At 52.3% G+C, this 64639-nt stretch overlaps 2 protein-coding genes across 2 annotated transcripts in view; one reads left to right on the top strand and one right to left on the bottom strand.

Annotated features, from left to right (window-relative positions):
• Nucleotides 1-4589: 4589 nt before the first annotated feature.
• LOC133344670 (cathepsin B-like) lies at nt 4590-44413 on the bottom strand. Its single transcript, XM_061554728.1, has 9 exons — nt 44261-44413; nt 22262-22397; nt 21216-21301; nt 12283-12394; nt 10720-10921; nt 10183-10326; nt 8730-8846; nt 6677-6805; nt 4590-4756 (listed from the first exon to the last, which is right to left on the bottom strand). Exons 2-9 carry the CDS (start codon nt 22391-22393, stop codon nt 4677-4679), a joined length of 1002 nt encoding a protein of 333 aa, XP_061410712.1. The 5' UTR covers nt 22394-22397; nt 44261-44413; the 3' UTR covers nt 4590-4676.
• A 12835-nt stretch (nt 44414-57248) lies between these two features.
• LOC133344665 (uncharacterized) overlaps nt 57249-64639 on the top strand; it is a 21892-nt gene continuing 14501 nt past the window's right edge. Inside the window, exons 1-5 of the mRNA XM_061554714.1 lie at nt 57249-57401; nt 59547-59712; nt 61058-61100; nt 62728-62826; nt 63800-64026. Of these exons, the coding sequence (XP_061410698.1) occupies nt 59556-59712; nt 61058-61100; nt 62728-62826; nt 63800-64026 (526 nt within the window). The 5' untranslated portion in view covers nt 57249-57401; nt 59547-59555. The remainder of the gene's footprint in view (nt 57402-59546; nt 59713-61057; nt 61101-62727; nt 62827-63799; nt 64027-64639) is intronic.

Below are 64639 nucleotides of genomic sequence, written 5' to 3'. Positions count from 1 at the left end.
TTTTACATTAAAAAACAACTCCCTACCCCCCCCCCCCCCCCGTCGGCGCTCTCCAGCCGAGAGCAGGCCTGGGAATCTCTCCCCCGAGGGGTGTATTGGGCGGGGCTACAGCGGCAGGGGCGTAGGCACGAGGTGGAGGGCGGGGTTGGGGCGGGCAACGGCGGCAGGGTCGTAGGGACGAGGTGGAGGGCGGGGCTACGCGCGTTGGGGCTGGGGTTACGGTGGTAAGGGCGGGGCAACGAGCTGGGGGCGGGACACCAAGATGGGGCGGGCCACGGGTGGCTGGGGCGGGGTTATGCGGGTGGAGGGCGGGCCACGGGGCATCCACTTATTGGTGGCCATTTTTGCCTTTCATTTATTATATAGCCATTCAATTGTTTTTCCTACCAGCCCACCCCACAGGGTCCTGTTAATTAAAGTCGGATTCCCCTGTCCGCACCAGTTCTAAGCTGGTTCTAGACGCCGGCCGAGAGACGCGTCGGCCCTACACCTGCGGGGTCCTGGGACCTCGGGGCCACCGGGCCACGCGGCCGCAGCCAACGAACCGCCGCAGCCGAGGCACTTCGCAGGAAGGGCCCGGCGCACGCCGGAACTCGTCCCCCAGCCGCCCGAGATGGTGGCAGGAGCCTCGCCAGCCGCTGCGCACGCCCAGACCCCCCTCGCACACCAGACTGACCGACCCAGCCCTTCGAGCCAATCCTTGTCCCAAAGTTACGGATCCGGCTTGCCGACTTCCCTTACCTACCATTGCTCCAACAATGCAGGGGCTGTTCACCTTGGAGACCCGCTGCGGATATGGGTATGGCCCAAAGCGAGATTCAGAGCTCTCTCCTCCAGATTTTCAAGGGTTGACGAGGGTCAAAGACGCCACATGAGCAGAGGCACTCTGCAGGGCCCAGGCCCCTATCTCGGGGCGAACCCATTCCATGGCGCCCTGCCCTTCACCAAGAAAACTCTCCCAGGGTCCCCGCCAGCATCTCCAGGGTCGTTTGCGTTACAGCAACGGGTGACCTCTCTCCCCGCCCGCAGCACCAAGCAGGTGCTCTCCCATACACAACTCACTCGCCCACCACAGCAGCCGGGGATTCGGCGGTGCACTTTTCCCTGTTTACTCGCCGTTACTGGGGGAATCCTGGTTAGTTTATTTTCCTCCGCTTAGTAATATGCTTGAACTATGTCTCTGAATCACTGAAACTACACATCCTAAATTATTTGCGTGCGTCGAGAGACGGGTGTTGCCCGTCGATTGACCATCGGCCGGCCGGATGCACAGGCCGGCTACTTGGGGGGGGGAGGGGGAAGCCTGCAGGCGGGCATTGTGAGCGTGGCAAACGCGTCGCATGCGTCGAACAGGGTGCCACCATGCACTTCGGCCAAGCACTTTATTTCTAAACTCATATATGTAGATTTGGTTAAATTGACTGTCTTTTGCCGATTATTTCTGCCTCATGGGTTTTATAATTTGTAATGTGAACAACTCGACGTATCAGGGAAAATTGGATGAATGTTTCGATAGATTGTTTTTACCGCGTATTTGCACTCGAGATCAATATATGGTTGTCATAACAAAAACTGGTCTCGCTTCCATTTATTACTGTCATACAAGTGTGGGTATGTTGAACTTCCTTACATAACCAACTGTGCTTATCCGAGGCGTGGTGTGAAGGACAACAAACTAAACAGAAATCAGTTTTGTGTGCATGTTGAACCTATAACGATAGCTCGACAAAGCAGCATATCATTTGGGACGTTCATGAATTGGAACCTTAAGACACCCCTGCCGCTTACATTTGGTCGTCAACGTGGTGGTGGCCATTGTGTTCTTTGCTGGGCCGGGCCCAAAATTCGGGGAGAGGGGAAAAGAAAAATGCTTCCCCCCCACGTTGGTGCCGTCGTAAGCCACCTGAGCTGTACAGCAGAGTAGGGAGTGAGACAACCGCATTCACACCCCCCACTAATCTGGGGACAGTTGCCGTGTGTAGCTTGGTTTCTCACTCGCCCAGCCACGTGGAGGGGAAGCCGCCACCATACGAACGCTACTTTATCATCTAATCCAGAGGCGAGAAGTTCTACTTCTTAATTGTAAACCTACTGCAGGCCGGCAACTCGCCCGACTCGAGAAGCTGGCGCGGGCACGGGTCCAGCACCCCCTGCGCCCATTTTAAAACACATTCCTGCGAAGGGAGCTGGTAGGACCGTTGGGTTGCTCAGTCAATGGCCAGGGTCAACGGCGGCATGGTGTATTCCGCAAATATGCCCGACTGTGAGGGCGGGCACAAGCCGGCATTGAGTAGGTTAACGTTGAATTTTATAAGGGCACCCACGGGGTGATCAAGCCCCTCCCCACCCAGCCGTACCCCCTCCCACCCCCCATTCTCCCCACCCAGCCCTCCCTGCACACCGGACGGATGGACACATAATCCCTGTGGGCTGGTGTAACCAGGTGGTTCCTACCAGTAACACGAATGCTTCTTACCCCACACAGCGCCACCCCTGGCAGACATGTGGTGGGGGTACCTTTTTATAGGACCTTTTTTTTGCCCAGTAGCAAAGTTATGTCTTGGCATCTACATTTGAATTAATTTTTCTTTAACAAAATGATATTCCGATAATTAGCAATTTTCGCTTATCTGTTGTTTATTATTGATGTATTTTACTGTGTTTTGTTGCGCATGTCAGAAGCGGCGGTGTCGTTTTTTGTTGATGAAACCCAATTTCAGAGTTTGTTGGCTCACCGGGTAATTCAAAATAAACTGATCAAGACATCGATTTGAGCAAAGTAAAAAAAAGCAAATCACAACAAATGCCGCGGAACTCACCCCTTTCCACACCAACAAAAAAATGCAATCCCAACACGGGTGGAGGGGGAAGCCGTTCATTAAAAATCAGTTATTTTTTTATTAAAATGGTTGTGCATGTGACTTTTTTTTAAACAAATCAAATGTTTTGGGACCAGACGGATAAGGCAGTGAAGGCAAGCAAGGCACGGTGGTGGCGTGGCCACGTCCACAGGGCCAGCAGCTGAAACGAGGTATCCTCCACACACAAAGACAAAGATCCCCCTGCCAGAAAAGCCTAAGCAGACTGTTGGGGCAAGTGTTGTTAGGGAGTAGCAGCACCTATGAAGGCCGGCACGAAGGGGGGTGGGTGGTCCCGCCCTTTGTCTCCCCAGTGGCGATGTTTATTACACACCGCACCAGGTATGCATTTGAGGCCGAGTCGACCTAGAGGGAGGCTCAGAACCGGTTCAGATAATCGTCACTGGTGTTGGCGGTTGCCATGAGCGGGAATCGAAGTGGGCTTGCCAGGTTCATCATGCTGACCTCTACGCCACCACTACCCATACACACGTCAGCCGCGCTGAGACAGTGCAGAGCCGGCCGGGCATGGCTCAGGAAGCGGGGGGCGAGGTTGTCTTTCCACTGCAGCCATTGCACGGTCTGGTTCCAGCTCAGCACGGCAAATAGCCAGTGGAAAAACCACCTGCATCGTGGGGATCCGGATGTGCCAGTGGATAAGTTGTATTAGAAGCCGGCGAATTCAGGAAAATGTCCACTGAGCTATGTAGCTCTTATCAGAAAGCGACTTGGGTCATCACAAATGATAGCACGCCAAAGTGGCTGTCGCGTGGGTTTTCCATCCACTATTTAGAATCAACGTGCGTTTTGAATATTTGGCGCCTACAATCCCCACGTGACGCGACCACAGAGAAAGAAAGACGCCGCAAACTCCAAATATACAGCAGGCGTCTGGGGTCAGGATGGAACCCACGATCTCCTGTATACCAGGCGAGGTAGTTAACATTTCCTATCCACAATCTGGTGTGGGCTGTGAGCAAGAATCAACTCGGGTCACCGGGTTTGTAGCGCATCACAGCACTGACAGCTACGTTACCGCTCCCCACACCGATCTGACACGCGCTTACACACGCCATTCAACATTTGACAATTAAAACAAATATCCACACAAACTTTATTATTTGCACCATACCCCTTATTATTAAACCAGAAATTTGTCTTTTTTAAAACGAGGACCGCCAGTAAAAAATTTGGCAAAACGTTACGGACTACAGACGACTCGACATAAGGGTTTCTTACAGGTTTCCCACGCTCAATGTGGATCCGGTCCGTGAAATTTCAGGCCATACATGTCAACACGCGACCAGCCCACCTCATACCCAAAATTCCACAATATTATTAAACGCAGTTTGAATAATCAGAATCTTGAATATGTATAGTTATTCTGGAGGAATGCAACGAGCTACGAAGTCTCTATCAAAATGTCCAGTGGGACATCTGCGGATAAAATCGTCCGAATTCACACGCATAAGTCAGCCAAGTGGCTGGACGTGGGACAACGTTGCACGCAGCTCGACACGCAGCCAGCCATGTCCCCTCATGCGTGCAGCACATTGTAGGGTTGGGCGACTCTGCGGTGCCAAGCCATGCCGTTTCTCCTTAGCACGCCGATTTTATTGGAAAGTATCTACTACCAGTGTAGAGCGAGGGAAACCTGCACTTTAAAACAACAGCAGCAGCGACGATGGATGTGCGGAAAGACCCCGGCGTTCACGCCGGCCGTCACCAGACCGGGCCCAATGGTCTTGACCCCGCTTCCCCTGCTGCCACCCACTCCATCATCCCCCCCACTCCCCCAACCGGGGCTCATTGCTGCGCTCAGCCCAGGCTGGGCAGCCCAGCTACTATCTCGTCCTCGATCCCGCACTCGTTGCTCCCGCGGAGGATCTTAAAGAAGCCTGTTAACCGGAGGACCAGCCATGAGGAACACACAAAAACAAAGACACACACGCACACAATCAGGGGCGAGTGAACACCCAAACCGCTGTTTTAGTTCATTTTTGTCTTTGTCCATCAACAACCCCCCTCTCCGCTGCCCCACTGTGTGTTTGTAGCGAACTGTGCCGAAGGATCCATTGGGGCATTTTGGTGGTGGTGTACGTTTGTGTACGGTTGTTGCGTGTGATCTTTGCCGTTGTGGGGAGTGGTAGTGTAGCAGTTAGCTCGCTGTGCTACAAACCCAGGCATCCCAGGTTTAGATTCCCACCTCACGGCCAACACCGGTGACAATTATCTGAACCGATCCTGGGCCTCCTCCTCTAGGTCGACTCAGGCTCAATTGAGTACCTTGTGCCATGGTGTGTAAACATCGGCACTGGGGAGACAAAGATGGTCGGATGTGGTGCTGGCCACCCACTCTTTCGGGGACCGTTCCAGCCATCATAGGTGCATGCTGACAGTACTTGCCCCAAATGTCTATTCGGGCTATAAGGGGAACCTTTGTCCATATTGTGTTTGTGTGAAAAGTGTCCCATGACCTCCTGCCAGTGAGCCTTCCACACTTCACGTAAAAGTCTCAAAAGTGCACCTAGCCTGGCACACGCGGTTGCGCAGACATCACTTTCGCTTAGCGGTGAATTGGAGGCTGTTATTATTGTTGTTGTTGGAGGGTATACTTTGGTGTGCGCGTGTGTCGGCACGTGTCGTGTGCGAGCCCGCATCGGTAGTGTACCCACACGTTTGGCGGTATGTTAGCGTGTTGCACTGCGTATGCATCTGCACGTGTGTCACGCTGCGTCAGTGCACGCCTGTGCATGCATTTGTGTCTGGCGGAGTGCATATGTGAGCGTACGTTGGTGTATGTGCGCGACTATGCAGTCTGCATGTCTGTGGTGCGTGGTGTGTGTGGTACATGGCGTGTGCATGGTCTGGATGTCGTGCGTGTCCTTGCACCAGTGTGTGTCCCTGTGCGATGGAGTAGGCTCGTGAAGGACGCTGCTACTGGGCAGATGGAGGCAGTCGCTCTCCAGCAACAACGGAGAGCAGAGGAGCGACGCTCACATCAACGAGCGGAGCGCCGAGCGGCTAAAATGCAGCAAGTTGGCAGAGTAGGGGGTACAGTTGGTGCAACTACCGGTCATCTCAGTCAACCAATCCATGGGACCTGCTGGGTCTGTCCCGAGACCTCCTGTCAGCGAGCCTTCGACACTTCACGTGGCCTCAAAATGCACCTGGCCTGGCACAAGCGCTGAGGTAACGTCACAGCCACGGGGTCACTTAGTGGCGCATGGCGGGTGTGCGTGGTGTGTGTGTGTGTGTGCGTGCGTGCATGTGTAACGGGTTCCGGAGACACTTGTAGAGGTAACTTCTTTATTACGATTCAACAGTCCAACAGTCCTGATACTCTGTAACAACTCCCAGGTACACAGCCTCGGTACACTACTCTGGCTACGCTCTGGAAGTCGGCCTCACAAGGTCGTAGAGTCGGGAGTTCCAGAGTCCCACCACTGGCTCTCACAGCGTCCCAGGGTCCTCAGATGGCTGGTCTTGTGTTTTGGGTCTTGAGCTACGACTGGCCCTGATCGTCCAGGGAGCTCCCCTTTTATGCCCAGTCCCCAACGAGGGGTGGGGCCGTGTGCGCCCCCAGATATCCCACAGAGCACACACAGCCCCCCCCCTTTGGCGGCGCCAAGGGGATTAAACGCCTGGGAACCCAACGCCTGACGCCAAGAGGCTTAAGCGTCTGACCCGCCTGGGAACCCACGCCTGGCGCCAAGAGGCTTAAGCACCTGGCCCGCTCAGGGTCCCAGAGCCCCCAGCAGCCCCTCCCTTCTTATGTCACTACACATGTGGCATGCGTGGTGTGTGTGCGTGCTTACCATGGTCGCCCCAGTCCGCGTTCCAGGAGTTGGCTACCAACCAGTAGGGCACTCTGCCCTCCACCCCCCAGCCCAGGATCTTGATGGCGTGGCCCCCCAGCTCCTCGCCCGCCACGTGTTGGTACACTCCTGCAGCACAACCACACCACCACCACAACCACCACCGGCACACCACTGTCAATTCCTACACAACCAACAGAGTTAACCCCTACACACCACTGTGTTAACTCCTATGTAACCAAAACCACAACACTATCACCACTGTGTCAATCCCTACATAATAATAACACCACCAAATCCTACAGGACGTCACCAATGTGTGTAGACCGCTTACACATCACCACCAATGCCACCACGTCTCAACAGCCCCCTTGCAGACTACCACCACCGTGCGTCAAATTCCACAGCATACAAAGACAAACATCCCCCATAGCCTTTAATAGACCGTTGGGGCAAGTGCTGTTGGCGAGCAGCCCCTATGAAGGCTGACACAGTACACGCGGGGGGAGCTATCCAGCACCACACCCGGCCGGCCACCTTTGTCTCCCCGGTAATGATGTTTACACACTGCACCAGGTACTCATTAAAGGCCGAATCGATCTAGGGGAGGGGTTCAGGACAAGTTCAGATAGCTGTCACTGATGTCGTGGTGGCCGTGGAGAAGGGATTCGAACTCGGAATACAGAATCTTAATTTATCATCCTTGAGAAATCCGATGAGCTACGAAGCTCTTCTTCACAGATGTCCATTGGGGGGGCGGGCGGGTAGGCCGGATCAAGGTTCTTGTAGGCCTCAGGTACTTTCGGTTCTAGTAGGCCCTAGGCAATTGTTTCGTCGGCTTTCTGTGATATCTTTCTACGGTTGGCACTGCTGCCCCATGTCACTACTGCCGCCGCAGTCACTCACTAAAGCCAATTTAAAAAAAAACAACCGTCTCCAATCAACGATAGGACAGCAACGCTTCCTTGTTCTCCCATTGCACTGCTGCTCTATATTTAGATTAGATGTGCGGAAAACAACACCATATGAAGATGCCAATTTGCTAATTTTGCAATGAACAAAAATCTTGAAAAGTTCATCTCCTGTGTTTCATTTCTCTCTTACCTTATGACAAAAAACGACTGACACGACTTTGTCTATTTGTATGAACACGGTACCTATCCTTGTTATATATATACACACATTTATTCAAGAGGATATCTTGATTTAAAGCTTTCGTGACTGCAGGGATTCATCTTCTTGGTTCTTTCGGTAAAGTCACGTAGAATGGAAATAATAAAATAATAAAAATAAAACATAATAAAGTAATTCTCACGACGTTTCGGCCACAACGCAAGCAGCCGTCCTCAGGTGAAGAACAGGTCTGTCGAGAAGACAGAGTCTGAATGACACACTCCAGGCTTGGAGTGTCTATTTAAGCTGGGAGGGAGGAGGAAGAGCGCCTTGACAAAATAATTTGCATATCAAGAGGAATTTTAGCATATTTATGGGAAATGCAGATATGCGATTAGTACTACTTGTGAAATGCGTAGGAGGTTTGGCGGAGGGTTTAAAGTCATATTTTGCCCGTGTATTATGCAGGATTAGCAGCATCAAAGGGAAGTGATAGGGGGAAGCATTAATAAAGGGAAGGAATGTTAATAGTATGTAGCTGCAGTAACTAAACCACCACGTATCATCAGTATACTAAATATACTCTCCAATAAGCTGAGCTATTAACAGTAAGTAATACATTACAATTCTATGTCGCAAAAAATATAATATGCTTCCAGCTAAACTTTATTCTCTTACATCACACGGGTCTACCCCGTACTATATACTCGGTCGTAGTGGCTTCTTGCTGAGCATTTTCCCTATTTTGCACCGCTATCATTTTTGTTACTATATTGTTTTAAAAAATAGGAAAAAAACGAAGGAAAACAAAAAGGAACCTACGTGACTTTACCGAAAAACCCAAAGAATATTAATAAAGGAAAACACAACAAAGAAAACTCAAAGAGCTTCAGAGCTCATTTTATTCCGGTCTGGCCTAAACATAACAATCAGAACTCACCGGACTTGTACTGTGGGAAGTCAGCGTAGACGGTGAAGGCGGCCTCCACGGGGCCGTTGTCGAAGATCTCCTGCTTGATCTGACCCTCGTCGGAGTCGATGTTGTACGCCTTCTTACCTGCACGCACGCACCACACACACCACACACAGACGCGCGCGCGTGCACCACACGAACGCGAACACACCACACACACACCACACGCAAAGGTGGGGGGGGGGGGAAGAGTTGGAGATGTAAGCGATGGTGATGTTATTGTTGACACCCATGAGTGATGGCCATGTGAGTGATGACACCGAGTCTCGGGAGACGGCTGAGAGCAACGCTCACCACCAACGACAAACCTCCAGCCCATGGCCCTTCAACATCACAACCACCACCGCCACTATCATCATCACCAACAAAGACAAAGATCCCCGTGTAGCCTGAACAGACTGGTGCGGCAAGTGCCGTTTAAGCGAGTAGCACCTCCTACGATGGGGTGGGGGGGGGTCAGTATCATGCCTGGCCGCCTTCTTCTCCCCGGTGGCGATGCTTGTGGCGCACGCCGCACCGGGGCACTCGTTTAAAGATGGCCGGGTCGACCTCGGAGGCTCAGGACCGGTGTGGATATTCATCTGGTGTTTAGGCCCCAAACAAGAATCGAACGGGGACCCCCCGCGCTGCACAAAAGCGTGCGCGTAAATATTTATGTGCATACATGCGTGCATGTAGATGTGCGTGCACGTTCGCGCGCGAGCAGTCGTGGCCGTGCATGTGTCGGCGTGCGCGTGAAGGCGGCCGGACGTGGTACTGGCCACCCACTCCCTCGTGTGCAGGTCCAGCCTTCATGGAGGAGCTCGTTAACTATAAACCAAACTATAAACTATTTTTATTTTACCAGGATAGGCTCACTGAGCTATGTAGCTCTTTTTCAGAAACGCCATGGCCACAAATGATAGCTCAATGAAGTGGCTTATCGCGTGCAAATTTATAACAGCATACCTGCCAACCCCTTATCAGTGCCTACATTATTACAGGCCAGTTCAGACCTAGTTGGCCACAAATAGATGAAAATTTTTTGGCTGTATTAAAACGGCTGTATGTCATATGGACTTGAAAACTATTTCCTTGTACAATAGTACTTGTAAACTGTATGAATTGGCAGCGACGTAACAGCCAAATACTCTTAAAGGCATGATGTTGATTCGAAATGTGGAGAGACAAACTGGAGGACCTGGAAAAAATCCATGCTACCATGGGGAGAGAGAAACACGCAAACTCAAAATATACAGCAGGTGGTTCGGGAACAAACCCACGACCCCACGACCTCCTGTATACCAGGCGAGGTAGTTAACATCCTGTCCAAAAAGACTGTTCAGGCTATAGGCGGGGGGGGGGGTCTTTGTGTTTGTAGATATGTTTGCACGCGGGCATGCAGATGTGTCCGTGTGTGCGTGCAGGTTTGTCCGCATACCAAAGTACTTGTCGGCCTTGTAGTGCGGCGTGTATCCTGGCACGCACTCGTGCATGCACTTGGGCGTGGGGCCCTCCCCACTGCACGGCGGGCGCGAGCCATTCACGTGGTGCTCACACGGCTTGATGGAGTAGGGGCGGCACCCTGCAGCGCGTGACACACGAGCAGCGTCACACACGAGCAGCGTCACACGAGCGGAGTCACACGAGCGGAGTCACACCGCAAGCCGCATCACACACACATCGCCACACCGCTACTCGCCCCGCGCAAGTCACGCTCGCTGAAAACACATGCACACCAGGACGCAGCGTCGCACTCTGGCAAGCGCACACCATCGTCACACCTCCACACACGGTCGCACATGAGCAGCCGTAGGAACGTATCAAATTGTATCAACTCAAGGGAATGGAAGGTGAGGTCAGGCAAGGTCAGGGGAGACCAAGTAATGTTAGATCAAGCCAGGGCAGGCCAGACCAGGCCACAATCAGGGCGGGCCATGGTAGACAAAGCCGAGGGTTGCAGCAAGGGACAGGTTACCCTGTCCGCTGCCGTACTGGCCGCCGGTGACCAGGCCGGCGCTGGTCCAGAAGTTCCAGGCCTGGGAGGGGTAGCCGCCATCACAGCCCATGCCGCACTCATCGCAGCAGGAGAGCAGGTCCTCGGCCGACACGTGGGGGTTCACCTGGCCCTTCGAGTGGATGCAGAAGCGGTCAGACATGGCCTCCACGGCGCCAAACGCCTGCACGAGGAGAAGGGGGGGGGGAGATACACCCACGCAGACACACAGGGAAGGGGAGGGGGGGAGATGCATGCACGCAGACACACGGGGAGAAGTAACGAGCGTGAACACACCACGTGTCAACGGTGAGGAGGTCCAGCATGCAAGCTGCACAGGAGTATCATTAAATGACGATAATAAAAACGTGAACTTGCAACACCGTGACACCGCTGCGCAGTATTCGCTCGCTCACTCTCGGAGAGAGAGAGAACGACCCGGAGGCACGAAGTGGAGGAGGAAACACAGACGAACAAGGGAGGCAGCAGCCACGCGGCGAGTCGCCACCAAAAACTGGGCGCCACGAGGGCCGGGCATGGTGCTGGTCACCGAGCCCGTCGTGTGCCGTGCCGGCCTTCATAGGTGCTGCTCACTATCAGCACTTGCCCCAGTCTGATAATTGTTTTTTTACCCTTCTATCTGGCAACAAAACTGACACCTTTTTTACAAGGAGTCATGTTTGCATAGACCACAATACCTGCAGTCATAATGCAAACAAAAACATAACTCTGATAATGTATGCACTGTCCTTGAAGTTGATTGGTCCACACCCGAGACAGCTTTCCTTAGAGCCTAGTCTCACATTGGTTGGACCAGATGACGCCAAAAGGCGCACAACTCAAAGACAATGCACCATCAGAGTATGAGAGCTCGGGGTAAGGGTAAAAAACCAGTTATCATATTTTTTTATTGGCAAATGAGGTTCCAATGGTATAAATTCTTACCCCGAGCTCTCATACTCTGATGGTGCATTGTCTTTGCGTTGTGCGCTTTTTCGCGTCATCTGGTCCAACCCATGTGAGACTAGGCTCTAAGGAAAGCTGTCTCGGGTGTGGACCAATCAACTTCAAGGACAGTGCATACATTATCAGAGTTATGTATTTTTTTGCATTATGACTGCAGGTATTGTGGTCTATGCAAACAAGCTGTCAGTTTTGTCGCCAAATAGAAGGGTAAAAAACCAATTAACATATTTTTTTACTGGCAAATGAGGTTCCAATTGCCCCAGTCTATTAAGGCTATACGACACATCTTTGTCCCGTATATGCATACGCATGTGTACGTGCACGTGTGTGTGCACACACGCGAGTGTGCGTGTTCGCGCGTGTGTCCGCGCGTGTGTCCGCGCGTGTGTCCGCGCGTGTGTCCGCGCGTGTGTCCGCGCGTGTGTCCGCGCGTGTGTCCGCGCGTGTGTCCGCGCGTGTGTCCGCGCGTGTGTCCGCGCGTGTGTCCGCGCGTGTGTCCGTGCGTGTGTCCGTGCGTGTGTCCGTGCGTGTGTCCGTGCGTGTGTCCGTGCGTGTGTCCGTGCGTGTGTCCGTGCGTACCCAGCAGGAGCCGCAGGAGCCTTGGTCGCGCAGCTCCCCGATGGTCGGGCAGTTGGGCCACTGCGTGCGTGCGTCAAAGCTGTCGGGCAAGCTCTGGGACACCTTGTGTGTGCTGCACACACAACCAATTAACACACGCGTTACACACACACAAAGTCTGTCCACCCTACCCATATAGCCTTAACAGACTTTTAGGCCAAGTGCACACGAGGGGGTAGGTGACCAACACCATGCCCGACTGCCTTTGTCTCCCTAGTGGCAATGTTTACACACCAGACCAGGTTACTCATTTGAGGTTGAGCCAACCTAGAGGAGGCCCAGAACCGATTAAAGATAATCGTCACTGGTGTTGGTGGCCGCGAGTGGCAATCGAACTCTGGTCGTCGGGTTCGTAGCGCAGCGTGCCGACCGCTCCACTACAGACACGTACACACATCATTACACATGTGCTCTCTTAAGCACACACATGACACAATCACTCGCAGCAGTGGTGATGGCACTGCCACTAAGTGGCAGTGCCATCACCACGGCGCTTGTGCCAGGCTATGTCCACTTTGAGGCCACGTTAAGTGTCGAATGCCCGCTGGCAAGAGATCACGGGACAGACCCAGATGCCATGGGTGGACTGACTAAAGGTCACTCAACAACGGCGATAACCACCGCCATTCGCCACTAAGTGGTGGTGACGTCACCATGGCGTTTGTACCAGGCTGTGTGCACGTTGAGGCCATGTGAAGTGTCAAACGACCGTTGGCAGGAAATCACGGGGCAGACCCAGGTAGCATCCTTCACGAGCCTCTTTCACAGAGGTCGATCTTGACACCACTGGTACCAGTTATCGGCCAGTCCACTCGGCTCCACGTCGTCCCATACCACATCAGGGGGTTTAAAGTCATTATGCCCATGCATTATGCAGGATTAGCAGTATCATGCATGGACATAATGACTTTCAACCCCTCGCCAAACCTCCTACGCATTTCACAAGTAGTACTAATCGCATATCTGCATTTCCCATAAATATGCTAAATTCCTCTTGATATGCATATTATTTTGTCAAGACGCTCTTCGCCCCTCCATCCCAGCATAAAGTCGCTCCAAGCCTGGGGCGTGCCATTCAGACTCTGCCTTCTCGACAGACCTGTTCTCCACCTGAAGACGGCTGCTTGCGTTGTGGCCGAAACGTCGTGAGAATTATTTTATTATGTTTTATTTTTATTATTTTATTATTTTCCTTCTACGTGACTTTACCGAAAGAACCAATAAGATGAATCCCTGCAGTCACGAAAGCTTTAAATCGAAAGATCCTGAACTTGATTTAACTTCACAACCGTTCCGGACCAGCACACCAAGGTTAACGGCCGAGAAGGTTACGCGGACCTCCGTGCACCACGAGTCTCTCTCTCTCTAACACGTAGTAGTAGGGGGCTTTCACGACCGAATACTATGCATAATGAGAAGGTTATTGGGTTGGATCGCATAAACAGGAGGATTTTTCCACAATTCTGTCTGTGGCCTGATGAGGCCAGTTGTCATTTGTTTACCTTTCTTGTACTTTGCACTCAATCATGTTTTTGTACGGTTTGTTTTTGTTGTAACGTTCTTACCCTACTGGACATGCTTACCTATAAATGTCATTTTTTGTGTGTGTGTGTGTGTGTTCGCACACTTTGGCTCTCAAACGGTGGGGTTTACATTTTTTAAAAATAGCCAGGTACCACGCCGTAAGCCCCATGGTGAGCAAGCGGTATTGCTTTTTCCCATCCCTCAACTTTAAAGTAGTTAAATTAGCGATTTAGTGAGATGCATCGTTATTTATTTATTACACGCGCTCGACCATACCAACTCACACGCCTTCGGTGGGGAGACGGCCACTACCAAGTCACACGCGATCGGTGGGGGTGATGGGGACATTTTCTTGAGTGTTAAAAATGCAATAAAATTACGCAAAACGATGCTTGCAGTTACTACTATAGAGTCCGTAAATGCTACCACTATAGGCCATAGATATTACTGCAGAGCAGGCGGGAGGATTGTGGCTGGGGGGGGGGGTAGTAGCAGCCCAGCCCCAACCTGCCAAGGTGCCACCTCAGCAGGCTGGGCAATCTAGGCGAGGCCGGGGGCTCTGCACGGGACTAGGCCTTACCACGGCCATGTTAAGTACAATTTTATTGCTTCTTTCGCTAAACTCACGTTGATAGAAAAATATTATTTAAATAATCACCTTGCAAATATTACATTAATAATTAGTATTTCTTGCTTCTTTCGCTAAACTGACGTACATAGAAACCTAATAACGGAAAGTACCCGGCGTTGCCTGGGGAAAAAAGACACGCACAGACCTACACACACACACATTTGTACTTTTAGAGCAGGTTGGCAGCAAATGAGTCATTTTGGCACAAAACAAAAAACGCCATCAGGGTGGTATCTTGTGGAGCCAGGGCCTGTTGGTCATTTCATTTGGTGAAGTAGATGCGTTGACCATTTTCGAGTTGAACTGCCAAATGGACGACTGTGGGGGAACGCTCATGGATGGGGGAGCCAAGAATTATCCAAATGGCCTCATTGCTGCTGATGTATCTTCCTTGGACAAAAAGTTTAACCTCATCCACACTCTGCCCCTATTTTTGTAAGGCAAAGACAGGCATGTCAGAGCTGTTGTTGATGTATTTGCAAACATTTGATGGCTTGCACAGAATTGCAGAATTCCACATTAATGTGGGCCTCGAAGATCTTGCACAGAAGAGGGTGATCCACTGGTTGTCAACCTTCATTTCAGAGTTCGTGGGGCAGGTCTGAGTGTTGTTTAAAATCCACCATGCTCAGTATTTCTGTGACGATATCGATAGACATCATGGCCTGAATTGAGTGTCTTCAAGAAGTTGCGTGGATACTTCTTGGTACACCTGCGGTCTTGAATACATGGCGAATTTAGATTGAAATGCCCACATGGGCCATGGACCATTTGCTTGCAGACCACATCAAATAGGGCAGGTTCTTGATGGGGGTCAAGTAGCTCAGCACTGACAAATGTGTCAATGTCACTTGCATGAATTTGTTTGTCATCCACAGCAAAATGTGAGCATGAGGAAGAGCACGTTATTGCCACTCAAATGGTGTGCAAGTTACATGTTGTCTTTCCAAAGACACCGCCTTCCTTAGTCGTAATAAGCTTCAGGAGTTCGTCAACTTTGAGTTTGAAGACCCTTGCAATGATGTCACGCGTGTCTGCTGCCTTTTGGTTTGGATAAAGCTCAACCTGGATCTCCTTCCATTTAGGATTGCAAGTGAAGGTGATAAAAACATGGGGCCTGCCATATTGCCTGATGTACGTCATGGCATCCTGAGTCTTCTCATGCATGTATCTCGGTCCACCTGTGGTGGATGAAGGCAAAATAACTAATCTTCCCACATTATGAGCGTTCGCATGTATGTCAGCATTGATAGTCTCCCTGAGATGAGCGCTGTTCCATACGCAGGCGTTTTTTAATTAAGTTGAATGTAAAGGTGCACTCTCAATTTTGGCACAAATCGAAAACATACTGAGTTGAAGAGGTTGGCGCACCGTAATGTGGTTTCCTCCTTCTCTGTCCATAATGAAGGAATAACATTCTTTAGAGGAGACAGTTTTGTGAGGATGCCTTTGTCATGTATCTTTGATAATTTGAGGAATCTGGATGGGGTACCCGTCTTGGAATTGCCAAAGTAAAATGGGGTATTGTAGGGCATTATATGCTTGACTTGTCAGGAAATCGTGTGATGGTGTTGTCTTCGTATCGAAGCACAAGGTCTCATACCGACTGTGGTGGTACCTGCTTTCACTACAGCAGTGCATACTGTGGCAGCACCTGCTTTCACTACAGCAGGGCATACCGACTGTGGTGGTAACTGCTATGATTACAGCAGTGCATGATTGTGATGGTACCTGCTATGATTACAGCAGTGCATACTGTCTGTTGTGGGACCTGCTATGATTACAGCAGTGCATACTGTCTGTGGTGGGACCTGCTATGATTACAGCAGTGCATACTGACTGTTCTGGTTCTTGTTATGATAACAGCAGTGCATACCGACTGTGGTTCACCTGCTTTGATTATAGTAGTGCATACCGGCTGTGGGTTGATGTATGTGTGCAAGTCGATGTGTGTGTGTGGGTCCATGTGTTTAATGTTCGGCAGAAGTTCGCTGCGCGAAGGCGGGGGGAGGCCGAGACACCTCTCGCCTGCCTCAGCGTACTGTCGTTAGCACAAGCAGCTTTTCCCAAGATGGAGCAAGCTGGCTTGGAGTCGTTGGTGTTGGAATGTATGCTGGCCTTGGCGAAGGAGCTTAATGTTGCCCTGCCAGCAATGGAAAAAGACTATTTATCGTCCCTTAAGATCTCCCAGTGCATTCAAGCACATTGAATTTGAAACAGCGTACGCAAGTGGTGGCGTGTACCGCACCTTCTGAGATGTGCGGTGCAACCAAAGAAGTGGAGCCCGCTCAAGCGTGCAATTCGGTCAACGACGGCGGCTAGCGGAGGGGCGCCTCAGAGCAGTAGGGAGAACCCAACTGACGGCAGGGGACCTCTTCTCGCATGGGGAGCGGCTCCGTCCTCTGCTACGATTGCGGTCTGCCGGGACACATTTCGACAGGATGCCGCACTGCTGGGACGAGATTCTCTGGGCCGTCGCTGTCATCCCTGCGGATGTCCCCAGGCCTGCTTGGTTCTAAGGCGAGTCATGGCTCACCTCACATTCGACCCTTACATCCACTTCATTCATCCCGTTAGGTTGTCGGTTCGCGTTCTCGCAGGGCACGTTCTTGGTTGGTTGCAGGGCAGGATGATTCGGTTGTACGGGAAAATGGCTGGTCACACCACCCTGCTCAGTAGTCGGAGTTGGCTCACCCTGTGGTCGTCGCAGGGGCGGGGACGTCGGCCGTTGTTGGGCAAGTACAAGGGGTAGAGGTACGGGTACTCAGACACCGGAGCATCCGCTACTATTATTTCAGTTGATTTTTAACATCCTACCCTACACGGTTCAGGACCTTTGTCCGGTTACAGCTCCGTGCTTTGCCACAAACGGTGGCTCCCTCGGAATGATTGGCCAAATAACAGCAATGGTGTGCATCGGTGACATCCAATTGACAGGACCGGTGTTAGTTTCAACTTCCCTTGCCATACCGTGTTTATTGTACACCGATTTCTTGGGGAAAATGCACCTTAAAATTTTAGTGGATCAAGGGTGCCTGGAACTGCCATCGGGCCGTCGCATGGTCTTTTTGGCTTCCCCCACTCGATTGCGTATGGTTAATGCCACGGTTCGGGTGCTGGCGACAAAAACGAATACTGATCCCCTTGCGGCTGCGGGACCAACTTGATAAACAGGCGACCGCTGAGGGAATCCTGCTCACACCATCTAATAAAGTGGCTCGGGATCTGACGCGTGGGAGCACAAACGCTGGTGTCCAACGACTGTGTACCCTTCAATCAGGTCCTGAATGCGGGGCCGGATGCGTCTGTTGTGCAGGCGGGCACTGTTGGCCCACATGTCTGTAGCGGATTATAAGGGTGATTTTGTTGGGGAAGTAGGGGTTGTGGGGTCCAAGGAACAAGGGTCGGGGATGATGGGAGTTGGATAAATGCGCTCTGCTCGGAGAACCCCGATTTATCGGATGGCTAGAGGTCAGAGTTGCACTTGCTCTTGGTTGAATTTGTTGACGTTTTCAGTAAAAGCAAATACGATATCAGCCGGGCCACCCTTTTGAACCACCACATTGACATGGGTGGCGCTGCTCCAATCCGTCCAAACCCCTACAGGTTAAGCCCCACAGAAAACAAGTGCATCAGGCAGTCCGTGGGGCGCTTCCATAGTTCTTGTTAAGAAGCCAGACGGAAGTCTACGGTTCTGCGTTGACTTCCGCAAATTAAATAAAATCTGTGGCTGACGCGTATCCTCTCGAGAATGGATGACTCGCTAGAAGCGTTGGCAGGTGCGAGATATTTCTCTACTCTTGACCTGCTTTCAGGGTTCTGGCGATTGCCCTTGGATGATGTTTCTAAACCGAAAACTGCTTTCCGTACACCACACGGCTCCCTATGGGCCTCCACTCGGCTCCAGCGACGTTCCAACGGCTCATGGAACTGATTTTGGCGGGCCTACAGTGGGGTTCTTGTTTGATCTACTTAAAGGATGCAATTGTTTTTAGTCGCACGTTCGAGGAGCACTTGAAACGGCTACGTGCGGTTTTTTTTTTATTGCGGGCGGCGAACCTCAAATTCAAGCTGCAAAAATGTCATCTGCTGCAGAAGTGGGTGCGGTACCTGGGGTACATCGTTAGCAGGTCGGGAATAGCCACCGACCCCGATAAGACTGCGTTCGTGCGCGCTTGGCCGACTCCCAAGACGGTGGGTGAAGTACGCAGCTTTATTGGGTTCGTGTCTTACTATCGCCCCGCCCCTCCGGTACCCAGATTTTTCACTTCCCTTTGTCTTGGACACAGACGCCAGCATCACTGGCATTGGCGCCGTGCTGTTTCAAGTGGTGGATGGGGTAGAATGTGTCTTCGCGTACAGCAGCAGGGTGCTGTCCTCGACCGAGCAGCGCTACTGTGTCACGCGCCGGGAATTGCTAGCCATTGTGTTCTTTTTTGCAGCAATATCGGCCGTACCTCTATAGGATGACCTTTGAGGAGTTCTGATCACGCCGCCCTTCAGTACGCGCTGCGCATTGAATAAACATCCGGCCAGCTATCCCGATGGTTGGAGATCCTCCAGGACTATTCGTTTAAAGTTTCGTATCAAAAGGGTTCGAGCCATACGAATGCAGACGCGCTTTCGCGGTTACCACCACGCGATGAGTGCGCATGCCTTTCCGGCTCGGGGCGCAGTAAGCTGCCTGTCGAAGCCGTATCTCCGACGGTTGTCGCGTCCGTGGGGGGTGTGGGCTCTGACATTCCAGGGGGTCCTAAAAAGGTGCGATACCACCCTTGGTCTCGACCACGCAGAATAGGGGCGCCTGCAGGTGGAGGACGCCTTCTTATTGAAACTGCGGAGGCGTGTTTGGGACGCTGAGGTAGGGTGGTTGCCCCTGTCATCCTTTAGGAGGGATTGTTGATGTACTGGGACGGCGGGTTGCGCCGTTATGCTATCGTAGTATCCACTGCCCTGCGCGGCAGAATCATCTGGGCGGTGCATGAATGACTGCTGCACCTTGGGGTACATAAGACGCTCGTAACCATTAACTAAATTTTTTTTGGCCTGGGATGGCAGGGGACGTTGCCATAATGCTCAAAAGGTGTGTGGCAAACCCCTACCTAAATTGGGTTGTTCCCATTTGCAATCCATTCAAGTATCCCACAAACGAACTGGTTGGTTGGCGTTGAGTATTTTTCCCGCTGGCCTATGGCCTGGCCACTCCCCAATCAGTCGGCGACGGTTATCGCCGAGACGTTCCTTCATGGGTATGTGCTGGATAAGCGCCTCCTCACTGATCAAGGCAAAACATTTTTCTTCCAAATTATTGAAAGAGGCATGTGACTTGTTGGGTATGAAGAAAGTACGGACATCGCCCTATCATCCCCAGACTGACGGGATGGTAGAATGCCTGCATAGGACCATTACTTCCATGTTGAGTCAGCAGGTTTGTGAGTCCCAAACTGACTGGAACTTGCACATCCCTGGGCTCCTTACGGCCTACAGAATGGCCCCTCGCGCTTCCATTGGATATTCACAGTTTTTTTTATATATGGGAGGAAGCAGGACCCCCCTATTGACGTCCAACTACACTTGGGACCGGGCAAGGTCAGCAGTAGCATGCCTGCGCCTATACGCCTTACTCTTCAACGAGTGTCTGAGGCGCGGGAGGCCTCAAAGGAAAATTCGCCCTTACAGCAGTCAGGCAATGAGCAGTTGAGGGGGCTTCACCTGTCTGGCAAGCCTTGGTCGCCAGGTGACAAGGCTTGGCTGCATCTCCCTCAAGTTCCAATTGGTACAAGCCCTGGCGGGGGCCGGTCGACGTGATCCAGACCAATAGACTGCAGCGTGTGAAAATTCGGTTCGGTCGTCGGTGATGTGATGTTGGTTAATAAACAGTGTTGCCTCCAAGTCCTAGTGTGCGCCCCGATTGAACCCATTAAACTCGTAACGAATTGGCCACACTTTGTTTACATGACAAACCCTTACTAATTGGCTGTGTCGGATGGTGGCGAGTTTAACAACACATTAAACATAAAAAAACGCCTGTATTATGGTCTCTCTCTCTACACCAGTTTCGTGGCTCATCGGATTTCTCCTGGACAAATAAAGATTTTGATTCCGTAAAAAGCACGCGACTTTTGTGCAGGCCGCCACCCCACTCCAGACCCCTCTGCCCGCCGCCCGCGGTGAAAACAGACGCCGCTCCTCCTCAGTGCAGTGGCGTCGTCGAATCTGCGATGCCAGCCTCTTCCTTCCTCCCTCTCCTCACCTCACCCAAGCCCTTTTCTCCCTTATCTCCTTTCCTTTACTCTTTGGTTCTTTCGGTAAAGTCACGTAGATAGGAAATTAATAGACTACGACGTTTCGATCGCAACACAAGCAATCGTGATCAGATGAGACCAACAACAGCAGCAGAACTGCTGAGGCAGGAGAAAGAGCTGCTGCAACAAGAGGTTATATAGGCTTGAGGTGGGCTCAACCCAATTCCCTTCTCCCCGCCGTTCATGTCCACATTATCCTCGAGCGACATCCTTGGCTGCGGCGTGCATAAAAGGGGCACAACAAAGTTACTCAAACCCCTTTCCAAATTTGTAGAAAAAAAATCAGTTCCCTCTAAAAAAATGCCGCGAAGCGACAATACGAGCAGAAATCACGGACAAGCGGAGGGCTTGTGGGGCCGTTATCATCCGCTGGGGATCACCCTGTGTCCAGGAGAACGGCCGGTGAGTTGGGGAGGGGGGGGAACTCCACTGACCGTGTCGGCAGCTTGGGCCCTCCCAGCACGGTGCCGCACAACCTGCGCACGTCCTCCACAGACGCGCCGTCAAACGCGTGGCCCGCCTGCGTCCCACCACACATGCGTGCGAATGGGGGGTGGGGGTGGGGTGGGGGTGGAGTGGGGGGTGTAGGGTCACGACATGCGGCACGCCGGCGATTCAGTCACGATTCGTTTTTGTTGGACGAAGTTCATGATTAATTTCAGCGCTCGCCACGCAAGATGCCGTCGGGCTTTTTTATCGAGCCCAGAATTTTATGGCGAGACGACGGGAGAAGCGGAACACAAGAGGCGGGGAAGAGGACGTGGGGCCATGATGGGTCTCGGTTATAGGGCACCACGGTGGTTAGATGACCTCCCCGGGTATACATAAGGTCGTGGGTTCGAGATCCCGACCCCGAGGGCTGCAGTCTCTCGCTCTCCCTGTGGTCGCGAGGATTTTTCTCCCGTGTCCTCCGGTTTTTCCCCTCCACATTTACAATCAACACCACGCGCTTAAGAGTAGATAGCTGCTGCTATAAAATTCCACGTGATAATCCACTTCGTTGTTGCTTCTGATAAAGAGCTACACAGGCTTAGTGGGCCGTAACGGGTAAAATATATTCTTTTAGTTTAATGTTGTTTACATGCCGCCCGCTATATTAACAATATTATAACATTATATTATTATACTGCCTGTGAATGTTACCAGTGCTTAGTTAGCTTAAATATTTACAAGAAAACTTCAAGGGCACCTACACATACTGGGGAAAGGCACTGCGCTCTCTAGCCAGGCAGCACCGTCGCTTAGGGCACTTGGCTCGCGGGTTTCAACATGACGAGCGCTACCGCTGCCGAGGCGATGCGGCAAACAGCAGCGGCGCCGGTTGGGACGCGGAGCACAGCAGCATTGGAGGGGGCCCCACGGGTCCGGTGACCGAGGAGTGTGTGTGTGTGTGGGAGGGGCAAGTGCAGGAATTGTACAGGGAGTGCGAGCGGCGAGCAGTGTGCGCGAGCGGCGAGCAGTACGGTACCCTCTTCCTCACCTGCCAGGTGGTGCCCAGCGTGTTGACGTAGTTGGCCATGTACTTAGAGAGCGGAGGGAGCAGCGGGACGGACCGCCCCGCCACCAGACGTGTAGCGCACACCACGCACAGCAGCAACAGCACACGCAGCATCGTTCTGCAAATACAAAGGATTCCCCCGCGTAGCCTTTAACAGACTATTGGGGCAAGTGTTATTAGCGAGTGGCACCTATGAAGGCCGGCACGGCACAAGAGGGAGGTGGGTGGTCAGCACCATGCACTAGCCGCCTTTGGTTACCCCAGTGGTAATGTTTTAAGACACCGCACCAGGTACTAATTTTAGGATGAGTGAACCTAGAAGAGGCCCGGGACTGGTTCAGATAATCGTCATCGTTGGTGGCCGCGAACGGGAATCGATCTTGCGGTCGCTGGGTCCACAGTGCTGCGTGTGCACATGCACACACACTGAGGCATACACTGAGGCATACACTGAGGCACACGTGCGTGAGCGCGCATGCTACACAAAACATTTACACAGCAGTAATCGCACCTCCGATTTTGTACGGTCGGCTACGTACGGTGCGAAAGAAGTTCAACAAACATTCATACTGCCCATAGACTAACACTCCCCATAGATTAATACTGCCCATAGACTCAACACTGCCCCATCCGCTATGGACGGTGCGAAGAAAGTTCAACGTGTGTAGAAACATTCACCGATTCCGGATTTGTTTTGTTTATTATTTCGGCCGTCATCATAGACAACCTATGTGATATTCATCAAGTCTCAGCATGTGGATATATTTAGTCGATCCCTTAGTAAATGAGAGTAACAATAATAATTAGTATTATAATACGTCACGTAACACTCCTTTTAAAAAAAATGGCAAAAATTTGGTAACTATGCAACGTTTCGGAAAATGCCCCCCGCCCTGCCTACGTGCAGCGCAGATGAGCGCTTTAAAACATTCACTCTACAACAGTCACCGTGCTTAGCAAACTCCAGCATGGGAATTAATGAACGGCTTGCGAGAGCGCAAGCGAGCGGAACCCGCTGACTCACAGCCGATCTGGCAGTTAATAGAGCCAGCAACGAGTACCTCGCACAATCACGGAGGAACTGTTGCCCAAATTATGTATATGTGAAGAGGTTTTCATGTACGTGTAGTGACATTGCGGGATGTCATCGTGTGATGCCGGCTCTAGAGATGCATGGCGTGCGGTGTATTGACATCGCGGACACACGAGGATGTGGGTGCAGTACCGGCCCCTGAGGGGCTTGGTCAGTGCTGATTGATACCGCTGGATGGCATCACACTTGGCGTGCAATGCCAGCCCTAGAGGATCGGATGAGAGAGTGCTGGCCATAGGGAATGGGTTACTGGAGGCCATGCACTCCGGCTGACCCAAGAGGACACGTGAACAATTAAGTCTACAAAGGGGCCCCAAGTGGGGGGCTGGGGGTGGTCACGTGGTCCGGGTTGAGATCCTGCTAGAGGGTTCTGGAAGGTGGTCATGGCCAAGGGCGGAGCAAGCCACGCCGCAGAGAATATAAGCCGGGTCCCCCAGAGAGACCGGCATTGTTGTTCAGCCTGAAAAAACCTCCGTCTACGTTCTCCGAGTTTCCAACACGTGGACCTGGACCCAAGCTGTGGTCCCGGTCCGTAGTAGCTAGTTACGGTATAATTAGTGTAGTTATCCTGGTAGTCACCACCATAGGTTGTTATTCTGTTAAGGGGCAGTTACCCCATGTGTTGGTGTTAATAAATGTGTTTCCTCCAAAGAATACGTCTACGACTCAGTTGAACTCACAACATATGTATGTAGAACTTTTTGCACCACACGCAGCAAAGCGTGCTAATAGGAGGTGCAGTGTGGAGTCTATGGGCAGTGTTTATTTCCCATATTTTTCAAAGCAAGAGTCGGAGGTGCGTCGCATGAATCCACTTGCAAACGGCCAGCAATAAACGGCACGACCTACGTTGTGACACTGGAGAATTTGGCGGAAACCCAAGCAGAACAGAGAGAGAATATACAAACTCCACGAGCACCAATACCCGCCAATTCGCCACCAAGCGACGGTGACCTTCACCACGGCACCTGTGCCAGGTCAGGTGCAGTTTAATGCCACGTGAAGTGCACTACAAACAAGTAAACCCGTAAAAACAAAGTTTTTCACTCTAAATCCTTTATATGCGTGGCGGCTAGAGTTCTCTCGTCCTCTGGCTTGAGATGGCTGCAATCTATGGGTCAGATGATTGTCTGCCAGTATTAAGCAATTGGTAATTAAATATTTAATTAGTTTTCCCTAAACAGTGTAAAATTTTGGGAAAAAAATTTCACGAAAATTAATTGTCACACACAAATGTCAGCTCGATTGGATCATGGGAAGTGGGTTAAAAAACGAGCGAAAGATTTGCACGGTCCTAAGCAAGCAAGCAAGCACGCGAACTTAATATAAAGGATTTAAAAAACGATAGGGAGTGCAAAGTGTAGGGAAAGCCAAGCAAGGTCACGACATTTTTTTGGGCACATGCCAACCCCCCCCCAAAACACAATCGTTTGTGGAACTTTTGGACCAAGATTATAAAGAATATTGGAGACATGGTCTTGCACACACCCCTGTCCGCAGGCCAAGCCTTGGTCAGGAGTTGAGCTTAGATCGTTTCTCGGATGGGTGATCCACTACCCCTTCCATGAACAAAACACAGGTGTTATAGGCTACAATGTGGGCAGTTCAGCACCATCAATTGTTCTGCACAACTCCCCTGCCCCCCCGCCAAATCCGCAATGACCAGCGTGGTGGAGTATGGTCAAATGCAGTGGATGCGTAGTGTAACAGGACTACTGTGATGGTGGGGAGTGGTAGTTTTAGCGGTTAGCGCGCTGCCGCTACAAACCTGGCGGCCCGTAGTTCGATTCCCGCTCATGGCCACCAACACCAATGATGATTATCTGAACCGGTCCTGGGCATCCCCTAGGCCGACTCAGCTTTAAAATGAGTAACCTGGTGCAGTGTGGAAACACTGCCACTGGGGAGACAAAGGTGGCCAGGAACGGTGTTGGCCACCCACCCCCTCGTGTGCTGCACCAGCCTTCATTAGGCGCTCTAACAGTGCTTGCCCCAAAAGTCTATTCACGGCTATATGGGGGATCTTTGTCTTTGTTTTGTGGTGGCGAGCGATTAGCTTTAGCGCGAGCGTGCTGCCGCTACTAACCCGGCGGCTCGAGGTTCGATTCCTGCTCCCCGAGGTTCGATTCCTGCTCGTGGCCGCTAAAGCCAGGGCGACGATCTGGACCGGTTGCTCAAAAAGATTGTTTCATGGAGAGCGAGGACTATATAATGTAATCCCAGTGACGGATCATAAATACCAGGACCCAGGCATGCCTTTTGGAGTTTGGCCTGAGGGGGTAAAAAAAAGGGACAGAGCAGGGCGAGGGAGGGAAGGAGCAAGCCCGAGACAGACGCCCATCAACCACAACGGCAGGGGTGGGGGAAGCCAGATCAGCCAGACCAAGAGTAACAACGAGGAACAAAAAAATAATGGCTATGGCTCGAGGCCCTTTGTCTAGCAGCAGATCGATCAAGGCCGACAACAACGATTTAATTCCATGTCGACCACGAACGTTTCACAATGACTGCGTGCGGTGGGAGTTCTCCAAATAAAATCATCCACGTATACCCCCCCACCCTCTTCTCCCACCACCGCCACCGCACACAATAAGCAGATGTATACAAAAATTTATAAAAGCCACAACTCTTTTCGCCCAATACAAAACAAAAAGCAGAAGGAGAGGGGGCATGGGGGAGAACCATAAAGACAATTAAGGCTCAAGTGTCATTTCTATTTAGCCACGAGCGTGTTTCCCATTGCAAGGAGCAGTGAAGGGGCGGAACCGCCACAACATTCCGCAGACAACGAGAAAAAAAGACCACGCCAGGCATAACAACTGTGAGGAGACATTTTTGCCGAGTCAACATCACGTGACCAGGCTGTGGCTGTTCATTACAAGCGTAAATAGCACACGGAACACAGCGGGAGTCATTCATTCGCTCCTTGCAAAAAGGTCCTCTGGTCACGAGGTGGGGAACCCAGAACCCACACTGATGGGAGATATGGAACTCGGTGGGGGGGTGGGGTCGCAGGATGGGGGTTACCTCCATCACTCAGTGGGCCCCTAACCTCAGACCCCCAACTCCCCTCAGACTACCCCCCCCCAATCAAATACTTGGCCGTACTTTTATAATTTCTTTATACAGATAGACCGAGTTACGATGGTCCGACTTACGATATTTCAATCTTACGATGGCGATACGACAAAATTGTAAAATATTCTAACTTTCGCGCGGCAGGCAAACGCAGCAGCGTACGAGGTACGATACTGTACGTTGGGAGGCCGTGCAGTACAGTATTGTAATTAATACATACAGTATATAGTTTATACAGTACAGTACTGTAAATTGCTCGGTTTTGCTAAATTATCACCATTCTTTAAAGACGCCTGGGTTGGCTAGGCCATCTTTGACTTACGATAATTTTGACTTACGATGGGGTCGTCGTAACGCATCTCCATCGTAAGTAGAGAACTACCTGTAATTGCTTTTAGTGTTTAATTTATAATAAAGGTTTTTTGGTGAAATCGCATTATTTATAAATGTGTCGCAACCCTCCACCAACCGGCATGGCCAATCGGTAAAAAAAAGTGTCACGTGGACAAAAGACCGGTGTGCTGAAGAGTGAATCCACAACATTGACAATTTGAGTACGACGTTTCGCTGGAAATTACATCCAGCATCTTTGGACGATTTGCACTAGTGGGCTAAAGTAGAACTATTTGTCTTTTGTCAACGTGACACATTTTTTACGGATTGGCCGTGTCGGGTGGTGGAGGGTTGTGACACATTTATAAATAAACGCGATCAAACCCAAAAACCTTTATTATGAATAATACTGGTTGCGAAAGTCTACGTGTTAAACTGAGTGTTTTAGTTTGATGTCCTTCCACCCTCCCCCTGCACCTCCCAATGAGCACAGTTCGCTACGTACCGTGCCAAAGAAGCTCAACGTACACACATACACGCCCCTCCTTCTGCACGTCACCTGGACCGCACATTCTCTCCTCATGGTGGTCACGTGGATTGTTCCCCAGGTTCGTCCGGTTTTGCCCTCCACGTGCGGTATGGATTACTTGGCCGCTACCGTAAATTCCCAACTGTGACAAATGTGGCTTATGTAGTGCGCACTTACCACATAATCTAAACCACACACATGCGCGCGTACACACAGAATGTAACTCGTATCGGCCTAATATTCCTATGCTGAAATCATTCTTGAAAATCACTCAATAGGGTTGACACTCCGCAGCGTCGCCCACCCCGGAATAAATAAACACACCCAAAATTTGTTACAATTTTACCAGGTAAAGCCCACCTAGCTATATATCTCTTTTTGAGAATAGAGCTGGCCACAAATGATAGCTCAACGTGTGGCTTGGCTCAAAGTGGCTTATCACGTGGAAATTCAAAGCAGGCAAATACTCTAAACGCGTGTCAATTACAAATGTGGAGGGATAAACCAGAGGACTCAGAAGAAAAATCCACGTGACCACGCGGGGAGAACATGCAAACTCGAAATATACAACAGGTATCAAAGTTCGGGATCAAACTCACAACCCTCCTGGATACCAGGTGAGGTAGTTAACGTCGCCACCGTGGCGCCCCTATTTATTTATGCTTAGGGCCCCCTCCAATGGACTGGCACCAACAGCTGGCCTCAGCTGAAGGCCACGAGGCGATCACACACGCGATACGTCACATGACCTCGCGCACCCTCCCCCCCAACCCCGTGACCATCACGTGGATGATACCACACGGCACAGACATGTAACGATTATTAAATATAACAGCCAGACATCTCATACCAGCAGCCTGGGCACTGGTGTCAATCAGTCAACATTGGTTTATTTGAGAGCCGGTCCTTAAGTCTGGGTAAACGTCAACAGGGTCCGTGGAAATAAAAGAGTCTCAAGTCGTCTGTGGAAGTCTGTGGAAGTCATGTGGTCGTTTCCTCCCCAAGTCTGGTCGAATAGGAGCAGCCTGGCACATCCAGTGAAGATGCTCTTGAGTTATCAAAATGTGGGTGGGCACGCATTTCCCCTACCCCTATCAATAGTCAGCTCGGCCAATAGGTGATACTCCATAGAACAAATTTACGATGGTGAGATGTTAACTACCTCGTCTGGTATGCAGGAGTTCGTGGGTTCGATCAGACCCCGACACCTGCTGTCTATTTGGAATTTCAGTGTTCTCTCCCAGTGCTCACGTGGATTTTTCTCCAGGTCCTCAGGTTTTTTCCCTCCACATTAAGAATCAAAATCACACGTTTAGAGTATTTGATTGCAAAAAATGTCCACACGATAAGCCACTTCACCGAGCAATCCTTTGTGGCCAGGTCCCTTCTGAAAAAGAGCCAAGTATGGCTCAGTGGGCCTTACCTGGTAAAATAAAAAACAAAGTTAATCGTTCATTAAATATCCACACCTATAGCCAATGACCATACTAGGCCTTTCCTCTGTGCACTGCAGTCTCTGACGACGCGACGACTAGCTTCACCATCTTCACCGAGGCTCGTTCACTTCGTTTGGTCACGCTTTGTGGTTTTTATAGTGGCGGCAACGACAGTGGTGGTGGTGGTGATTATGAGTGGCGACAATGGCGACGATGATAATCGTGACCACAACGGTGATGATAAGTGTGACGAGGATGGTGACAAAGATAATCGTGATGACAACCACGGTGATGATGACAATAGTGATTATGAGTGTGACGACGATAATCGCGACGATGACAACAACGGCGATAATGATGGTGGTGGTGATTGTGTGTGACGAAGATGATGACGACAACGGTGATGACGGCGATTATGATGGTGGTGATTGAGCGTGACGACAATGATGACGATGATAATCATGATGACAACTAAGGTGATGATGATGACAAGTGATTATAAGTGTGACGACGATAATCGCGACGATGATGACAACTGTGATGATGGCGAAGGCAGTGACAAGGATATCTGGGTGGGAAGCCGCAGGTATCGCCACGCGTGACGATTTTGGTCCACTCACCCACGAAGTCACCGCCAATTAAAGTAAAAAAAAAAAACCTTACTGTTGACACATGTTAAACTTATTTCGCCCCGTACATAGGCAACCGTGATGAACAACCATTGCCACCGATTTCTGCGAAAACAATTATCCAACGTCTGGCGAGGGCGCACGTGCGCACACACACATACGCACACACGAGTCGCCATCGGTGTTGCTTAAACAACGGACTCATGGGAGCTCTTTCAACAGCTGGGCCTCTTAAGTCTTGCACCCTTCCACGGACCCATCACCGCCCGCGGCCATCCACGCATTCAATTTCAGGTACACCCTGCTCGGGTAATTTAATTTGGTTGTACGAGTTTCTTAAGATAGGGAAATTAACCAAAATACATATCACACAGATCGGGGAAGTCAAATAGCAGTGCTTGTCCGAATGCAGACCCTTCACCATTGCCATAGGACTGAGGAATTTCCACCACCAGCTCTGCAAGGGCTGTTTATAGATAACCAGCCACAGTTGCTCAATGGAGCAGGAACTCACTTTGGCTGATCATCGCCGTCGTCATTATCGTCATCACTACCGATGTAATATAAAAAAACATAACTAGTGCAGTTTAAGGACAGTCCAACCTCGAGAGCGAGAGGTTAGTGGACCCGTAACGGCCAGGAGGGACGAGTGGCAGCCGAGGAAGGGAACGCGTCTGAGACAGAGCGATGAAATAAAGTCGTGTGCGGTTGGATAGGCACGCATACGTAAAACTTATTTCGCGTCACCGTACGTAGTCAACCGTGCTAGAATCAGGGAGGTGTGGTGGGGGGACAAACACAAAAAGCAGTTCTAAAAAGGTGGATTAATAGGCGAGCATTGTAAAAAGGCTCAACGCTAAAGCATTACGCATGCTCTATAATAAAGAAGGGCAGTTTCCCGAAACGTCGCACGTACTATGAAGGGTCCTTTCCCGATACGTTTTTTTCCTTTGATGGCCACCAAAGTTTTATTGATAATGTGTTTTGAGATTATATATATATACACACACACATACACATCTAAAATCTGGTTGTGAGTGTATATATTTGAGTGACAACGGGTAAAAGTTTTGAGGAGCGCCACGGTTGCTAATAGATATTAAATACCTTGCCTGGTATACATGAGGTCGTGAGTTCGATCCCTACCCCGACACCTGCTGTATATTCGGAGTTTTGCGGTGTCTCTCTCTCCCCGTGGTCGCGTGGATTTTTCTCTCCGTCCTAACATTTTTTCCTACACATTTAGAATCAACATCACGCGCTTAACGAATATTTGGCTGCTATAAATGTCTCCACGTAATAAGCCACTTTGTTGAGCTGTCATTGGCGATAGCCAGGGTCGCTTCTGAAAAAACAGCTACAGAGTTCAGTGGGGCCTTACCCGGTAAAATAAAAAAAATTGTTTGGTTTTTAGTTTTCATCTTGCTTCCTGCTGCTCATCTTGAGCCGTGCCCTCATCTTTGTTCGTCATATGGAGTCTTATTTTCCGGAGCTTCTTTATAATCCGGATGGGAGCCGGAGGCAATGACAAAAGTTGAAGTAAGTTTCTCTACACATCGCCAACTATTGTCCCTGCTACTCAATGAAGTATGGGGAAACATTTTTTTATTAAATTTTCCCCACCAACCAGTTTTGTTTCCAGAGGTTTCCACATTGGACACACACAAAGACAAAGATCCCCCATATAGCCTGAACAGACTGTTTGGGAAAGTGCTGTTAGCGAGTACCTATGAAGGCCGGAACAGTACATGGAGGGGGTGAGGTGGTCAGCACCACGCCCAACCGCCTTTGTCTGCCTAGTGGCCGAGTCGACCTAAGGGAGACCCAGGATCGGTTCAAATAATCGTCACTGGTGTTGGCTGCAAGCGGGAATTCAACAGCCGGTTCATAGCATAGCGCGCTAACCGCTATACTACAGCTCCCGACACATACACGTGCACACGCTCGTATCCTGTGATAACAATTGGCACCATCAGCAATACTTAAAAGTATTACACGGTTTAAAAAAACAACCTCTCCAAGCTCATACATGTGGACTTTAAAACAACAATCACTGGAGGACATGCTGCCATGGTGCAAAGGGAGTTCGCCGGTTCAATTCGTATCTCCCGGCGTGACAGTTGCAGGAACAGTGCACGTTGAATCAATGTCTAATTTTCCTTGGGCCCAATGCCTCCCCTGTCCACCCAACAGTATAAAATGGGTACAGTACACCAGTTATTCACAATGGGCAGGTCCGTGTGCTGTTGGGCAAAAATGTAGGTACTTCCACCAAATCCCAGATGTAATTATGTACTTTACAGCCAGCATGGAGGAAGAGTAGGCCAAATAACCGCTAGAGGGGGTCTCTCTAGCATTGAGGGAGCCATTGCAGGGCTGCGCCTTTAACCTTTATACCGTTGTACACCGATACAACACAAAAGATGAGCGAATAATGTTGCATAAAATCGCTAGAGGTGGATTATAACTTTGAACGCTTGAAGAAATTGGTTTAACCAAGCTTGGTAGTAAAGGCCTAAAATCTAAAAATGGCGTTCATAACGCTACCGCTTTTAATAATAACCATCACTCTTCATTTGAACCACTAACATCTTGCGTACAATTTTACAATTGTTGTAAAATACCTTGGATTAAATCGGGCGATATTTATGTAAAAATGCGAGTTGAGATATCTTACTTAAGGAATTCGTCAGGAGCGCTTCTGACAAAATACCTCTCAACACCCCCCCCACCCATCTCCTCAGATTCGGGAAGCTAAGCAGGTATTCCACCTGGCTTGAGATTGGATGGGTGACCGTCACGAAACAAAACATGTTTTATAGGGTACATTGTGGACAGTGCAGCACCGTCAATTGTTCTGAACCCCCCCCCCCCACCACCTCCCCCATCGTCAGCCTTCATAGGTGCTCGCTAACAGCACTTGCCCCAACAGTCTGTTAAGGCTATAAGGGGATATTTGTCTTTGTGAGGAGCGGTAGTGTAGCGGTTAGCGCGCTGCGCTATGAACCCGGCGACCCGCGTTCGATTCCTGCTCAGGGCCAACACCAGTGATGATGATCAGAACCGGGTCCTGGGCCTCCCCGAGGTCCACTCGACCTCTAACGAGTACCCAACGCGGTGCGAGGTAAGCATCACCACTGGGGAGACAAGGGCGGCCGGGCGTGATGTTGGCCACCCACCCCCTCTCGTGTGCCGTGCCGGCCTTTATTAGGTGCTACTCACCAACAATACCTGCACCAAGTCTGTTACAGTCCATAAGAGGCGTTGGGTCAGATCGTGTAAATATAATTGTGTTGTTAAACCCGCCGCCACCGGACACAGCAAATATAGTTAAGGATTGTCACGTAAAATTAACGTGGCCAATTCGTTTCTAGTACAGCACGCCAGTGTGTTGGGCAGTATATTTACGTGATCCAACCCAACAGGCTATAAGGGGGAAGGGTGGGGTCATCTTCGTCTAAACAGTGCCCGCCATTTCAGGGCAGGTCACCACCCCCTAGGGGACAGAGGTCAGAGGCCCCCAGAGACAGAAACAATACCCCCCGTGTAGCCTTAACAGACTGTTGGGGCAAGTGCTGTTAGCGAGAACCTACGAAGGCCGGCACGGCACACAAAGGGGGTGGGTGGACATCACCACACCCGGTCGCCTTTGTCTCCCCAGTGGTAATGAGGCCGAGTCGACCTAAGGGATGCTCAGAACGGGAATTGCTACACTACCGTCCCCATTACTGGGCACACAACCTTCAAACAAGGCAGAGAAATTCAACCAAACGCAGGGTTGGACGTCCTGGGTGGAAAGTCAGACAAGAGGGCTGACAACGACGATGACGAATGAATGCGTGTGGGCCCTCTGTGCGTTTCTACGTGGTCTCTCGACATTGCTTGGCATGTGATAGGGGGGTAAATAATAGCTTCATTGGCTCATCAGATTCCTCCAGTCAAAAATGAGTCTGCGTGAGCCTCGTTAGTCAGCATTGTGGAGAAATAATCCTGGTCAGCGCGATCTAACCCCAGCTGTGTCGCCTGACGAATCTGGTTAATTACCCGCGAACCCTCGGACAGAGTACATGAATTGTAAAGTCTCAACACAACCAGTTAAGTGCTCCTGAACGAGTAACTTAATTGGGCACGTTTTTGTTTATGTAACAAACCCTAAACTTAATTGGTTGAGTCGGGTGGTGGGGGGTCGCGGTGTTTAAAGACACATTATTATTATTATTTACGCGATCTAACCCAATGGTCTCCCTCGCTCTCTACATCGGCTCAATCCGCAACTGGACATCTGTTGAAAAAAGCTTCGTGGCTTATCAGATTTCTCCTGGACAAATAAAGTTTCTGATTCGGATTCTGTAATTACCGACGAAACGTCAAGGTACTCGAATTGTGAACCCGCTGTGGTGGGTTTACTCTCTCAACACACAACCGGCAAAGTGCTGAACTAGTAACTAATCGGGCACGTTTTTGTTTACGTGACAAGCCCTTACGAATTGGCTGTCGGGTGGTCGCAGTGTTTAACGACAAATTTACACGATCTAACCCCAAAAGAAAAAAAATATTGTGGAGGATGATAAACAGGACCCTGCGGGGTGGGCTGGTAGGAATAATACTTAGTACCGGTACAGAGATATCGACCGGGTATAGAGGAGTTAAAGAAAAAATACTGTATTCTAGTGTAACGTTAATTAAAAGTGTTTGTTTTGACAAGAAACGCTGTGAGATTTAAAGACTCGTAGTCTTTCCTTTCCAACACCACCCTCAACACCACCCCTCCCACGGACGGACGGACGGACACATTAATCTATTGGTGGTCTGGTCCACTTCGTTCCTACCAGTATTAGTTTAACACGTAGTAGGCTTTCGCGACCAATATCATCCATAATGTAGTTTTTTTTATTGGGGGGGGGGGTTAGATAGCGTAAATGTGTCGTTAAACCCGCCACCACCCGACACAGCGTGACCAGAACGTGGCCAATTCGTGAGTCGTACAGCAACACCGGTGTGCTGGAGAGCGAATCCACAACAATATGATGCGTCTTCTTGGTTCTTTCGGTAAAGTCACGGAGAAGGGAAGTAATCAAATAATAAAAATAAAACATAATAAAATAATTCTCACAATGTTTTATTTTTATTATTTTAACTAGGCCTCAGTAACTTTAAAGTGACTAATACAGTTTATAAACTACTGATTATAGCGCGCGCCTGTCGTTAAAATGTAACTCTTACACGCGGCTACTCGCGTTAATGTTAAAAGTGCAATTAATTTTTTATAAACATTAAAATAAACGCTTAATATACCTTGCCACGCAAAAGCCTTAGGCTGTATACGAGGCGCTAACGGACTAGGCCTCAGTAACTTTAAATTGACTAATACAGTTTATAAACTACTGATTATAGCGCGCGCCTGTCGTTAAAATGTAACTCTTACACGCGGCTACTCGCGTTAATGTTAAAAGTGCAATTTATTTTTTACTAGCGGAAGTACCCGGCTTTGCCCGGGTGAAAAATATCTTTCTTAAAAACCTTACATATATATACACAGATACTAAGGTATTGTCAAAGCCCGGTGGGCTGTTTGTACATTTTTCCACCAACAAATATATAAGAGGCTTTCACAAGTCCAAAAAGTTGTAGAAAGTGTGGGGTAAATAGTTGATGTCAAAATGTTTCCGAAAATTGTGGTCTCCCCCCCCCCTCAAAAAATATCTTTACCCCTCGTAGGTATATATACTAACAACACCTTACATACAACAGAGGAAGTGGTATCTATTGACTTTGTAGTAGTATCTACTGACTGTACCGTAGTATCTACTGAGCCAGTAGTAGCTACTGACTGTGTAGTAGTATTTAGTGACTGTAATAACTACTGACCATAGTAGTATTTACTGGGCCTACAGTAGTATCTACCGACTATATACTCGTAACGACTAACTGTATAGTATCTGCTGACTCTATAGTGTATCCACCGACTATAGTAGTAACTACAAAATCTATAGCAGTATCTACTCACTCTATAATAGTATCTACTGACTCTAGTAGCTACTCACCGTAGAAATATGTACTGACTGTATAGTAGTATATACTGACTGTAGCAGTATTGACTGACTGTAGTGGTATATACTGACTGTTTTAGTATTTACTATAGCGGTATCTACCAACTCGATAGCAGTATCTACTATCGCTACAGCAGTGTATACCGACTGAGGTCGTACCTGCTATCACTACAGCAGTGCATACTGCTGTGTTGGTACCTATTATGATGACAGCAGTGCATACTGACTGTGGTGGTACCTGCTATGATTACAGCAGTGCATACTGCTGTGGTGGTATCTGCTATGATGAGAGGAGTACATATTGTGGTGGTGGTACCTGGTATGATAACAGCAGTGCATATTGACTGTACTCATCATTCACCCTCACCATTCACCACTCACAACTCACCCTTACCACTCATCCTCACCACTCACCACTCCCACTCACTATTCACCATTCACCCTCACAACTCACCACTCACCAACCTCCCTCACCAATCTCCCTCACCACTCACCCTCACCACTCACCATCACCACTCACCCATCACCACTCACCCTCACCACTCACTCTCACCACTAACCCTCACCACTAACCCTCACCACTCTCACTCACCACTCTCACTCACCACTCTCCCTCACCACTCACTCTCACCATTCACCCTCACCATTCAGCCTCACCACTCACCCTCACCACTCACCCTCACCACTCACCCTCACCACTCACCGTCACAACCACCACTCACCCTCACCACTCAACTTCACCCTCACTACTCACCATTCATCCTCACCAATCACCACTGACCAATCACCACTCACCACTCTCCACTAACCCTCACCACTCAACCTCACCACTCAACCTCACCACTCACCCTCAAAACTAACCACTCTCTCACCACTCACCCTCACCACTCAGCACTCACCCTCACCACTCACCCTCACCACTCACCCTGACCACTCATCCTCACCAATCACACCCTCACCAATCACCACTCACCCGCACTGCTCACCCTCACCACTCACGCTCACCCTCACCACTCACCCCTCACTAATCACCACTCATAACCGCCACTCACCCTCACCACTCACCACTCACCCTCAACACTCATCCTCACCACTCACCGTGACCACTCACCCTCACTACTCACCACTCATCCTCACCAATCACACCCTCAACAATCACCACTCACCCTCACAACTCACCCTCACCACTCACTCTCACCACTCACCCCTCACAACAACCACTCACCCTCACCGCTCAGCACTCACCCTCACCAATCACCACTCACCCTGACCACTCACCACTCATCCTCACCAATCACATCCTCACCAATCACCACTCACCCTCACTGCTCACCCTCACCGCTCACCCTCACCACTCACCCTCACCACTCACGCTCACCCTCACCACTCACCCCTCACTAATCACCACTCACAACCGCCACTCACCCTCACCACTAACCCTCACCACTCACCCTCACCACTCACTAATCACCGCTCACAACCGTCACTCACCCTCACCACTCACTCTTACCACTCACCCTCACCACGCACCCTCACAACAACCACTCACCCTCACAACAACCACTCACCCTCACTACTCACCCTCACCACTCATCCTCACCAATCACACCCTCACCACTCACCCTCACTGCTCACCACTCAACCTCACCACTCACGCTCACCCTCACCATTCATCCCTCACTAATCACCACTAACAACCACCACTCACCCTCCCCACTCACCCTCACCACTCACCCTCACCAATCACCACTCACCCTCACCACTCTCCCTCACCACTCTCCCTCACCACTCTCCCTCACCACTCTCCCTCACCAGTCACACTCACCACTCACCACTCACGCTCACCACTCACCCTAACCACTCACCACTCACCCTCACTCACCCTCACCGCTCACCACTCACCCTCACCACTCACCCTCACCACTCACCCTGACCACTCATCCTCACCAATCACACCCTCACTAATCACCATTCACAACCGCCACTCACCCTCACCACTCACCCTCACTACTCACCACTCATCCTCACCAATCACACCCTCAACAATCACCACTCACCCTCACCACTCACGCTCAACACTCACCACTCATGCTCACCACTAACCCTCACCACTAACCCTCACCACTCACCCCTCACTAATCACCACTAACAACCGCCACTCACCCTCCCCACTCACCCTCACCAATCACCACTCACCCCTCACCCTCACCACTCACCCCTCACCCTCACCACTCACCCCTCACCCTCACCACTCACCCCTCACCCTCACCACTCACCCCTCACCCTCACCACTCACCCCTCACCCTCACCACTCACCCCTCACCCCTCACCACTCACCCCTCACCCCTCACCACTCACCCCTCACCCTCACAACTCACCCCTCACCCTCACCACTCACCCCTCACCCTCACCACTCACCCCTCACCCTCACCACTCACCCCTCACCCTCACCACTCACCCCTCACCCTCACCACTCACCCCTCACCCTCACCACTCACCCCTCACCCTCACCACTCACCCCTCACCCTCACCACTCACCCCTCACCCTCACCACTCACCACCTCACCCCTCACCCTCACCACTCACCCCTCACCCTCACCACTCACCCCTCACCCTCACCACTCACCCTCACCCTCACCACTCACCCCTCACCCTCACCACTCACCCCTCACCCTCACCACTCACCCCTCACCCTCACCACTCACCCCTCACCCTCACCACTCACCCCTCACCCTCACCACTCACCCCTCACCCTCACCACTCACCCCTCACCCTCACCACTCACCCCTCACCCTCACCACTCACCCCTCACCCTCACCACTCACCCCTCACCCTCACCACTCACCCCTCACCCTCACCACTCACCCCTCACCCTCACCACTCACCCCTCACCCTCACCACTCACCCCTCACCCTCACCACTCACCCCTCACCCTCACCACTCACCCCTCACCCTCACCACTCACCCCTCACCCTCACCACTCACCCTCACCCTCACCACTCTCCCCCTCACCACTCTCCCCCTCACCACTCCCCTCACCACTCTCCCCCTCACCACTCTCCCCCTCACCACTCTCCCCCTCACCACTCTCCCCCTCACCACTCTCCCCCTCACCACTCTCCCCCTCACCACACTCCCCCCCACCACTCTCCCCCTCACCACCACTCCCCCTCACCACCACTCCCCTCACCACCACTCCCCTCACCACCACTCCCCCTCACCACCACTCCCCCTCACCACCACTCCCCCTCACCACTCTCCCCCTCACCACTCTCCCCCTCACCACTCTCCCCTCACCACTCTCCCCCTCACCACTCTCCCCCTCACCACTCTCCCCCTCACCACTCTCACCCCCTCACCACTCTCCCCCTCACCACTCTCCCCCCTCACCCCTCTCCCCCTCACCACTCTCCCCCTCACCACTCTCCCCCTCACCACTCTCCCCCTCACCACTCTCCCCCTCACCACTCTCCCCCTCACCACTCTCCCCCTCACCACCACTCCCCCTCACCACCACCACTCCCCCCTCCCCACCACTCCCCCTCACCACTCTCCCCCTCACCCACTCCCCCTCACCACTCTCCCCCTCACCACTCTCCTCCCCCTCACCACTCTCCCCCTCACCACTCTCCCCCTCACCACTCTCCCCCTCACCACTCTCCCCTCACCACTCTCCCCCTCACCACTCTCCCCCTCACCACTCTCCCCTCACCACTCTCCCCCTCACCACTCTCCCCCTCACCACTCTCCCTCCACTCTCCCCCTCACCACTCCTCCCCCTCACCACTCTCCCCCTCACCACTCTCCCCCTCACCACTCTCCCTCCCCTCACCACTCTCCCCCCTCACCACCTACTCCCCCTCACCACTACTCCCCCTCACCACTCTCCCCCTCACCACTCTCCCCCTCACCACTCTCCCCCTCACCACTCTCCCCTCACCACTCTCCCCCTCACCACTCTCCCCCTCACCACTCTCCCCTCACCACTCTCCCCCTCACCACTCTCCCCCTCACCACTCTCCCCCTCACCACTCTCCCCCCTCACCACTCTCCCCCTCACCACTCTCTCCCTCACCACTCTCTCCCTCACCACTCTCCCCCTCACCACTCTCCCCCTCACCACTCTCTCCCTCACCACTCTCTCCCTGCCCCCTCTCCCCCTCACCACTCTCCCCCTCACCACTCTCCCCCTCACCACTCTCTCCCTCACCACTCTCCCCCTCACCACTCACCCCTCACCACGTTAAGCGCGATCCTAAAGGAATCTACAACCTTCGATTCGTCCTTTGTGCGATTCAAGGAATCGATTCCTGGCATGTTGGGGGTTTACATTTTGAATGACAGAGTTTTATTTTCATTGATATGTTATGTTTGAATGTTTTCAGGAGTTTTAATAACATTTTTGCCCCGGTCAACGCCGGATATTTCCCGTTCGTAGCAGTTTATATCGACTTTAACCAACTTAAAGTAAACGGGAATCGTCCGAATCTAAAGGAATCTACAACCTTCGATTCCTTTTCGCGATTCAGAGAATCGATTCTTGGCGCGTCGGGTTTAAAAGTAATTACACACTTGTATTTTCATTGGTATGTAATGTTTTAAAGTTTTCAGAAGATTTTAAATGTATTTTCCCCCCGGGCAACGCCGGGTATATCAAGTTTATACCACAAAGTCGTCGCTTGACACGGGTGGGGTGTCGAGGCCTAGTACCGTGCAGAGCCTCCGGCCTTGCCTAGATTGCCTACCCGGCTGAGGGTGTGTACTGGGGCCAATACCCCCCCCCCCCACGCGCTACAATAATACTGTCTAATCGCTATAATTTTATTATCTACCGACCCTATAATAGTAATTGCACACATTGGGGTGGAAGGGGAGTGAAGAGGACGTGAAACTTTGATGAATTTACCTCAGAATCGCGTGTTAATGCGTGCGCATATTTCAACGGGAATTCAAAATGGCGTCCACCCCGCAGCGAAAGCGTCTCTACCCGTTGCCAGGGGCAACCGCCGTGGTCCGCGCCGGCCGGCAAGAGTAAATAAATAAATAAAGCGTTATATAAATATATAAAGATAAATCGCTCTAAATCGATAATCGGTCCGATTTAAAGTTTAGAGACGAAAAATCGGAAATGCCTAAGTTTACCGCAGGGCCGGGGGCGTGCCCACATGCAAAATTTAATCTCGCCGAACCCCACGGTCCGAGAGCTAAATCCCCCGGTAGGGAGCGTACGCGGACGGACGGACGGACAAAAAATGAATTATATAGGTTAGATAAACAAATTAAAATAAACGCTTAATATACCTTGCCACGCAAAGGCCTAAGGCTGTATACGAGGCGCTAACGGACTAGGCCTCAGTAACTTAAAAGTGACAAATAAAGTTAATAAACCACTCATTATAGTGCGCGCGTCTCGTTAAAATGTAACTCTTACACGCAGCTACTCACGTTAATGTTAAAAGTGCAATTAACTTTTTATAAACATTAAAATAAACGCTTAATATACCTTGCCACGCAAAGGCCTAAGGCTGTATACGAGGCGCTGAATGACTAGGCCTCAGTAACTTTAAAGTGACTAATACAGTTTATAAACTACTGATTATAGCGCGCGCCTGTCGTTAAAATGTAACTCTTACACGCGGCTACTCACGTTAATGTTAACGAAACGCGCGCACTTTATTTAATTTCAAGGTTTTAATCAAAAGCTATCTCAGGGAATAAGGGAATGTTACATGTGTCATGCCAAGTGTTTGCAGTAGGGGGCGATGTTGCTACCAGGATAGCGTCACTGAGTCTAAAGGTTTTTGTAGGGTCATGCCAAGTGTTTGCAGTAGGGGGCGATGTTGATACACGGAGGGACGGACGGACGGACGGTCGGACGGACGAACGGACACATTAATCTATTGGTGGTCTGGTCCACTTCGTTCCTACCAGTATAACTCTAATTTATAATAATGCGCGGAAACAAAGATCAACAGAGTTGAGGATAAGAATCATCAATACATGAGAGCACACACCCCTACGCGTCGATTGGAAGAGCCACGCAGGTTAAAAAATTATACCGAACTGAGGAAGTATGCTAGCCTTCTACAAGGGGGACATGTTGTTTGAAAGGATATTACAGATCATCGATTATCCGGCAGCTTCGGGTCGGTGGGTGCATCGGATTTTAAAAAGATCGACGGATAATCACATCACCATTTAAAATAGCTTATTTTTTGCGCGTTCTTGCACGACATTATGTTTTTTTTAATGTGTTTGGCAACGTGAAATTGGAACAAATAAACACAAATAGACAAAAAAACACCATATTTTTAAAGCGTTGCTGTATTTACTGTACCATGCTTACCACTCCAATCTCGCCGACTTCGCATTGGGGTGACGCGTACACACGTGCAGTATGTTCATTGTGTAAGTTGTATGTAGTGTATAATGTAGTGTATATCATATTTCACACCGAAATCAAGCGTAACTACGTTGTCACGCGACACGTTGCCGATCCCCCGAACTGGGTTCCAGCCTCTGGGAGGGGTTTCGCCGGATCGGCCCAGGGCCTCCAGATAATGTTAGAAGCAGCCAGATAAATGTACTATTATTGTTGATGGCCCATAGTACACCCCGGGGTGTGCCATAGTACACCCCGGCTCTCGCACAATGTCCCCGATGCAGTAATTTTTAGTCTGTTGAAGGTCGGCGATGCGGCTATAGACTCATCTCGACGAGCTGTACACGATGCACTATTCAAAGTTGAATTCTTCGATAACGGGTTTTTTTTTATGTTTGGCGTTTAGACATCGCGTAGTAGCACTGATTTCGGATTTATTGGTACCCCAGTCGCGGAGTTAAGTACACCCCTAAAAAAAAGTGTCCCAGAAATAACATTTAATTGCCTCGGCCTTTTTGTATTATTTGGTACCCCGGGTACCGCCATGAGCATCAATTGGTCGAAGACTAACGACGACGTGACAGCAAAGGAACGTTCGGGACGCGTGCAACAGCAGGGAGCCAAGGACGTCCAATCTAAGGGACCTTTGTTTGACAGTTATCAAAGTATAAAAACAATTACAGGTGTTTACCCTTTTGTGGCAATAAAAATGGAGGTATTAAGGTGTTCAAACACCAAATAGTTACTGGACATCTGTGAAACATAGTGGACATGCGTGGAAAAAAAGAGCTATAGCTCATCGGATTCCTCCAGTATAAATATTCTGATTCCGAGATACCTTTCTGCAAGGTATCTAGTAAGTCTGCATTAACCACACGTGATTGTGGCAAAACGTGCAAACCGTGCACCGGTAATGTTTCAAAACACGTAGGGGCCTTTCGCGAACAATATCACCCACAAGGCGCGCGTCGTCTTTGGCCTAACACCAGAGACAGCCTTCCGTATGGCTCTCACCAGCATTGCCAAAAAGGGTAAACAAAACTATCCATATTTTTCAAGGACATCCAAATGGGAGATATACCGACGATTTTATTCTCCCCTGGTGTAAAGGGCAGGCAGGGTGGGTGCTGTGGCGTGGACGAGGGTTGAAGGCGGAATTTATTCAGCAGTGGATAGACCCTGGCTTGTTGATGACTAAAACCCTCACGACGATATTTAAGCCCGAAACATGAGGATTTCTCCGCAACTCTGTGGCCGTCCCCGCCTGATGATGCTGGCTGTTTTAATTTCAAAACGTCACGGTACACGAATTGTAAAACCTTTTAGCGGGGTTTCTCTCCAACACACCGGTGTGGTGCTGTACGAGTAACGAAATTGGCCACGTTTTGTTTACGTGACAAACCTTAACTAAATTGGCTGTCGGTTGGGGGTGGCGGGTTTAACGATAAACATTGTCCATTTACGTGATCTAACCCCAAAACCATCTCCAACAGTACAATGTCGGCGACAAACAAAAAATCACGAACGAGCAGAGAACGACGGAGTACGCAAATGGAAACCACGAGGCCAGGCCGAGTCCCAATTGACAAAGACCCCCCCACCCCACCCCCATTGCCTGCAACAGACTTGGGGCAAGCGCTGTGAGCGAGCGCCGACAAAGGCCGGCTCGGCACACGAGGGGGTGGGTGGCCAACGCCCGGCCGCCTTTGTCTCCCTCGTGGCAATATTTTTAACAATAGCAATAGGTATTCAATTGAGGCCGAGTCGACCTAGGGGAGGGCCAGGACCGGTTCAAATAAACGTCACTGGTGGTGGCCGTGAGGAAGGAATTGAACTGTGGCTCGCCGGGTTCAGAGCACAGCGCGCCAACCCATGCTCACTCCACTGCTGGATGAAGGCCTGCCTCCCCAATTACCGTTCGACATTATTTCACGGCAAAGACTCCTGCGCCAACTTATCAAACAGCCTTAAATTTCACTGCACGATAGCACAAACCCACCGCTGCTGCTGGATTTGAGGCTTCCAACTCATCTCCATGCAGGTCCGTAGCGTGTGGGGGGGGAGTTACCGATTTGGCCATACTTCACCACGCTGGTCACAAGTGCGGTCAGCATAGGCGTATGAGAACTTTGACTAATATACAAAGATTGCAGCGCCGCAGAGATCAGCTGCATCCCTCTCTGCTGCTGCTGGCTTTGGTCACCACGCAGCAACTATAACATCCTGTGATGGTCGACCAATCCAGGCACGATCTCAACCCTGCCAAGAAGCTTTGCGAGCTCGGGGTTAATTGAAACACGCCTTCAAATACTTTTGCCGACAACAAAACAATAAGCAGCACGGGAAACCAATGTCACAGGAAACATCCCCATCCATTCATTCATCAGCATTCACACACACACACAGACTGGCACTGTCTTTTGTGCGTGAATCAAATCCACAAATACTCACCCGGTGAGTGAATGAGGGAGGGACGTAGCTGTAGTGACGAGATACGAGACAACAACAATAGTTGAGACTCACTACGGGTACGGGATGCCTGCGCTTATATAAGCGGGCAGCCGGCGGGCAGCCAGCGGGCCCGCGCTCCTCCCACCGGCCACGTGCTCCCCACCCCCACGACGCCCCTCACCACGCTACCCCACCCCCAACAACACACCACCCACGTGATACCCTCACCACGCAACCCCACCCCCAACAACACCCCACCCACGTGATACCCTCACCACGCTACCCCACCCCCAACAACACACCACCCACGTGATACCCTCACCACGCAACCCCACCCCCAACAACACCCCACCCACGTGATACCCTCACCACGCTACCCACCCCCAACAACACACCACCCACGTGATACCCTCACCACGCAACCCCACCCCCAACAACACCCCACCCACGTGATACCCTCACCACGCAACCCCACCCCCAACAACACCCCACCCACGTGATACCCTCACCACGCTACCCACCCCCAACAACACACCACCCACGTGATACCCTCACCACGCTACCCCACCCCCAACAACACACCACCCACGTGATACCCTCACCACGCAACCCCACCCCCAACAACACCCCACCCACGTGATACCCTCACCACGCTACCCCACCCCCAACAACACCCCACCCACGTGATACCCTCACCACGCTACCCCACCCCCAACAACACACCACCCACGTGATACCCTCACCACGCAACCCCACCCCCAACAACACCCCACCCACGTGATACCTTCACCACGCTACCCCACCCCCAACAACACACCACCCACGTGATACCCTCACCACGCAACCCCACCCCCAACAACACACCACCCACGTGATACCCTCACCACGCTACCCCACCCCCAACAACACACCACCCACGTGATACCCTCACCACGCTACCCCACCCCCAACAACACACCACCCACGTGATACCCTCACCACGCAACCCCACCCCCAACAACACCCCACCCACGTGATACCCTCACCACGCTACCCCACCCCCAACAACACACCACCCACGTGATACCCTCACCACGCTACCCCACCCCCAACAACACACCACCCACGTGATACCCTCACCACGCTACCCCACCCCCAACAACACCCCACCCACGTGATACCCTCACCACGCAACCCCACCCCCAACAACACCCCCCCCACGTGATACCCTCACCACGCTACCCCACCCCCAACAACACACCACCCACGTGATACCCTCACCACGCAACCCCACCCCCAACAACACACCACCCACGTGATACCCTCACCACGCAACCCCACCCCCAACAACACCCCACCCACGTGATACCCTCACCACGCTACCCCACCCCCAACAACACACCACCCACGTGATACCCTCACCACGCTACCCCACCCCCAACAACACACCACCCACGTGATACCCTCACCACGCAACCCCACCCCCAACAACACCCCACCCACGTGATACCCTCACCACGCTACCCCACCCCCAACAACACACCACCCACGTGATACCCTCACCACGCTACCCCACCCCCAACAACACACCACCCACGTGATACCCTCACCACGCAACCCCACCCCCAACAACACACCACCCACGTGATACCCTCACCACGCTACCCCACCCCCAACAACACACCACCCACGTGATACCCTCACCACGCTACCCCACCCCCAACAACACACCACCCACGTGATACCCTCACCACGCTACCCCACCCCCAACAACACCCCACCCACGTGATACCCTCACCACGCTACCCCACCCCCAACAACACACCACCCACGTGATACCCTCACCACGCTACCCCACCCCCAACAACACACCACCCACGTGATACCCTCACCACGCAACCCCACCCCCAACAACACACCACCCACGTGATACCCTCACCACGCTACCCCACCCCCAACAACACACCACCCACGTGATACCCTCACCACGCTACCCCACCCCCAACAACACACCACCCACGTGATACCATCGCCACGCAACCCCACCCCCAACAACACACCACCCACGTGATACCCTCACCACGCTACCCCACCCCCAACAACACCCCACCCACGTGATACCCTCACCACGCTACCCCACCCCCAACAACACACCACCCACGTGATACCCTCACCACGCAACCCCACCCCCAACAACACACCACCCACGTGATACCCTCACCACGCTACCCCACCCCCAACAACACACCACCCACGTGATACCCTCACCACGCTACCCCACCCCCAACAACACACCACCCACGTGATACCCTCACCACGCAACCCCACCCCCAACAACACACCACCCACGTGATACCCTCACCACGCTACCCCACCCCCAACAACACACCACCCACGTGATACCCTCACCACGCTACCCCACCCCCAACAACACACCACCCACGTGATACCCTCACCACGCTACCCCACCCCCAACAACACACCACCCACGTGATACCCTCACCACGCAACCCCACCCCCAACAACACCCCACCCACGTGATACCCTCACCACGCTACCCCACCCCCAACAACACACCACCCACGTGATACCCTCACCACGCTACCCCACCCCCAACAACACACCACCCACGTGATACCCTCACCACGCAACCCCACCCCCAACAACACACCACCCACGTGATACCCTCACCACGCTACCCAACCCCCAACAACACACCACCCACGTGATACCCTCACCACGCTACCCCACCCCCAACAACACACCACCCACGTGATACCCTCACCACGCTACCCCACCCCCAACAACACCCCACCCACGTGATACCCTCACCACGCTACCCCACCCCCAACAACACACCACCCACGTGATACCCTCACCACGCTACCCCACCCCCAACAACACACCACCCACGTGATACCCTCACCACGCAACCCCACCCCCAACAACACACCACCCACGTGATACCCTCACCACGCTACCCCACCCCCAACAACACACCACCCACGTGATACCCTCACCACGCTACCCCACCCCCAACAACACACCACCCACGTGATACCATCGCCACGCAACCCCACCCCCAACAACACACCACCCACGTGATACCCTCACCACGCTACCCCACCCCCAACAACACACCACCCATGTGACGCCCCTGACCACGCTACCCCACCCCCAACAACACACCACCCACGTGATACCCTCACCACGCTACCCCACACCCAACAACACACCGCCCACGTGATACCCTCACCACGCTACCCCACCCCCAACAACACACCACCCACGTGATACCCTCACCACGCTACCCCACCCCCAACAACACCCCACCCACGTGATACCATCACCACGCAACCCCACACCACCCACGTGATACCATCACCACGCAACCCCACCCCCAACAACACACCACCCACGTGATACCCTCACCACGCAACCCCACCCCCAACAACACACCGCCCACGTGATACCCTCACCACGCTACCCCACCCCCAACAACACACCACCCACGTGATACCCTCACCACGCTACCCCACCCCCAACAACACACCACCCACGTGATACCCTCACCACGCTACCCCACGCCCAACAACACACCGCCCACGTGATACCCTCACCACGCTACCCCACCCCCAACAACACACCACCCACGTGATACCCTCACCACGCTACCCCACCCCCAACAACACCCCACCCACGTGATACCATCACCACGCAACCCCACACCACCCACGTGATACCATCACCACGCAACCCCACCCCCAACAACACACCACCCACGTGATACCCTCACCACGCAACCCCACCCCCAACAACACACCGCCCACGTGATACCCTCACCACGCTACCCCCACCCCCAACAACACACCACCCACGTGATACCCTCACCACGCTACCCCACCCCCAACAACACACCACCCACGTGATACCCTCACCACGCTACCCCACCCCGCTATGACCCCCCCCCCCCGGGACGCCCCTGACCACGCTACCCCACCCCCAACAACACACCACCCACGTGATACCCTCACCACGCTACCCCACCCCCAACAACACACCACCCACGTGATACCATCGCCAAGCAACCCCACCCCCAACAACACACCGCCCACGTGATACCCTCACCACCCTACCCCACCCCCAACAACACACCGCCCACGTGATACCCTCACCACGCTACCCCACCCCCAACAACACACCTCCCACGTGATACTCTCACCACGCAACCCCACCCCCAACAACACACCACCCACGTGATACCCTCACCATGCTACCCCACCCCCAACAACACACCACCCACGTGATACCCTCACCACGCTACCCCACCCCCAACAACACACCACCCACGTGATACCCTCACCACGCTACCCCACCCCCAACAACACCCCACCCACGTGATACCATCACCACGCAACCCCACACCACCCACGTGATACCATCACCACGCAACCCCACCCCCAACAACACACCACCCACGTGATACCCTCACCACGCAACCCCACCCCCAACAACACACCACCCACGTGATACCCTCACCACGCAACCCCACCCCCAACAACACACCACCCACGTGATACCATCACCACGCTACCCCACACCACCCACGTGATACCCTCACCACGCAACCCCACCCCCAACAACACACCACCCACGTGATACCATCACCACGCAACCCCACACCACCCACGTGATACCATCACCACGCAACCCCACCCCCACCAACACACCACCCACGTGATACCCTCACCACGCAACCCCACCCCCAACAACACACCACCCACGTGATACCCTCACCACGCAACCCCACCCCCAACAACACACCACCCACGTGATACCATCACCACGCTACCCCACCCCCAACAACACACCGCCCCAGGTGATACCTTCACCACGCAACCCCACCCCCAACAACACACCACCCACGTGATACCCTCACCACGCAACCCCACCCCCAACAACACACCGCCCACGTGATACCATCACCACGCAACCCCACCCCAACAACACACCGCCCAGGTGATACCTTCACCACGCAACCCCAGCCCCAACAACACACCACCCACGTGATACCCTCACCACGCAACCCCACCCCCAACAACACACCGCCCCACGTGATACCATCACCCACGCAACCCCACCCCCAACAACACACCACCCACGTGATACCCTCACCACGCTACCCCACCCCCAACAACACACCAACCACGTGATACCCTCACCACGCAACCCCCACCCCCAACAACACACCACCCACGTGATACCCTCACCACGCAACCCCACCCCCAACAACACACCACCCACGTGATACCATCACCACGCAACCCCACCCCTAACAACACACCACCCACGTGATACCCTCACCACGCTACCCCACCCCCAACAACACACCACCCACGTGATACCATCACCACGCAACCCCACCCCCAACAACACACCACCCACGTGATACCATCACCACGCAACCCCACCCCCAACAACACACCACCCACGTGATACCCTCACCACGCTACCCCACCCCCAACAACACACCACCCACGTGATACCCTCACCACGCTACCCCACCCCCAACAACAATCACCACCCACGTGATACCATCACCACGCAACCCCACACCGCCCACGTGATACCCTCAACACGCAACCCCACTCCCAACAACACACCACCCACATGATACCCTCACCACGCAACCCCACACCGCCCACGTGATACCCTCACCACGCAACCCCACCCCCAACAACACACCACCCATGTGATACCCTCACCACGCAACCCCACCCCCAACAACACACCACCCACGTGATACCCTCGCCACGCAACCCCACCCCCAACAACACACCACCCACGTGATACCATCACCACGCTACCCCCACCCCCAACAACACACCACCCACGTGATACCCTCACCACGCAACCCCACCCCCAACAACACACCACCCACGTGATACCATCACCACGCAACCCCACCCCCAACAACACACCACCCACGTGATACCCTCACCACGCTACCCCACCCCCAACAACACACCGCCCACGTGATACCCTCACCACGCAACCCCACCCCCAACAACACACCACCCACGTGATACCATCACCACGCAACCCCACCCCCAACAACACACCACCCACGTGATACCATCACCACGCAACCCCACCCCCAACAACACACCACCCACGTGATACCCTCACCACGCAACCCCACCCCCAACAACACACCACCCACGTGATACCATCACCACGCAACCCCACCCCCAACAACACACCACCCACGTGATACCCTCACCACGCAACCCCACCCCCAACAACACACCACCCACGTGATACCCTCACCACGCAACCCCACCCCCAACAACACACCACCCACGTGATACCCTCACCACGCAACCCCACCCCCAACAACACACCACCCACGTGATACCATCACCACGCTACCCCACACCACCCACGTGATACCCTCACCACGCAACCCCACCCCCAACAACACACCACCCACGTGATACCATCACCACGCAACCCCACACCACCCACGTGATACCATCACCACGCAAACCCACCCCCAACAACACACCACCCACGTGATACCCTCACCACGCAACCCCATCCCCAAAAACACACCACCCACGTGATACCCTCACCACGCAACCCCACCCCCAACAACACACCACCCACGTGATACCATCACCACGCTACCCACCCCCAACAACACACCGCCCAGGTGATACCTTCACCACGCAACCCCACCCCCAACAACACACCACCCACGTGATACCCTCACCACGCAACCCCACCCCCAACAACACACCGCCCACGTGATACCATCACCACGCAACCCCACCCCCAACAACACACCGCCCAGGTGATACCTTCACCACGCAACCCCACCCCCAACAACACACCACCCTACGTGATACCCTCACCACGCAACCCCACCCCCAACAACACACCGCCCACGTGATACCATCACCATGCAACCCCACCCCCAACAACACACCACCCACGTGATACCCTCACCACGCTACCCCACCCCCAACAACACACCGCCCACGTGATACCATCACCACGCAACCCCACCCCCAACAACACACCACCCACGTGATACCATCACCACGCAACCCCACCCCCAACAACACCACCCACGTGATACCCTCACCACGCAACCCCACCCCCAACAACACACCACCCACGTGATACCCTCACCACGCAACCCCACCCCCAACAACACCACCCACGTGATACCCTCACCACGCAACCCCCCCCAACAACACACCACCCACGTGATACCTCACCACGCAACCCCACCCCCAACAACACACCACCCACGTGATACCATCACCACGCAACACCACACCACCCACGTGATACCATCACCACGCAACCCCACCCCAACAACACACCACCCACGTGATACCATCACCACCAACCCCACACCGCCCACGTGATACCCTCACCACGCAACCCCACCCCAACAACACACCACCCACGTGATACCATCACCACGCAACCCCACACCGCCCACGTGATACCCTCACCACGCACCCCCCCCCAACAACACACCACCCACGTGATACCCACCACGCAACCCCACACCGCCCACGTGATACCCTCACCACGCTACCCCACCCCCAACAACACACCACCCCGTGATACCCTCACCACGCACCCCACACCGCCCACGTGATACCCTCACCACGCACCCCACCCCAACAACACACCACCCACGTGATACCCTCACCACGCAACCCCCCACACACCCACGTGATACCCTCACCACGCTACCCCACCCCCAACAACACACCACCCACGTGATACCCTCACCACGCAACCCCACCCCCCAACACACCACCCCTGATACCCTCACCACGCACCCCACCCCCAACAACACCCACCCACGTGATACCCTCACCACGCAACCCACCCCCAACACACACCACCCACGTGATACCCTCACCACGCACCCCACCCCCAACAACACACCACCCACGTGATACCCTCACCACGCAACCCCACCCCCAACAACACACCACCCACGTGATACCCTCACCACGCAACCCCACCCCCAACAACACACCACCCACGTGATACCCTCACCACGCACCCACCCCCAACAACACACCACCCACGTGATACCCTCACCACGCAACCCCACCCCCAACCACACACCACCACGTGTACCCTCACCACGCAACCCCAACCCCCAACAACACACCACCCACGTGATACCATCACCACGCAACCACACCCCCAACACACACCACCCACGTGATACCCTCACCACGCTAACCCCACCCCAACACCACCCCCACGTGATACCTCACCACGCAACCCCACCCACCCAACAACACACCACCCACGTGATATCATCACCACGCAACCCCACCCCCAACAACACACCACCCACGTGATACCATCACCACTCAACCCAACCCCAACAACACACACCACCCCCGTGATACCCTCACCACGCAACCCCACCCCCAACAACACACCACCCACGTGATACCATCACCACGCAACCCCACCCCCAACAACACACCACCCACGTGATACCCTTACCCACGCAATCCCACCCCCAACACACACCACCCAACGTGATACCCTCACCCACGCAACCCCACCCCCAACAACACACCACCCACGTGATACCCTCACCACGCAACCCCACCCCCAACAAACACACCGCCCACGTGATACCCTCACCACGCAACCCCACCCCCAACACACCCACCCACGTTACCCTCACCACGCAACCCCACCCCCAACAACACACCACCCACGTGATACCCTCACCACCACCCCACCCCCACAACAACCACCCCACGTGATACCATCACCACGCACCCCACCCCCAACACACCACCCACGTGATACCATCACCACGCACCCCACCCCAACAACACACCACCCACGTGATACCCTCACCACGCAACCCCACCCCCAACAACCACCACCCACGTGATACCCTCACCACGCAACCCCCCCCCAAAACACCCACCCACGTGATACCCTCACCACGCAACCCCACCCCCAACAACACACCACCCACGTGATACCATCACCACGCTACCCCACCCCCAACACACACCCCCAGTGATACCTCACCACGCAACCCCACCCCCAACAACACACCACCCACGTGATACCCTCACCACGCACCCCCCCAACAACACACCCCACGTGATACCATCACCACGCAACCCCACCCCCAACAACACACCCCCAGGTGTATACCTTCCACCACGCAACCCCACCCCCAACAACACACCCACCCACGTGATACCTCACCACGCAACCCACCCCCAACAACACACCGCCCCACGTGATACCATCACCATGCAACCCCACCCCCAACAACCACCACCCCACGTGATACCCTCACCACGCTACCCCACCCCCAACAACACACCGCCCACGTGATACATCACCACGCAACCCCACCCCCAACAACACACCACCCACGTGATACCATCACCACGCAACCCCACCCCAACACACACCACCCACGTGATACCCTCACCACGCAACCCCACCCCCAACAACACACCACCCACGTGATACCCTCACCACGCACCCCACCCCCAACAACACACCACCCACGTGATACCCTCACCACGCAACCCCACCCCCAACAACACACCACCCACGTGATACCCTCACCACTCAAACCCCACCCCCAACAACAACCACCCACGTGATACCATCACCACGCTACACCACACCCCACGTGATACCCTCACCACGCTACCCCCCCCCAACAACACACCACCCACGTGATACCATCACCACGCAACCCCACACCGCCCACGTGATACCCTCACCACGCAACCCCACCCCAACAACACACCACCCACGTGATACCATCACCACGCAACCCCACACCGCCCACGTGATACCCTCACCACGCAACCCCACTCCCAACAACACACCACCCACGTGATACCCTCACCACGCAACACCCCCACACCGCCCACGTGATACCCTCACCACGCTACCCCACCCCCAACAACACACCACCCACGTGATACCATCACCACGCAACCCCACACCGCCCACGTGATACCCTCACCACGCATCCCCACCCCCAACACACCACCCCACATGATACCCTCACCACGCAACCCCACACCCCCACGTGATACCCTCACCACGCAACCCCCCACCCCAACAACCACCACCCACTGATACCCTCACCACGCAACCCCACCCCCAACAACACACCACCCACGTGATACCCTCGACACGCAACCCCACCCCCAACAACACACCACCCACGTGATACCATCACCACGCTACCCACCCCCAACAACACACCACCCACGTGATACCCTCACCACGCAACCCCACCCCCAACAAACACCGCCCACGTGATACCCTCACCACGCAACCCCACCCCCAACAACACACCCCCACGTGATACCATCACCACGCAACCCCACCCACCAACACCAACCACCCACGTGATACCATCACACGCAACCCCCCCCAACAACACACCACCCATGTTATACCCTCACCACGCAACCCCACACCCCAACAACACACCACCACGTGATACCCTCACCACGCAACCCCACCCCCAACAACAACCCCCCACGTGATTACCATCACCACTCAACCCCACCCCCAACAACACACCACCCTAGCGTGGATACCCTCACCACGCTACCCCCACCCCCAACAACACACCGCCCACGTGATACCTCACCACGCAACCCCACCCCAACAACACACCACCCACGTGATATCATCACCACGCAACCCCACCCCCAACAACACCCACCCACGTGATACCATCACCACGCAACCCCACCCCCAACAACACACCACCCACGTGATACCCTCACACCAACCCCACCCCCAACAACACACCACCCACGTGATACCATCACCACGCAACCCCACCCCCAACAACACACCACCCACGGGATACCCTCACCACGCAATCCCACCCCAACAACACACCACCCACGTGATACCCTCACCACGCAAACCCCACCCCCAACAACACACCACCCACGTGATACCCTCACCACGCAACCCCACCCCCAACAACACACCGCCCCACGTGATACCATCACCACGCAACCCCACCCCCAACAACACCACCACCCACGTGATACCCTCACCACGCAACCCCACCCCCAACAACACACCACCCACGTGATACCCTCACCACGCTACCCCACCCCCAACAACACACCACCCACGTGATACCATCACCACGCAACCCCACCCCCAACAACAAACCACCCACGTGATACCATCACCACGCTACCCCACCCCCAACAACACACCACCCACGTGATACCCTCACCACGCAACCCACCCCCAACAACACACCACCCACGTGATACCATCACCACGCAACCCCACCCCCAACAACACACCACCCACGTGATACCATCACCACGCAACCCCACCCCCAACAACACACCACCCACGTGATACCCTCACCACGCAACCCCACCCCCAACAACAAACCACCCACGTGATACCATCACCACGCTACCCCACCCCCAACAACACACCACCCACGTGATACCCTCACCACGCAACCCCACCCCCAACAACACACCATCCACGTGATACCCTCACCACGCTACCCCACCCCCAACAACACACCACCCACGTGATACCATCACCACGCAACCCCACCCCCAACAACAAACCACCCACGTGATACCATCACCACGCTACCCCACCCCCAACAACACACCACCCACGTGATACCCTCACCACGCAACCCCACCCCCAACAACACACCACCCACGTGATACCCTCACCACGCTACCCCACCCCCAACAACACACCACCCACGTGATAACCTCACCACGCAACCCCACCCCCAACAACACACCACCCACGTGATACCCTCACCACGCTACCCCACCCCCAACAACACACCACCCACGTGATACCATCACCACGCAACCCCACCCCAACAACACACCATCCACGTGATAACCTCACCACGCAACCCCACCCCCAACAACACACCACCCACGTGATACCCTCACCACGCTACCCCACCCCCAACAACACACCACCCACGTGATACCATCACCACGCTACCCCCACCCCCAACAACACACCACCCACGTGATAACCTCACCACGCAACCCCACCCCCAACAACACACCACCCACGTGATACCCTCACCACGCTACCCACCCCCAACAACACACCACCCACGTGATACCATCACCACGCAACCCCACCCCCAACAACACACCATCCACGTGATACCCTCACCACGCAACCCACCCCCAACAACACACCACCCACGTGATACCCTCACCACGCTACCCCACCCCCAACAACAAACCACCCACGTGATACCCTCACCACGCAACCCCACACCGCCCACGTCACCCCTCACCCACCCACGTCACTCCTCACCCCCGTTCACCCTTCGCCCTCAAATCATCCACGTGACGAGGGCGTGTGACCGGGCAACAATTGCATGGCCCAGCAAAAAAAAAAGCGTTGAAATTACTGTACGCGGCAATATTCCACTCGTGTTGAAACATGTTTGACACATTTTTATTTAAAGCTTTCGTGACTGCAGGGAAACAATAAAATATAAAATAATAAAAATATAAAACAATTAAATTATCACGACGTTTCGATTGCAACACAAGCAATCATCATCAGGTGTGAAAACCACAACAAGAAAATTTGAAAAAAGTGGCGTTTTTTCTTCTAAAAAACCGCCACTTTTAAAAAATGTTCTTGCTTATTTAATGCAACCGGCGGTGGACTATGTTTGCTTAAACACTTAAATGCGTTAATATTCTTAATCATTCATCGTTTCTGCCTGGATTAAATATCGGACGTTCTATAGGATTCGGGGGGGGGTCACGTTTTGACAGATTTTTGCGTTCCTACTAAATGGATGGCCCCTAAACCGGTGATTGGTAATGGCAAGACTGGGGCCGCCGCACCATTCAGCAATCGAAAAGGGGGGGGGGGGGGGGGGGATTGAGCGGAAGCCCTTGCGTGACGTCAGAGCGCGGAAGCCGACAAACCCGAGGCGGGAGTTGAACGCGAGGGATGTTTTAAATTTGTGCTCAACTGTCGGATTTTGTTTTACCTTCGATCGACATCGTTTAACATCGATTATCGGATCGCGGCGAGCGAGAGTCCCCTGCAGTGGCTGACCACGGTACGGAGCCGCGTTGTTCGTTCACGCTGAAGGAGGTGGGGGAGGCCTACACCACCGGGCCTCGCCTGCGTCGCCACAATCCCATAATTGTCACACCCCATACGCTTTACCCCGTATTCTTCAGAGAAAATGAGTTTTTTAACGTGATTTGTTTACCCTTTGCTACACTTTGTACTCGTATCGTGGTTTTGTGTATTGTAACGTTCTGACCCCGTGCCCCTTATTTGGAATCTGTAGAAATAGAGCTTTATAGCTCATCGGATTCTTCCAGTGTAAATTCATATTCTGATTATGAAATAGAGAAAGAGAGGCCAGTAGAGACGAGTAGTGTGTGATACGAGTTTGGAGACTGCAATTGTGTACGCAATGGGGGTAATGAGAATTAAGGTTTAAACATTTTTCCCGATCAACAGTTTTTAGGAGATTGTTATGCAAACATTTTGCCCTTTGCATCAACACCACCACGGGACGGGCAGAGTTGAGTCACTTCTGTACAAGGGTAGCCAGAGGAGACGGCAGTGAGAAGCGCCGCGGTGGCTGGAACATGTTAACTCCCTCGCCTGGTATGCAGGAGGTCGTGGGTTCGACACCGACTCTGACGATGCCTGCTACTGAATATTTGGAGCTTGCGGTGTCTCTCCCCGTGGTCACCTGGATTTTTCTCCAAGTCCTCCGGTGTTCCCCTCCACATTTATCATCAACATCACGTGTTTAGAGAGTATTTGGCTGCTGTACATTTCCACGTGTTGATCCGCTTCATTGACCTATCATTTGTGGCCAGTCGCTTCTGAAACATAGCGAATAGCTCAGTCGACCTTACCTGGTAAAAAAAATGTTGGATAAAAAAGATTACTGAGAAAGGGACAGAAGGCCGGGACGGGAGTTCCTGAGACAAGCAATCATTGAGAGCACGACTCAAGATGAGCAGCATGAAGAAAGATGAAAACGAAAAACTAACCAATTTGATTTTACCAGGTAAGAAGGCCCCACTGACCTATTTAACTCTTTCTATCACAAATGATAGCCCAACGAAGTGGCTTATCATGCGCAAATGTATAGCAGCCAAACACTCTAAACGCGTGATGTTGATACTAAATGCGGAGGGGGGGAAACGGGAGGTCCCGGCGAAAAAATCATCGCGACCACGGAGGGATGATGATAGGGGAAAGAAGAGAGGGGGAAGAGAGAAGGAGCGAGCAGAAGTGAGCTGCACGGAGGGAGTCAAGAGTGGGGGGGGGGGCAGCGAACCACGTGATTTATAGGAGGCTTGAGCTCATTCATAGACTTTGATGTTGTAAAGCGTTCGCAAAAATAACTAACGCACGCACAGTGGTCACGCATTTGAGGGGGCTGCGTTTGGTCATGCGTACAGCTAAAACTATTTTAATTGCTCTCATAGTTATACGTTTGTGAAATAATTTCTAACATTCTCACTTTGAAGTTTTTTCTCGTTTGTAACACAAAGTTCAGTACGGTAGTATCATGATTGTATATAGTAGTTCATCGTACCATTGCAGTCAAATACTAAGTCTCTTGTGCACATGCCCTGTACGTTAGCATAAAGGATTGTTCAGTATGTCTCCTAATTATTCGTGTCTTCAAAGTGATGTTGAATTGATCCCCTACTGCAGTGTCCTTCATTGCAAGGCCCGCTGTCCGCTGGCGGCCCCTGGTGGTCTTTAGTGCGGCCCCTGGTAGCCTTTAGTGCGGCCCCCGATAATACAGAACATGTCAAAACACCCCTCTCCCCATCATCGTGCTGTAAACCCCAATGGTTTCAAATGTGTGGCGGCCCTCACACACTGGTGATGTCCTATTGGCGAAAGTGGCCCCCACTGAAAATTTGTGAAGAATACTGCCCTAGAGCATAGTATCAATATTGGAGTGTACGTTGTTGTACTCAAAAGACGAATGTAAAAGCTTTACTGCCACTCTCCCTGCAAAGTCTCGGTTGTTAAACAGGATCTTCATCAAAAGTTGGAGAAACCTATCTTGTCCATAATTGCCCACATATCCTGGTCATCAACTGACTCGAAGGCCTCGCTCTTATAGTCTTCAAAACACGCATCTATATGGTGCTTGTCGTTATTCACAGTTGCATAGCTTGCATTCACAGGTGATGTCCAACCACACTTATGAATGCAGGACTTGAGCATGGCAGAGAGGGTCTCGGGCCTCTCCCCTTCCCCAAGACCACCTGCAATTCTGCTCAGCAACTCCGCATTGAGTGGGAGCCCAGGGCAGAGCGGTGACATCGGCTTCCACAGAATTCTGTCACAGCTGAAGGAGTTTCACAACCGCAAAGTTGAGGGTGAGTTTGGAGCAGACCAGACACATTTCATGCGAAGGGTGGTCCATGGTTGGCAGGGTGATGCAGTGGTAACACTTGTACCTCATAGCAAGAAAAACCTGGGTTCAGTTACTAACTCAGGCACCTTTCTGCGAGAAGTTTGTAGATTATCCCCATATTTTACAGTGTGAGTGTTGTGTGAGTTTGTTGTGTGTGTGTGTATGAGTGTGTGGGGTTTGTGCATCTCAGTCAACCCATGGCACCTGGGTCTGTCCCGTGACCTGCTAGCGGGCGTTTGACACTTCACGTGGCCTTAAAGTGCACTTAGCCTGGCACAAGCGCTGTGGTGACGTCACCGTCACTTAGTGGCGAATGGTGGTTGTTGTTGGAGTTTGTAGTAAGCGGTAGTGTCGCGGTTAGCGCGCTGTGCTACAAACTCGGGTTCGATTCCTGCTCACCGCCAACACCAGTGACGGATTATCTGAATTGGTCCTCCCCTAGGTCATCTCAACCTCAAATTAGTACTTGGTGCGGTGTGTAAAAACATCACCACTGTGGGAAACAAAGGTGGCCGGGCGTGGTGCTGGCCACCCACCCCCCTCGTGTGCTGTGCCAGCCTTCATAGGTGCTCGTTAACAGTACTTGCCCCAACAGTCTGTTAAGGGTACATGGGGGATTTTTGGAGTTTGGAAAAGTAGGGGGCACAGCTGGTGCATCTGCCAGTCCTCTCGTCAACCCATGGCAGCTGTCCTGCGACCTCCTGTCAGAGAGCCTTCGACCCTTCACATGGCCTCAAAGTGCACCTGGCCTGGCTCAAGTGCCATGATGACATCACCGTCACTTAGTGGTGAATGGCGGGTATTGGTGGGGTTGGTATATTCTCTCCCCCTGTTCTGCATGGGTTTCCTCCAAATTCTCCAGTTTCCTCGCTTATCTCTTTTCTATAATTTGCAGTCCGATCGTTTGCTCTGTTGTTTGTTGTAACTTGCTGACCCACCATGACTGGACAATTGTGAAAAAGAGCTTCATATCTCATCAGATTTCGCCAGAACAAATTCATATTCGGATTCTTATTCTGACATTCAATGTCATTTGTGTTGACCAAACATGTCAATATAGCAGGGACCCTGCTGAAATAAGTAGTTTTCTGATGCTTTACTGGGGTATATAAGTTAGTATTATCAATGAACAACAGAGCATATGAGCAGCAGGTTGTTGCGTCAATAAAATCCTCATCAAAGCCGCCGTTTTCGAGCAAGCCTGGTGGTCCGTTTTAGTCTTGTGAGCGGTTATCACGGTTGTACTTTTACAGGGCATAACAGCAGCCAGTGTGGTTCTCTCCTTTCTCTTTTCCCATCCCCTTCAGCCCTGCTCGACAAGATCAACAAGCTCAAGCAGGAGCGCTGCCTGTGAGTTGAGAAACGCTAATTTTTTCGTAAAGGCCTCGATTTTGGCACGGAAATTTTTGTTTATGATATTAACGGGATGAGGTTTGGTAAAAAAAACAGTAATACACGGAATAAGTCAGTTGAGGCGGTGTCCCCCCTCCCCCCTACTTCCACTCCCCCTGCAAAATACACATTTTTTTGAAAGGAAATAAGGACAGCCCAGTGTCATGTGATTCTACATCTCCCTTTTTTTTACCATAACTATTCTCATTTTATCCGACTAGTTGAGTAATGGAACCGATAATCGGTAAAGGAACCAATTACAGTAAAACCTTGGATTGCGAGTAACTTGGTCTGCGAGTGTTTTGCAAGACGAGCAAATTTGAAAAAAATTTTAACTTGATAAACGAGCGAGGTCTTGCAATACGAGTACTACGTATACGCTTTGTCTGCCGAGCGTCACGTGATCACAACTGAGCCGATGGTTCTTATCTCTCTCGCTGCGGGATTGTGGGTAATCGTCTCCCATGCTCGGTCTCAGTCGGCGTGCCTCACTCGTATAGTCAACATCCATAGAAAAGCACCACCTGAATAAGGCTGTAGCAGTGCGAGCGATGAATCTGTTTAACGACAATGCAATGTCACATTTCCACGAAATCTTCAAAAGGAGGTTAGGTTCCTTGTTAAAGTCGCACAAAAACAAAAAGATTCCAGTGAGCCAACACATGGTAGTGATTCCGTTAGTGACGGTGAAAGTCGCTCCTACACAATAACCCTCCTCCTCTCTTCTCTCTCATCTCTCCCTCACACCAGCCACAATTAAATTTAATTAATAAATTTGATTACTTTATATTAAATTTAAATAATAAAAATATGAAAAGGTATTTTGTATTAATAATTTTTACATGAATATTTTTGGGTTGTGGAAACGAATCATCTGAGTTTCCATTATTTCTTATGGGGAAATTCGCTTTGATATACGAGTGCTTTGAATTACAAACACGTTTCTGGAACTAATTATGCTCGCAATCTAAGGTTTTACAGTACTTGGATTATCAGGTAGACTGTTTTGTCTCGACCACAGTCTTCAACCACCACGCTGCAGGTCACAACACTCACTCGCTCAACGACTCGCATAACGACTCACTCACCCACTCACTCAACCAGTCAACCACCCATTTACACACTCGCCCAGCCACCCCCAACACTGTAAATCACACCAATATTTCTGCTTCTTCCCTCACACTCAGGTGGCGAGATATTAACTCCCTCATCTGGTATGTAGGAGTTTGTGGGTTCGATCCCGACACTAACGCCTGCTGTATATTGGAGTTTGCATGTTCTCCCCCGTGGTCACAAGGATTTTTATCCGGGTCCTCCGATTTTCCCTCCACATTTAGAATGAACATGTGGTTCGTGTATTTGGCTGTTATATATTTCCACAGGATAAGCTACTTCATTGAGCTATCTGTGACCAGGTTGCTTCTGAAAAAGAACTACACAGTTCAGTGGGCTTTACCTAGTAAATGAATAAACAATTCCAATTTGGAATTACCTATCATCGTCTCTTTTAATGAAAGAAAAATGGGAACAAAAAAGCAATCGTAATCTTTACAAAATTATGGTTTCTGCTGGGGTGTTGTGGCAGGGATGCACTGACGCTGGAAGAGGTGTTTGATTCAAACCGGCGTCTCAAAGAGCAGCTCAAAAGGCAGAAGGAGACCATTCGGGAGCTGCAGCATCAGTGGTGAGAGCCACAGGCCACACTGGGGCCGTTTAGGCCACGCAAGGGCCTCTTAGCCCCAAACTCAGCACGCTGAGCCGGTCCTACTGAGATCCTGGGTTCATCTCGCTACGGTGGCGAGATGTTAACTACCTCGACCTGGTATGCAGGAGGTCGTGGGTTTGATCCCAACCCTGCCTGCTGTATATTTCGAGTTTGCGTGTCTCTTTCCTCGTGGTCACGTGGATTTTTCGCTAGGTCCTCCGGTTTTTCCCTCCACATTTAGATCAACGTGCGTTTAGAGTATTTAGCTTCTATAAATGTCCACGTGATAAGCCACTTCGTTGATCTATCATTTGTGATAGGCAGGTGGCTTTTGAAAAAGCGCTATATAGCTCAGTGGGCCTTACCTGATAAAATAAAATAGTTTAAATCCAGGCAACTGCCTGTGATTAAGCCAGGTTCTCATGTGTAGCGAGTTGATTGTGTCGGGCAAGTTATAATCGATTGCACATTGCAAAAACGCATCGTATAAAATTTGGTTCTACATGTAATTTTGCTGAATTCCAGCTCTGAGAATGAAAGAAAGACATAGGCTTGATTATCATGTGATGAACATCACCCTGTGTGGCAAGGTTTGTAGGAAAGTGCTGCCATTTGCTGTGTGGACTAGAGGTCACTTGAATGTATGTACATATGTTAAACTTATTTTTCACCGTACGTAGCCAATCGGGAGGTGCGGGGGAAGGACAAACAAACTAAACATATAAAGCAGTTCTCAACAAATGAGTTGGAACGTGATGCAGGCACACATGGCCTACGTTTTTGAAATAACGTCAAGGGACGACAAAGGGGGAAACAAATCCTGATTCAAGAAAACAGCGTTACCCTTGCTCCATTCAAGTTACGGTAGCCTTGGCTGTTGTACGACATTTTTGGCTGCGGGGTCGGCTTTTAGTTCTCTCGCTGAGCGAGTGCGGTGGCTGGGCATGTGCAGGCAGTCGGGGGTCACGATCCAAGAGGAGCCCGGGGGACACGGTGACAATGAGGGTAACATCAACAACGACGAGGGCAACGACAACGCCGAGGGTGCAGGCTCCAAGGGCAGCATGTGGGGCAGAGATGGACAGCAGCTGGGCCGCACTGCTGCCCTGCGACTCAACAAGGGCAGCCCTGTGCGGAAGCGCGTACGCTACCGCCACCACTCGCTGGAGCGGAGCCACGGTGAGTTCCGCTCGTCGTTTAACAGATCAATCGTCGTTGTCAAGAGCCTGTCTCTCCACTGCTGGATGAAGGCCTTTCCACACACCGTTGCCATCGCTCGCCGTCCCGTGATGCCACGATCCATCGGTCCGCCTCGTGTGGTCTCATCCTCCTGAGCGTATTCCCTCCATTGGATGCCATTCCGTCACTAGTCTCATACGTCAGCCGTCATCCATTCTTGCGACATCTACTCAAGCCCCCACTTTTCCAAACAGTCACATTGATCTTCTTTGTTCTTTCGGTAAAGTCATGTAGAAGGGAAGTAATAAAATAATAAAAATAAAACATAATAAAATAATTCTCACGACGTTTCGGCCACAACGCAAGCAGTCGTCCTCAGGTGAAAACCAGGTCTGTCGAGGCGACAGCGTCTGAATGAAACAGCACACGTGCTTGGAGCATATATATAAGCTGGGTTGGAAGGGGGGAAAGGGCGTCTTGACAAAATAATTTGCATATCAATAGGAATTTAGCATATTTATGGGAAATGCAGGTATGTGATTAGTACTACTTATGCCCGTAAATTATGCAGGATTATCAGCATCAAAGGGAGGGGATATGGGAAATGCAGGTA

Source organism: Lethenteron reissneri, chromosome 3 (assembly GCF_015708825.2).
Source record: "Lethenteron reissneri isolate LAM-NWPU_2019-01 chromosome 3, ASM1570882v1, whole genome shotgun sequence".
Taxonomy (NCBI): Eukaryota; Metazoa; Chordata; class Hyperoartia; order Petromyzontiformes; family Petromyzontidae; genus Lethenteron; species Lethenteron reissneri.
This window is presented reverse-complemented; position numbering and strand designations above follow the sequence as displayed.

Coding starts and splice junctions, on each gene's coding strand:
- LOC133344670 (XM_061554728.1), bottom strand. CDS start 22,393: ATGCTGCGTGTGCTGTTGCTGCTGTGCGTGGTGTGCGCTACACGTCTG. Junction 10,327..10,719: donor CCAGTACGGCAGCGGACAGG/GTAACCTGTCCC, acceptor CACGCGCTGCAG/GGTGCCGCCCCTACTCCATC. Junction 8,847..10,182: donor CAAGGCCGACAAGTACTTTG/GTATGCGGACAA, acceptor GCGTGCGTGCAG/GTAAGAAGGCGTACAACATC.